We start from the raw sequence: 54,050 nt of genomic DNA on the forward strand, positions 1-54,050 counted from the left end.
AGTACTTATGGTACCTTACAGGAAGTCCAATGACTGGTTCCCATCCTGATTATTTATGAACCAGTCTTTTGTCGAGTCTCTCTTATTGTGAAAGTCTTAGGCGAACAGGAACCCACCTGTATCACACATGCATCAAACTCTTTTAATAGACGGATACTGTCCTGGTATAACAGGATCCTGCAACCTTTCATATCCAAAGAGCCACTTAACCCCCAAGTAAAAGTTGTTTAGAACCAAAACATATAATCTGACTTTAAAAAAACAAAACAAAAAAAAACCCACCTATTTTTATTTTATTTTTTTTATTTTCTCGTATAGGACATTACTTGCCAATAAATAATGTATTTTTTAGCTTTTAAAATAATATTATAAAATGAATTCCAAGTTAATGAAAAGAAAAATGGTTCTAAAAACATATTTCTGGTTATTTTAATGTAATTCTTTTCTGTCTTATAAAAACCACCAAAGTGTTTAAGACTAGAACATTATTAAGCTCTTTATATACATTTTAGCCACTTTTAAGAGCTGCTGTAGAGGGTCCAAAGAGCCGCAGGTTGCAGACCCCTGCAGTAAAACCTTTGAAACTTGTTTTTCTTAACTGATGGACTGGATGGAGAGGAGGTACAACCCAGATTACAGAACTGGAACTTGCAAAGTTTAACAATTAGAACAATAATCCATAATAATCCAATGAAAAAAAATTCTATTTCCAATTTAACGAGTTCAGTGTTGGGTTTGTTGGGCTCTTATTGTGACAGTGCTGCCCGGAAGCAGCTTGATTGATTATTTTAATTGACCCGCTCAGGTTCTCTTATAGTCCTGTTGCTGCAGGTTTGATGAGTAGATGCTGGAAGGCTGAGAAGAGGAGGTAGTTCGGGAACAGGACGGGACTGAGGGGTGCCAGGCCGGAACCTGTGAGTGTGCGTGGGTTCCTTCTCTGGAGACACGCAGCGCTGTGGGTTAGAAGAAACCCAACCAGCAGCGTAAACCTGAGAGTTTTTGGCACTACAGAGCTTTATCAGAGTCTGCTCTGCAGAAACGCAGCGAGGTGAGAGTAAACTTTGAGCTTTGCCTCAGATTATTTCGTTGTTATCCATTTATTAAAGTTTTAATCTTGAAAAGAAAACTTTTAGGAGAAACAAAAACTTAAGACTGGTGCAGTTTGTGGTTGAACCGCTGGGGGCGCTCTCTCACCCTACAGCCAGCATGGTTCAGCCTGAGCTCAGGGTTTAAGCCTGACTTTAGACCTTATATTCTGCGGATTTGAACAGTTTCTTTCCATATTTATCTTTAGCTCCCTCAAATGTTTGGATGTTTGTTCTGTAGTGATCAGAAGAACATAAGCAGCAGAATTCAGAGATGTTCTTTTCTTCTTCACAGAAAATAAATATTTTGGTTTAAGATTAATTTTTAAATGAAATAATTCGGAATCATGCATCCAGCCCGAGGAAGGTCATGTTTTTTCCTCATTCCTTCCTTTGATCCATACTCTATGTTCTCTGTTAAACTAGTCTGGATCAATGGTTCTGAAGACTCTTTGACAGAAGGCTGCTTTTCGTTTGATTTAAGTCCAATTCCTGACTGTTTTAGTTTGAACTCTGACCTCTTTACCATTCACACAGAAACTCAATGATGACTCAGTGTTGTAATCCCCCAGAATAGAGAACAGTGTAACAGAGCCTATTCTAAACAGGATTTTAGGCTCTAGAAAGAATCTTTTTGTTAGATATAGTTCCTGATTGTATTTCATTGATGCGCAAAATAAAAAAATGCCAGAACTTGAATCCCAACGGTGGGTGGCGCCGATTTAAAAATTCCCTTCTGGACTGTTTAAATTTTTAAGCATCAGGTAACTCAAAAATCAAAGTCAGCCAGCTGACTGGCAGTGTGCAGGAACAAGTGTGCAGGATCAAGTGGGGCAGTGCTTCATAAAGAACACAATTTTTTGTTGGTTCAAAACTTGAATTATCTCTTAAAAAAAAAAAAAAAATTTTCGTTAAAGTAAAATATCCTTTGAATTTTGGAATCTTGATCATTTTAAATTCTCAAAGTAACAGAACACAAGGGAGCCTTATCTGGACTAGAAGTTTGGAATCCAGAGTCTAGACCTGACCCAGATCTGGGTCCTACATCAGAGATCTGGATCAGAACTGTAACTGTCTTTTATCTGATGCAGTTTAATGCATTTGGATCATAGGAATCATGGAAGAGACTGTGTACCACATCAGGGCGTGAACATATGTGAATGACTGAAATTAGTGTAAAGCTCTACATAGGAACAGACCAACATGATTGCTCATTAACTATGAGAAGAACACAACATATCCTCCTTATTATGATGCTTCCAGCACTCGGGGACCCTCTACATGTTAAGCCTGTTCTCTGTATAGTGATGGTCTCTGGCCATCTTATAGAACTTGAAAACATCCAATACAGACTCCTTTAGTAACTAGTAAAGACTACTTTCACAAAAAGCAGTTTCTGCATTCCAAGTTTTCCCAATAGTCTTGAGTATTCACAATATTCCCAGCAATCCTCTGGGATCCTTACTTCCTGAGCTCTGATCAGGTGATGTTGATGTATACCAGGTGGACTAGTTATTGAACCGATTGATGCTAATCAGTTTGATTTCATCATTGATGAATCTCCCCCCTGCTGTGTTTAATCACTGACAGTGGGCCTGAGTGGGGGTGGCTGCCACTTCACACGTGTAGATTACCTCAGCCCCCCAACCTACTCGGCTGTTTACACCTTCCTTTAATCACTAATCTGATCAGACGGTTAGTTTCAGACAGGGAACAGCTCAGTTAATGATAGGGGATTGCTGCTGAATGCACCAATTAATTTGGAGAATGCAGGCATTTAATCACGAACGGCAATCATATAACATAAATGCAAGTATCGGCCAGAAATATCAGCCACACGATTCATTGCAGGGGAGTGGTGGCCTGGTGGGTAGGGCATAGAGCTTGGAATCCTGAGGTTCTCAGTTTGAGCCCCACTCCCAAAGACTGCCACTCTGGGTCTCTGAGCAAAGATCATTAACCCCTGATTCCTTCCCGGGCGCACCACGATGGCAGCCCAATGCTCTCCAAGGGGATGGGTTAAATGCAGAGGTACATTTCTCCAATATGAAATCAATAAAGTTCAATTATTATTATCAGTCTCCCTGAACAACACAGCAGATACAATATGTTTCTGTCCCATCAGAACAGGCTCAGAATCCTTTTAGGGATGACCATGCATGTCTGTCAAACAGTTCAGTGAAGAAGACCTGATTCAGATTCAGAGCCAGTAGGTTCAGAGAATTGCTTTAGCAACTCTCTGTGGTTGTTTCAGCACACTGAAGGTAAACGAGCTGACCAGTTTAACCCCATGTCAGCTTATCTTTACTCTCACCAGGTGTGTCGGTATTCTTAATGCTATTTGTCCGATTTCACTAGAAAATATGTAGCCAAGGAATCAGGCTGACAACCTGACTACTCAGTGGTCTGTGATGATGTTGAAATGGATGCAGGTTCAATAGTTCTAATTACCCATCAGTCTGAGGATGATGGATACTATAATGATTGAACTTTATACGGTAATAATAGAATTTCAATTATCTCACATTGGAGAAATGTACCTCTGCATTTAACCCATCCCCTTTGAGAGCAGTGGGCTGCCATCGTGGGGAGCCCTGGGAGCAATCACTGGTTAAGGGTCATGCTCATAGATCCAGAGTGGCAGGATGTTGGAGTCGGCTTGAACTCAGAACCTCAGGATTCCAAGCTCTATGTCCTAACCACTAGGCTGCCACTCCATCTTCTTCATATTCCTTACATAGACATGGACAATTTTCCAATCTCATCATTAAGATCAATGAAGTATAGCCCATTTTAGCATGGACATGATTTGACTAAGAGTTAAAAGAAGATGGAAACCATTCCTGCTGTTCTTCCTGAAGACGTGAGTAGAACCAGCTTTGAGGGCCCTCATTTAGTGCCAGACTCAGGCCTCCTCTTCAGCGCTGACTGCTTCCAGTTTAACCAAGGAGGAAACCTACCAACTCAATGGTTTTTCTCCTCCATCCCCCTTAATGCCAAAGCTAGCCACGATGCATAGCATCGCACCGGCTGTCAGAGCCTCTGCGGAGAGCCAGTGCCTCTACCAGCTTGCAGGGATCTAGAGTCTCAAATACGGGGAATCATCCAGCTTCACCCAGAGAGGCTGTCACTAAGGGCTCTTTTCTGTGAAAGCATTAATTTATACTTTGTTGGTCTTCCAGAAAACATTCATTTAATGTTCGCTACAGTGTTTCCTGTACTACACCATATAAGTTGGCTAAACTCAGAACTTATTTGAAAACCGATTCACCTCGAAAATATGAGTCAACAAATCTACTTCTTATATAAGGATATTTTTGTGAGCTTGTAAGTTTATCATGTTTTTATTTTCAAATATGCCAACTTTACTTAAAGCTTATACATCCCTTTTTTATCTTTTATGTGTTCTTTTTAAATCCAGGTTTCTTTGTAATTATAAATTGACTTTTAATTTATACTTATCAATCTTTTGAGTTACTTACACCAACAAAATGTGGTTGGTTGACTGATTACAGGGCCAGGTTTTTAGCTCAGCTACTCTAAATGAGCTGCCAATTTCGATCCCAATTGACTCTTTATGCATTATGCGTATAATATGTATTGAAGCTGCTAAAAGCTCCCAAAATCAAAGACACTGGTGTTCCAATATTTTTTTTAATATGATGCATAATAAACACATAAGGTTAAGAGGTTTGACAGTATTGATGTCCATAAGTGAACACACATCATTGATTGTAACAGCAACCTTACTTATGGTCAGGGGAGGATCTAGGATTCTAGGAGATCAGGGTCTTAGCACTGAGGGTGAAGATGAGAGAGTAGACTTTCTGGTAAATCCCGTTCTAATGTAAAATATGACAGATTATTGGATTAAAGACATTTCTAGTATACTATATTACAATTCCTCCTCCATAACGTGGGATTAAATAAATGTACCTGCAAGTCTTTAACTGTTATTGGTTTCTCTCTTCAGCAACAACAAACTCTTTAAATTTGGTGACATTTGATCATTATTTTCCAGAGTTATGAGAGGGAAATCAAATATTTTAGCCATCTGATATAATCCGTCTCCCCCATAACATGGAGAAAAAAATTAAAAAATCCTGTGAATTTTGAAACTGTCATTATTTTTCTATATTATGTTTGAAACATTTATTATTTTACATTTTGAAATCCAAAATAGTTCAAATAATTCTGACTGTTGGTTTGCTGATCTTTATGAAATGTATTTTCACTTGTCAATTCCAAATGTCTGGAGTAGCATTGTTCCAGACATTTGGAATTGAGAAAGCTTTCTGGATGGAAAGCGAAAAATCTTCAAACTTGAGAAAACAAAGTCCTGTGGTCTTGGTTTGAACTTTTTTTGGAATATTTATGAATTGTAGATAAAAATGTAAACGGAAAATCATTGAAGGGGGAATGGATTGTATCAGGTGGCTAAAATATATTTATATATCTTGCACTGGTCGCATTTATTGCCTCATTGTTATATGGTCTCATTCTCACATTGATCTGAGCAAGGTCCCACCCCTTTCAAATACTAAATATTTTCTGTCCAGTAGTGCACACTGCTTATTTAAGATGAGTATGAACAAGTCGATCAGAGTCGGACTCTGTTAACTTAAAATATTTTAATACACTGAATGTTAGGTTTTACAGTGACATGGCGAAAAAGCCCTCTCCACCATCAAGGTTTATTTACGTATATACCTTGAGCTGAGCATGCAATGTTGGTTTTAGGGGAAAATGGGGAAGAGCCATCCCTGGCGGGCAGTCCTCAGACCTCGGATTGACTTTAGTGAAGGACAAAGTATGCATGATCTGTATTTGCATTCCTATGATTTTGGTAGCTTTTAGAAGGTGATGAAGTGAACAGGAACAAGCAGATTCTCTGCAACTGTCTCTGTAGCTCTGATCAGGATAGACCCCTGGTCTGTCTGGGTCAGTACTATGGAGGAAGTTGAGGGGAATATCATGAGCCTGATAGGAAGCGAGACAATAGCAAAAGAGAAAATATCCAGATTAGAGAAGTAACTAACTAAAATCTATGACTCTCAAAGGAAACTGGACAGATACATCCAAAAATACACATTTTGGGTGTAAAGGACAACAAATAAAACATGTCAGTAAAAACAGTGTACTTATTCATGGTATTAGATCCAGAGTACATAAGATGGGTAAAGTGATACTGCGATCTGCTTTGAGCTTGTGAAAGCAGCATCTACATTGTTGTGTGTACCGCCCAGCTTGGTTATGTTGGAGAATACGGGGCACATACACACATTATTTGATCTCATGAGTTGGTGGTCTGTAGAGGGATCCTCTATGCAGCCAGTATGTCAGAAAAAAACAGGTTGAACTGCAAAGGATTGCGCTTCTTTTTTTCTTTTTTTTTAAATAAAGTAAGAGGATTTTTCCCGATCTAAGACCCCAATTAAATACTGTGATAGAGATGTTAAGGGAACCGGTTGATTGTCTCACCAAACCGCCCTTCTTACTCATGAAAAGGGACACGCTTCTTGTTTTCCAGTGCAGCGCCAGGGGGTGGGGCTTGCCTGTTTGCCCCACTTGGCACTAGAAGACTTGTCCTTAGTGTTTTTAGATATAATGTATTTGCTTTTGCTGAAATGTTGCTGTTTGTTGATTCATTACATATTTTTGTGAGTTTTTTGTGCTGTGCTTTATAACCTTGTCAGCAGGTATCCTATTAAAAACAACAGAAAAAGATGAAGGCTATATAGATTTCACTCTGTTCCAGTTGTGGTTTCAGAAAACAGACTGTTGAGGTGCCGGTGAGCCTCAACCTTCTGAGCCTACCTGAGTGGTTGAATGTTATTATGCGTGACCTCAGAGCAGTTTGAGTTGAGTTTCTTCTAACAGTGTGTTTCAAGCTGACGCTTGCTGATCTGATAAGTGTGTGTGTGTGATCAGCAGCTTCAGTATCAGCTCACCTTTGACCCCGCCCCCTCTGTGTTTGTGTTTAACTCTCAGTGAGCGCGGGCTGGCCATCAGTCCTGCACGGCGGCGGCTGCAGACATGTCTGTGTCCACACAGCTGGGATTGCTGCTGTGGAAGAACTTCACCTACAGACGCCGACAGACGGTCAGTCCTCATTCCTGCTATGATTGATCACTTCCTAGTTGCATTGGTCACTTCCAGTTCCTTCCTGCTCGGTTCAGTCACCTACTGTTCCTTTCAACTTGGATTGGTCCCTTTCTAATTGTTGATTCCTTTTTTTTTTTTTTTCTTTTTGAACCTGTTTGCTTTGCTGACACACCTGAATTTCCCCACTGTATAACAATAAATCCCATTGACATAGGTACTGATCAATGTATCGATGCCTTTGTTTTTCCAGCTCCAGCTTCTGGTGGAGATCATCTGGCCGCTCTTCATCTTCTTCATCCTCATTGCAGTGCGGCTCAACTACCCACCCTACGAGCAGCATGAGTGTGAGTTTAGAACCAGAATGCACATCTGATGTCCTAATTGAGGACAACAGATTTTCCCTTTGCTCCACATTAGGGCCCATTCTGATCGGCTGCTTAGAATTTAAAACCTAAGAATTTGTTAGAAACGAGAGCCTTAATCCATTTTATTCTTTAGCTAACCTCAAATTCAACCTGTAGACCACACCTCACTATCTTTTTCTTATAATTAAGTTTTATATCCTCATGATTGTTGGTAAAAGGCAGCTGTAGATTCTCCTGGCATGTTTGCTGAATGAAGTGTTCAGAAGGACATGCTGAGGGGTTCAAACTGCTGGAGCTTCTTCTGCTGCAGATGTTCTGTCTCAGCTGGAAGTCTGAGGACACAGATCGACACGGGTTTTCAGCATGAGGCAGACGACTTTGATCTGTTTTCTTTCTAGCATGTAGTGAGGAGCAGATAAGGCTGCGCTTGTATTAACTCCAACCTGAACCTTCAGCTCAGGAAGGCTACACTGCAGGTTTCAGCGCTCTAAATGTTCTGCTGGACTGGTGTTGGTTTTCAGCACAGTGAACATCTTAGCTGCTGATTTCTTTGGGGTTTTTGGGAATTTGATGAAAACATTTCTGTATGCAGAGAGTGTGTTAACATGTGGTTGCTATCACCTGACTGATCCAGGATCGGGTACTGTACACAGTTCAAAGGTCTGTAGATGCTGTGCGCTGTGGGTCTCACAGGGTTGATGTTCTGCTGGTCTCTCACCGAAACTTCTGTAACTAAGACTCCAGAAAAAATAACTACTTTAGAAAAGCAAAAGTTTCAAACCGAAAAACTTAACAGAACCTCGGTTTCCACCCGTCGAGTAACTGGAACATGTCTAATTGGTAGTTGGATGTAAGGACAGAGGAACCGGGGACACCTTCTGAGGATGTCTCTTTACAGTCATGTTTTTGGACTCTTTAGGAAAGCTTACAAGCAAGATAAATTGTCATGAGATTTGTTAATTCACAAAAAAACAAAAATGCATTTGCCAGAAGCAAACAGATGTCTTATCCTCAATACAGAAATGTTTGGACCAATGAAATGCAGTGACGTCTGCATGACGTGTGACATAAACAGCCTTCCGCATCAACCAGAAGTGGAAGGCTAATACTGGGTGATCCGGTTCTAGCTAGAATAACCGCTATCCTTTAAAAAACTAACAAAACCATACAGTTTGGTCCTTTTTGTATGGAAAATATATTTGCACGCTCCATCTGACCATATTTGGTAAGAGTGGGATTTATCAGTTAACTGCGGCAGTCGTAAAACAAATCAAGAATGGGATCCATTGCAGCTTCTACTGCTGCTGGGATTGGCTAAAAGCTTGACTTGGGAGGCAGATACCCAATCAGCTTACAGTTGTATTGCGTGTCCCTCCCTTTTGTGAACAGGTTCTACAGGAGGCTTTCCAGATGGGTACTGTGTAGAATTCAAATTGACATACCCAGATCAATCTGGCTTATGCCATGTTAGGGGACCGCTTGAGAACCCAGAAAGAAGCCGAAATATTAATAAAAATCACATTAAATAGAAAAAAAAGATGCAAAACATATTTGTATCCTAGTTTTTGTTTAAATTTGAGTTTCTTTTCTAAAACAAAACTATCACAAACTACTGTACAGAAAAGCAATAAAACAACTAACTGCCAATAAAAGGAAGATAAAATGACACAATTAAAACAATGACACTGCTTAAACAAGACTAGTTTTTACCTGCATTTTAAAGTAATCCACATTAAACATAGTCATAGAGGTCGACTGGTCCACTGCCTTGGTTCCAAGGATTGAAAAGCTTGGTTCCTGTTTGTCTGGTGTGGAACATCTAGATGTTTATGTGCCTCTCAGTGAAAACAAGAAGTAGCAGGATGTTCTAGTAGAAGATTAGATCAGTAATCTAGGGCTTTGATATTTAGTGCGCTTTATGTTCTATCAGTAAATCTGTTGGTGGCCAATTTAATTTGCTCCTTGCTGGAACGTTCCAATAGTCGTTGGATCGTTTTGTATGGCTTTGAGGCATGATGATGATGATTCAAATCTGTTAATGAGGCATTACAGTAAAACATGATGACGCAAATTATGAGATTATTCTTTCAATTTTGGCTGGAGACCACAGTTTAGAAAGGTTCCTTAAATGTGTGAAACAGGAAGGAGACCGATTTTCATGTGATTCATATCCATCAAAGGACTGAATATTACACCAAGATTTAGAAAGCTGCACTTGGAAGCAGTCAGAATGAAGCAATAGCCTGACTGGTTTCAGATCTAGTCCAGGAGGAGCTTCGACCATGGCCTCGGCCTGTTTAAAACAAGGTAACTGCTGGAAAGCCGCTCAGGACTCCTAGATGGGCAGTGAACGAGGTTGGATGGCATACCCAGCTAATGAGGTTTAAAAGACACAAACACTTGGATATCATCTGCATAAAAGCGATAAGAAATGTCATTAAAAGATTCCGTGATAACGGCTAAAGGAAGCATGTTAAAAACAAAAACAAAGTGGGAAAAAAAAATAATGGTGGACTATGAACCAACCCTTTTGGTATCCCACAGATTAGAGATGCCATCTTATTGACTATGACAGAGAAAGCTTTGTCAACTTATTTTCTAGTTGCATTTCTAGTTTAGTTTGAACTTTTTACTATTTTAAAGCTTCTCTGGAATTCCTGCTGGAGATGCTTTGGACCTTAGGAGAACCCCATCTAACAGTGATCTTAGACTAAGGGTCTGTTAGGTTGATTCTGTTTCATGAGCCGAACGTGACCAGCTCCAGCGGTTGAACTGTGCAGATGATTCTGATTGTCAGCAGGGACTGACCCATACTCAAACGTTATCAGACATTTATGGTTCCTCATCTCTGAGCCCAGTTTTGGCTCCATAAAGCTCTGATAACATAGCGAAACACTGCGTTCATTTTCATGCTTCTTCTTCTGCTGTTTGCTGGCTGTGGTCCTGAGAAATCTGCAGCAGGAAGTCCATCTTAAGATAAAAGATACACTGATCAGAAAGTTATAGGTCAATCCAGATTATCAGTTTTCCTTCAGGTTAAACCTGGAGATTATTTTATTTCCAAGAACATTGATCACTCAAGAAAATTTTTTTAGAAAGTTTCCTGTTGGAGGAAGGAGTTCTGAATCCAACAGGAATTGAAGGAATTCCAGGTACACTATATTGCCAAAAGTATTTGCTCACCCATCCAAATTATTGGAATCAGGTGTTCCAATCACTTCCATGGCCACAGGTGTATAAATTCAAGCACCTAGGCATGCAGACTGTTTTTACAAACATTTGTGAAAGAATGGGTCGCTCTCAGGAGCTCAGTGAATTCCAGCGTGGAACTGTGATAGGATGCCACCTGTGCAACAAATCCAGTCGTGAAATTTCCTCGCTCCTAAATATTCCACAGTCAACTGTCAGCTGTATTATAAGAAAATGGAAGTGTTTGGGAACGACAGCAACTCAGCCACGAAGTGGTAGGCCACGTAAACTGACGGAGCGGGGTCAGCGGATGCTGACGCGCATAGTGCGAAGAGGTCGCCAACTTTCTGCAGAGTCAATCACTACAGACCTCCAAACTTCATGTGGCCTTCAGATTAGCTATAGAACAGTGCGCAGAGAGCTTCATGGAATGGGTTTCCATGGTCGAGCAGCTGCATCCAAGCCATACATCACCAAGTGCAATGCAAAGCGTCGGATGCGGTGGTGTAAAGCACGCCGCCACTGGACTCTAGAGCAGTGGAGACGCGTTCTCTGGAGTGACGAATCGCGCTTCTCCATCTGGCAATCTGATGGACGGGTCTGGGTTTGGCGGTTGCCAGGAGAACGGTACTTGTCTGACTGCATTGTGCCAAGTGTAAAGTTTGGTGGAGGGGGGATTATGGTGTGGGGTTGTTTTTCAGGAGCTGGGCTTGGCCCCTTAGTTCCAGTGAAAGGAACTCTGAATGCTTCAGCATACCAAGACATTTTGGACAATTCCATGCTCCCAACTTTGTGGGAACAGTTTGGAGCTGGCCCCTTCCTCTTCCAACATGACTGTGCACCAGTGCACAAAGCAAGGTCCATAAAGACATGGATGACAGAGTCTGGTGTGGATGAACTTGACTGGCCTGCACAGAGTCCTGACCTCAACCCGATAGAACACCTTTGGGATGAATTAGAGCGGAGACTGAGAGCCAGGCCTTCTCGTCCAACATCAGTGTGCGACCTCACAAATGCGCTTCTGGAAGAATGGTCAAAAATTCCCATAAACACACTCCTAAACCTTGTGGACAGCCTTCCCAGAAGAGTTGAAGCTGTTCTAGCTGCAAAGGGTGGACCGACGTCATATTGAACCCTATGGATTAGGAACGGGATGTCACTTAAGCTCATATGTGAGTCAAGGCAGGTGAGCAAATACTTTTGGCAATATAGTGTATCTTCCCCTTTTTTGGACCTGAGCATCTCTTCAGAACAGACATACAATTGTACATGAACTCGGAACCAAGAACTTTCTGCTTAGCTGTTTACAGACTCCAATCAGGACTGATCTTTAGGGAATATTTATATAGGAATAGTCGTGTTGTGTTCAGGTCCCTCTTAGGTTATTACGCCAGAACTTGTAGCGGACAAAGAAATCACAGGATTTCATAAACTTGGAAAAAGTTGAACGGGTCGTGTTATATAACAGGACTCGTGCTGAGGTCTGGTGCTGGAGCTGCTCTGCAGGGATGGACCCAATCTGCAGCTGGGACCATCTGGAACATCCCTGAGGTCAAGATTGGAGGTGAACTTGTGCCCGGTCACCCGGATAATGTAGGATGGCCTAGATTGCAGGATTTGGACCCTTATTGCTTGATGGGGTTTCTATGAATTCAGCTCACATTGTTTAAGAGCTGGCCCAACCAAAAGAAAACCGACCCCAGCTCCTGAGTCAGTGTTGTGGTGATGTCACGTGTTTGAGCCTCCATCACAAAGCAGCTTGTTTTGCTCCAAAAGCAGAAGTTCTGTGCCGTAGTGATTCATTCTGCATGTTGAAACTCGCTCTGAGAAAGTCTGAGCAAAGGATAGCCGGGATGCAGGGTTCCCAACCCTGAAAAAAGTTCCAACTAGGTTCGGTGAAGACCATCCAGATAAATCGGCTGTCAGATTTTACTGAAGAGCAGAGCTCAGCCATTAATCCAAGCTGAATCCCAATTTTCTTTTCCTGACTCTTCCTGAAAGCACCTGATGTTTAACATTTCTATTTGTTCAGCTTTATGCTAACAAAGGTCAGCTGCCCAAACTCTTTACACTGACTCTGAAACCACAGAAAGGCTGGTCAGAACTAACAGTATAAATCCTCCCACCAGCCGATAGTATCCTGGTCAGCAAAGCTTTGGAGCTAACGGGAAGAATTTAGGAACGTTCAGCTCTGCATTAATGAACGACTGGTGAAATGAAAGCAAACGACAGCAGATGATGGGGAAATATAGTAGCTGGTCTGAAATGTTTAGTTCTGTTGAATTTACTCTCCAGGGATCTTTGTGAAGCGTTCTTTCTAACTTAAGACATTTCAAGTGAAAAGTCTTTAATTCCTAATTGTGATAAGAGAACCAGTTAAATGGTACCAGAGTCTATAGGAACAGCTGGTTTAGAGAAAAGTCAGAACCCAATGTTTGTTTGTTTTTTTGTTTTTCAATGATAAAAGTTCCAGCTCTCCCGGCTGCAGCTCAGTCTTCTATAATGTCCTACTGATGGAACGGAGTTCGTTGTTCGTTTCTGACTCAAACTGACTGGGATCCGAGGAGTGCTGTTCTGCTGCAACAGTTTTTTGACTGAACTTATTATCAAAGGTTTTTAAGATGAGAAGATAAAGCAGCGGTTCATTTAAGGAGTGAACCAGAACCCCGACCTGCAGCAGCGCGGTAAAGCACCTCAATATGTATGAGTGTTTATTGATTATTGAACAGTGGTGCTCGTGGTAAGGTGACCTGTGGACCTCAGAGAAGCTGCAGCCTGCAGCCCTTATCTTATCAGCCGTGATTAGAAAACAGGCCAGTTGGCAGTCTTAAAGGTTCCTGATAGCTGCACCCCAGCCCGGCACGAGGGTCGGAATAAAGGTCGGAGCCGCACTGCCGCAGCTGATGCTCCTCTTCAGGTGATAATTGTTATCTTCTAGATCCCAGTACAGGTGAACACATGGTTCCAACACAGCAGGAAGATAAAGGGGACACGTCCCAAACATCTGGCAGATTATACCTGGCTCACAAATACACATGTGCTGCAACACATAGATGCAGATAAACTGCAGTGACCTGTTGGCCCACATGTAGACAAAGAAAAATGCCGACATTGGGAGACATGTTCATAAACCCAAAGGAGACAGAAGGCCTGAGAAGGACTCCTGTTCCCCAGCCTGTTTCACAGCTGCTGGTCAGTCAGGAAGCTGGTGATTCACTGACAGGTGGATCCTACATCAAATGGGCAGGAGATGTAGGATTTAATTCAATGATGTCACAATTCCTGCCTGAAACTGAATGTTTTAATCAGTTCTTCAGCACTTGGTTCAGCTACCTTTCATTTGGAGCCAAAAATGGGAATCAATCAGGAGAAAAGCTTGTAGAATAACCTTTGCTTTGGCACAATTGGTTCCTTTTTCGTTGTTTTGGTGATTTTAAAATGTCCTGTTTTAATAAATTAATGAAGATTTAACCAAACCTTGCAGAAAACCTGTAGAACCATCAATAAACAGCTGTAATGTTTCTGTTTGGGTTTTATTTTCCTTCAGCTATAACCCTTCATCTCCTTTAATAACCCTTTTTTTTTCACTTCCTGTTTTCACTTCCTGTCTGCAGGCCACTTTCCCAACAAGGCCATGCCTTCAGCCGGAACCCTGCCGTGGATTCAGGGCATCCTCTGCAATGCCAACAACCCATGCTTTAGACACCCAACGCCGGGCGAGTCTCCAGGCATCGTTGGAAACTTCAATGACTCCATGTGAGTCTGTGTGAGCTGAGGATTTTATCCTGAAAAGCTAGAGAGATTTTATTGCTATTGATAAACTGCTTTATTAGAATTTGATATGGAGATTAATTAAACTTCCATCAGACTGGCAGGTATTCCTTGATCCACAGAGTCCCAACTTAAAGTTCTTTCTAAGCTTCCAGATCATGACTTTTAGTATTTTTAGTGAACATTGCAATACATGACAGATTCATTAAGTTAATTCTTGTTTCCCTTCTGATAAAGAATCGGTATTTCTTCAGTACTGTTGTAGTTGAGTAAAAATGTATGATTAAAGTTTGACCTGATCTGTCAGATTTAAGCTGAATAAAGGTCATCTTAATTAAATTCTAAAATGTTGAAGTTTTTACATTAACAAATCCTAATTGAATTAACAAAAATGTATTGGATTTGTAGTTTTGGAAGTTTCTGTGATATTAAAGGTTAAATAAAGCATCTGAATTTTTAGTTTTAGAATTGTTTGGAGTTCTGTCAGTTTCTAAATAAACTCCTTCTGTGAGTCGCTCTGGAAAAGCTTTTTAATCCTACACTTCAGCTCCTGATCAGGGATTGTCTGGAACCTCCTGGAATCTTTTTAGCTCCTCTGCTGTCCAGATTTTCTTTTTCAGCTTGGTACCAGTTCTTTATTTAAAGTAAACACTGCTGTATTTCTGTGTTAAATTTTCAGAATATCTCGCTTGTTTTCGGATGCAAAGAAGATCCTGCTGTACAGCCAGAATGATAAAAACCTGGAGGGATTTAAAGAGCTGGCTCAGGCCCTGGAAGTTCTGCAGAACAGCCGCTCAGGTAGGAACCACTCCGAGGTCTGGTTTGGGCTCAGCTTGTCAGAGTAAGACCAGAAGGAGGAGCTGGCCTCTGCAGAGGTTTTCAGGCTCACTGAACTAAAAGAATTTGGCTCTTTTGTGTATTAATTTGTGTCTCAGCGTGGGATGTGTTTCTCTTTTCTACCTGCTCCAACCTGCCCCCCCATGACGGAACATCAGAACATTTGTTCTCTCTGATCTGATGAACTGTGGTGTGCGATTGGTTCAATGTGGCTGGTGTGATGAGGGGGCGGGGAGATGTGCTGCCACAGGCTTACCTACATATTGGGATTAACTTACCTGGTCATACGTATAAAACCGTCGAGGCCTAGTTGTTCATGATGTTGAAGAATATGTATATTAGGTGAACTGCACAGTGAGGTTCTAATTTGGACCTCCAGAAGCTTTCCCATGAGCCCTGTTTCTGAGGCAGAAATGTACAACAAAAGTCATTTGGGAAACTCCACCAAAAAGACCAGTTCATACTCAGAACTCTTCACATTCAAATTTCAGCCTGACTATAACTACAGTGCAAGCACACCAGTTGATGATGACATGCGCCTGGAGGGGGAAAAAATTTATAGAACCTTGCAACCCTGCCTCCTGAGCAAGACTGGGCTCTCTTTTTTTGTAGGATGGAGCCTCCAGTAAAACAAGAACTGTGTGAGCTGCCCTCTGCAGCAAAAGTGTGGAAATAAAAAAGAGACACTGTTCTTTCCATGTTAAAACCTGAAAACATGAGCTAAATGGCACAAACAACTTCAGGTGTTGAATAATTAGAGAACAGGAGGTGAAATTTGCAGAACAGGGAAGAAGTCGTCTCTATGTCCTCCAGCAGCCGAAGCCTATAGCAGCATAACTACAGAAATGGGTCAGGATAACTTGAGTCACTCTAACTATAAACTTAAAGCTACAGTGTGTAATAATTAGAGGGATATACAGTCAGAAATGTAATATATTATACATAACTATGTTATTTATCATCATCTACGAGCTCAGCCTCTTAACCTTAATATTTGCGTTGCCTTAGAATTCGTTATTTATAATTACATAGGAGCGGGTCTCGCAGCCATGGAGGCAGACATCTTTGCGCTACGGCAGCGCAGAGCCAACAAACTAGTGATTGCGAGATCGCCAAAACGTCACAACGATGTAGAAAAAATAACGGGTATATTTATTATTACTTAAGTCTACATGAAATCTATACCCTACACAGACTAATGAAATACTATCTGTAAAATTATCTATGTAAACAAACCTCATCACTTGAGAAGGTAGGTGATGCGGACGTCGTGGAAGACATTTTGTCCCATAACGCTCGCCGTACTGTTGGGGGGGAGAAGCGGTGGGGGGGAGATGTTCATGTTGCTGCAGTCTGGAGTCTGACCGCTAGATGTCGCTAAAAGTTACACACTGTAGCTTTAATATTTGCGTTGCCTTAGAATTCGTTATTTATAATTACATAGGAGCGGGTCTCCCAGCCATGGAGGCAGACATCTTTGCACTACGGCAGCGCAGAGCCAACAAACTATTGCGAGATCGCCCATTACGCTCGAAAGTAACTACGGCAAGTTGAGAGAGATGAACTGAGACAGTACTGAACAATAGATGGCAGTATTATGCCTGAGAATACTATCTGTAAAATTATCTATGTAAACAAACCTCATCACTTGAGAAGGTAGGTGATGCGGACGTCGTGGAAGACATTTTGTCCCGTAACGCTCGCCGTACTGTTGGGGGGAGAAGCGTTGGGGGGGAGATGTTCATGTTGCTGCGGTCTGCAGTCTGGACGTTAGATGTCGCTAAAAATTACACACTGTAGCTTTAATTAAAAAAAAAAACATTTTTAAGCCTAGTCTTAAAAACAGAGTGTCCACCTCATAAATTGAAACTGGAAGTTGCTTCCATACGAGAGGAGCCTGAAAACAAAAACTCAACAGGCTTCACGTAGGCTTGCTTTGCTCCACCCTGCCCGCATTGTAAGTATTTTCATTACTGCCTTTTTTCTTGCAAGCTCAGGAGGAGGTCCAAATGGACCTGGGTAAGTGCTGACGCCTGACATGAACGAATGAATATTATCTACTGACGGGGATCAGGAAAAATATTGAGGTTTATGCTGGCGAGGTGAAAGGAAAAGTTCAACTGAAGAGCACAATGAACGGAGAGTGTCAAACCCAACATTATTTTACTATATAAAAACCTTAAACCATGCCTAAGGAATAATAAAAGAAACTTTGGCTTACTAAATTATACACAGGCGGGTGCTCTGTAAATGATAACCTAAGTCTGTTCCCTTAAGTCTTTCTCGTATTTACCAGATGCACGCCGTCATTCCAGGGCCAGCTGCTCTCTTCTGTCATGACTCAAAAATCAGATATGACATGTCTCATCTGTGTAATCTGGTACAATGATCTGACATTACTTCTTTTCTGTGGATAACAGACCCTGAAAGTTGTTCATTTTTGTTTTTAAAGAGTGTTTGTTTCGAAACCATGTTCATGGTTAACAGAGCCACTGTATTTGCGAGGAGGGGGTTCCACTGGATCCCCAAAGTGTGAATATCCAATACCTACCCTAGAAACTAATTTTAAAGTCCCTACCCTATTTTTTTTTTGCCATGGCTCAAGGAAAAGCTGTATTATAAACCCCAAAATTATAACTTTGGGGCAGATCAGATTGTGAGATATTTAGATTTTCTGATTCTCTTGCACAAATCATCAAATTAAAAGTGCCTTTTACTACTTCAGGATAGTCTGTGATCTGGGTGGCTAAGTCATTTTGTACATAAGGATATTCAAGACCAGCTTGACTTAGACTAAGCAGCCTCTCTTTCAGATGTTTTGGTTCAGACAATAACCATTCTCTTCTCAGAATTTAAAAGCAGAATAATTAAGGTCATCCAGGTTTTCATGTCTTCATACACACTTGTACCACCCTGTGGTAACAGATTTAGCATTAACATGAGCAAGCTGAAATAATTTAGACAAATGAGATTCAGACCGACTGAGTGCTGCTTCCATAATCCCTATAGCAGGTTCAAACCTTCCTCTAAGAATATTGTGGCTTATTGGATCAAAAGCAGCACTGAGATCCAACAGGGCAAGTACATATGCAAGTCCATTTGCTGAAAGGTCCAGCAGCAGGCAGAACCTGTCTGAGGTGTCGTGCAGTGAGTTTAATGGACTCAGTGAACTGGGGACACTGATTCAAGCAGACTTCTCTCTCTGTAGGAGCTCATTTAACCAATCACATCACTGGAATTTGCTGATGTGACACAACTGGTGTGATCCTCTGACCCGCCAATAACTGTCCTCAAACACAGAGCTTTCTGTCCCTCTGTGGCCCCTGTACCTCAGCTTGTGGAGATATGCAGTCACTGCTCATCAGTTTCAGCAAAAACTAAAATACTGGTGGTCATGCAATGTTCTACATGTTGTCCAGCCTCTGCATAGGTAGTCACATTGATAAAGGTTCTCTATTTGAGCTTCCGACCCAGAATTTGGGATGAATCTTTTTGGAAATTCATTTGGAGATTGGCAGGTGTCAGAGATGCCCTCTTCTGTGACATAATCTTCCTCTCTGCTGGAAGATGAACCTCAGATGGTTTGAAGATGACCTTTTAACCCCTCACTGGTTGATGAGCAGCATCTGTTCCTGCTCTAAGGTCATTGCTGTTGTATTTCCAGCTTTGCATTGCTAAACACGCACCTGGATGTTGCAGAGGTGCTCACACTACTGATTATCAGTTTATCAATAATTGGCTCCTTCCTTTCTGCTTCTCCAGGACCTAAAATGTTCAGTCAGGTTCTGCTGGTCCAGTTTCTCCCTCCCTGCTTCGGGTGGTGTTGACCTGAGAACCAGGTTCTGTTCATCTGATCTTTAATCATCAGAAAAAGATGACTGGGTTCCAGTTCTGGCTGATGTGTTTTATGTATTTTTGGTTTCTTTGTGCTTTAACTAATATTCAATTCAATCCATGACTGATGTTCTGACTGGACCCGGGAAGAAAACTATAAAAAGGTCCAGACCTTCAGCTCTAAGCTGGGTGAACCTTCAGCCGCCTGTTGAGACCTGCAGTCGGAAGGGGTGGGCGTGTGCACAGGGGCTTCATTCACACGAAATGATAGAAGTCAGTGGAAATTTTCCGAACATGTGAAGACCTGCTCCTCTGAAGCTGAGCCTAAGTTCTCAGCTATAACTCCAGGTGTTTTTAAATTCCCACAAATAATGTAGACGCTTCCTGGTTCAGCTGAATTAAGGATGATGCAGAGTCACCATAGTTTATCATGAAACCATGACAACAGGCTTGGTTTCATCAACTGCACTTGGATGTTTCCTCCCCCTCTGTGGTTTGTAATTGGTTATTGATCCTTGGGAATATCTTATAGGAGCTTTAACGCTGGGTGAGTACTGTCGTACAGCGAGGTTTAGTGGAACCAGATAATCCTGAAAATTTTGAATTAAAACTTCAGATTTAATCATGCAGCCTGGTTTCAGACCAGTAAAACTTCTCCTGCTGTCTGTGGACATTAACATGTCCCTGCGGGGACTGATCCCTGTACAGTTGAAGCACAAAAGCGGACAATTTAGAGGAGGAGGAGGACGACGACGTGTCGGGTTTCTCTGAGCTGTTCTGTTTGTCTGTTTTTTCCTCTCACAGGCTTCAAGTTAAAGCATTTCCTGCAAGACAATGAAACTCTGTCAAGCTTTCTGCAGTGGAACGCCTCCTTGTCCCAACACAGCATCCAGGAGATCATAGAAGCAGACGTTAACCTGGAGAGGGTGAGGAAACTCACTGTATAAGCTCAATTTTGACACAGGTTCACAAGATGATGAGTGAATGAAGCACTATGTCAGATTAAACCTGTGAGATAAGTAGCCTTAGATACTGTCTCAGCACCTGGTCTCCTCTGGTTTATGTCTCAGGTCCTCCTCAAAGGTTTCGGGGTTCACTTGAAGAACATGTGCCCAAGGAACGGTGGAACAGATGCCTTAGGGGACTTTGTGACGATCTCAGACCAGCAGGTGGCGTTGCAGGTGCAGGAGTTCCTCTGTCGAGCTCCGCCCACCTGGCTGGACATTGCTGAGGAGCACTTTATGAGCAACCTGGACTTCTTCAAACCCATTCAGGTAAGAACAGAACCACTCCTGTAAGTTCAAGGAACCGGATTGGTTGTCCTAAAGGTGAGGTGAAGTGACTCCTCCCAGTATCAACTACAAAGATCACTGCAGGTTTCTTCGGCACTAAGAGGAGTAGATACTGAATCTAAACCCATCTGGATCCGCAAATCCTATTCATAAGTAATCCTGCTCAGGATTGAGAACCCAGAGACCTTAAGTCTGCCAGGTTCTACCCTCTGTGCTGCCTTATCCAGTCACCCTGATCCTACCCAGTACCCTAAGCTCCCAACTGGTACTCATTGATTGTATTGGAGATTCCTTGTTGTCCCTCTATCCTTTGAACGCTGATGAAAGCAACCAAATTCTAGACTGGAACTGGGTCATACATAGGTCTCTAATTTCAGGACGAGAACCTCTTAGATCTGTTTTATTGGAGAAGAGTTTGTTTGAAACTCTGTTTCAGGTACATTAATGTCAGCTTCTAGCTTCCAGAGGGACCAGAGCCTCACCCTGAGATGTTTCTTAAACAGTTCAGTCTAGATCAGGTGTTTCTGGGACCGGTTTTTAGGTGGCATTCCAGGAATAGAAATTGGCCAAAAAAGTGGAACCAGTTAAGTTCTACTGAAAACAGACCAATGTTCCCTGAACTAGAAGTTTGTATAGGTATTCTGGGCCCTCAGTATGTCTGTCTGGCAGCTCTAATGCAGAGTTCTGTTGTGTAGTGGGTCCTCCCCCTCCTGGTCCCAAGGTCAGGTGACTTTAAGCAGGTGAGCTCAGAGTGCTTTGTGTGTGTGGGAGGATACGTGCCACGGCCTGCCTGCTGCGCTGCGCCTTGCCTCTCTGTGGGCCTGGTTTTTGTAGCCTGGAGACCCATTTTAAATGATCTGAAGCCTCTAAAGAAACAGGGTGTCACAGAGGCTTTGGACTCTTTTGTCTACTGAAATATATGAGTGGCACGTCAGCAAGTTTCTATGGAAATGGAGAGATTTCTAAGAGCGTCTGAGGTTAGCTGAGGACCTACTGTACAGCTAAACGTCACCACGTTCCAGGAGGAACAATTCAAGTCGATTCAGTTTATTTATACATTGGATAAAAAGGACTAGAGGGTAAACACAGCTAGTAACAGTAAAATCTGAGCCTGTAGCTGTGTAGGAGAATGGACTAAACTGTGAAAAACAGACCTCTCTATGATCTATAATGGATGATGACAAAACTGATGCCTCCCTGCAGGATGGTGTCTTAGAACACCAGACCAGATAAAGCTACTATACAAGAAAAGGTGGAAAAAATATAAAGTAAAAAGTTGAACAGAAATATGAATGTAGATAAGTAGAACTTAGCAGAGTGAGGGGAAAAAAAGTAGTTTGTCCTCCAGCAGCGTAAGCCTGTAGCAGCCTAACTATAGACCACTTTTCTGTTGGTAAATACTGATACTTATGCTGTGGTCAGAGGATAGCTGAATGCATAAACATGTCCCCTTGATGTTACTAGTCGTTCTCTGTGCTTGGGTAATAAATGGAGATGGGATCCATTTTGTTTCACCAAAAATGAAAAGTGGCAAATAAACTATTATTAACAATACAGAACAGAAAAGGTCAAGACTAGACTAGGAGGGAGCTGAGTGAGAAGGATGGAGTGAAATCTTTACAGGATGGTTAAAGAAAAAAAAAAAAAAAAGTCATATATACAAACATCCCAAGTCTGCCGGAAGTTTCGGCAGTCTCCCTGATATAGATGGTTCTTCACGGATGCCCGCGAGTCGGATAAATTATCCCTGATTTTTAGACTATGCAAGGGTTTTTTTTTTGTTTGTTTTTTTTCTTTTCTTTATGCAAGTGAGAGTGTGCAGGCAATACAATAATTTGTGCATCATGTGCGGATTAGGACTACTTTGATTGCACAGGCACAACAAGAGACAGCGGGTGTGGGGAGGAGGTTACTTGTGAAACCTGTCTGTATCTGTCTAAAGTGATGCTCTGTTCAACGAGCGTTCCAGGCGACTGGTTGTCAGAGAGTGTGCTGGTTGGATTAGTCAGAGAAATAAGCCAGTAAGTTTCTGTTTACTCTCTAAATAATTTTTTTTTATTTTTATATATATATATATATAAACAAGCAAAACAAAAAAAAGAAATGCAATCAACTGCTGAGTCATTTTTCATGAGTCATTTCTTGGATAGGTTACTTTTTATTTTCTAGAGAATGAAGAAGGGAAGCCTAAACATTTGTTAAATATGGAATTTAAATGACCAGTCCTGATGAAAGCTAACATCTATTTTTTTTAAAAATTGTTATCAGTGACCAAGTTCATGCTGTCTAAAGGAAATGGCTCTGATTCCTAGTTTGGTTCTTAGATGGGTTCTGAACTCAGTTCTAAGCTGAGTTCTGTATTTTTCTGATGCTAAATTAAAGCAGAAACGTCCATCTGGGATCCAGTTTCTCTCAGAAGTTGATGTTGAAAACTGAAGTATCCATTTGTGTTTTTCAGAGGGATGTCCGGTCCGACCCTGAAGCGGTCCAGCGGGTCGCTAAAGCTGCCAACAACCTACTGGAAAGTCTGGGTTTTCTGGCAGTCGAGGTAAGACTCCTGATTGGCTTAGCTGTCATTCAGCGTTCTCTTATCAGCATAGAGGAACCATCTCCTGCAGCTGGAGGTGTCCCTCTGTGGACCATCGGGGCCAGTGGGTTTACTTGGCGGCTCTCAGAGTCCCTGCCAGTCTTTGTGTCCAGATGAAAGCAGCAGAGATGGACGAGCTCACAGCTGAACAAAGACTGGAATGTCTCAGCAGGTTCCTTGTCCCTTCATGGAACAAAGCAACAAACACTCAGCATCCTGCTGAGACGCTGCAGACTGCAGGGGACACGCATGGGAGAGTCACGGAGTTCATTCAGTCCACCCAGGACTGCTGCTGTCAGAAGCAGTCCTATTAGAACCAGTGTTGGAGATGCATTCAAATGAATAAGCCTGTCTGCTGGGTCCTTGGTCTGCATGAAGCCCAATGTTCTTTAATGTTCTCAAAAGACCCTCTGAGAACCAGATTATCTGGATTCTGCTGACAGATTTGGAGACTTTAGACTGTTTTGGTTTGAATACAGATGGAGCCATGCCAGGTTTAGGGATTTTTTTTTTTATTATTAACCATATCTTCTTCTTCACATTACATCCTTCTGTTTGGATGGGGACATAATATCACGTGTGAAGCAAAACATTGGAAAGGTTCTGTAGAAAGAAGATAACCAGTTATCATCCAGTTCCTATGACAGCTGTTTCCGCCTTTGTTAAACCAAATGAACAGATATTGCTTTGTAGGAAAGCAGGGAAGCTGATGTGTACTTTCAGGTTCACAAGCCCTGTTTGAGGCTTAACTCTGCCTTAACGACTTTAGAAAGTTCTGAGTGGTGGGAACAGGTTGGAGGAGGTTTGACAGGGTGAAGTCCAATCCTGATGGCGGTACACCAGACTGATAGACCATTCCGCAAAGGAATCCTATCAGATCTTATTGATTCAGACTTGGAAATGTTTTTGAGGACAAACAGAAATTTCTTTAGAACATTGAGGTCTCATTAACAAAACATGGCTTGGAATCCATGCTTAAACTCTGGCTGAAAAGGGAGTAGGCAAAAAAAAAATACCCTGATTTCTAAAAATATGCCCGCACATAAAAACCAAGTAAACACAGCTGTAACTCAGACTTCCTATCCCTTTTCACACCTACATTAAACCATATAAGGTCCATGCAAAGCCCTGCATTAAGATCACTGTGAACCATTAGTGTTGTTTTAATGGTTACTATGCGACCACAGCCAAGAGAACACCGAATTTTTCAAAGGCAGAAATGGACGTTGGTTAGGGAAAGTTTACAGGCAATTTTTGCTGGCTGTAAAATTATGAGAATCAATTTCATTGATTAATTTATTTCCTAAAAGTTGCCTCAGCCAGAGAGTAGGTTTATTATTGATTAGATTCGACAATTCCTGGCGAATTCACACTGCTAAGAGGCATTTTTCAGTAAATCCAGAGAGGTTAACAGGTGTAACTAATGAAAAACAGGGAAAAAAAACCAAAAAAATAATGGAAAGCACATATAAATAGGATTTAATGAGGGCAGAAATGGGCTCGTTTTGCCTCATTCATCTTAATATATATATATTTCCTAATCTTTTAGGGATTAGTTTAAAACCTTAATAAACAGACTTGAGCAATGGAACCTTGTCCATTTTTGAACAATATCAAACAGGCAAAATATTTATACCTATAATTCATTAATATATTTTAAATTCTATGTTTACGGCTTGTTTTATATTTGTGTTTTTTTGAGAATTGTGCACCCAAGCTTTCCTGTTTGTTGGTTTTGTGCAAAAGCACGCTTTATAAATCAGAGGGTTTTCAGCTGCTCCCTGCTTTTCGATACTGGTTTGATGGGACTGGTGTCCATGAGTGAACTTGGAGGACCCTTTTATTTTCTTCTGGTAATCAGACCTTATGAAGGAGCACAAAACTGATCAAAACAACACCTCTTGCAGCAGTGTGTCACATAACCCCACCCCTCAGGCGTGCAGAGGGTACTGTCCAGTTTTTATGCTATCCGTGTAGCTATCTGGATCATGAATGCACCCAGAGTCAAATCTTCATCAACAAGTCTGCAGCTCCACGACCTACTTGTCCAGTTTTTTGGTTCTTTGGATCCTTATGTTTCCATTGCAGCAGTAGAACAACCTGTGTCTAGATCCAAATAACATCACAGATCCTCTCTGGAAATGTGTTTGGTAAAAGAGGCCTGATTCATATCTAGTTTGGTGCAGAGGGTCCTAAGGAGAAAGAGCTTCTCAGAAGAAGCCCAGCAAATTGCAGATGATCTTTAAGTTGTGAAAGCACTCCTCAGCCATAGTTCCCTCTAAGCAGGTGTTCATCGTTTTAGATTCCTTCAGTAAATGATGGGTCGACACCAACAAAATGAATCTGATTAGCCTGGAGCGAAATTCTAGATCACTTCATGAAGATGGATCTGTAAAATACTCCAGCTCATGTACTCCGGTCAGCTGCAGATTCCATCTTCTGGGTTCTTTTCCATTTCCTGCAATTCTATAGAGCTGTTTGTCTGTCGTTTTTCTGATGCAGGTGATGTCTGAGGTTTCCTGCCTGGATAATATTCTGCCTACATAATAAATGATCTCAAATCAGGTTTCTGTAGAAATAAATTGAACTCCAACTCCATGGACCATTTTGATTTCATCTTTAGTTCCTCCCAAAGGGGAAGGGAAGAGGTGCAAGAGTTCCTGCAGATAAATAAATGCAGCTGATCTTGATAAGATCTGGACCCTGTTGGCTGAGAGCTGAACCTCTGATCTGAGTCCAACCACTCATATCCAAAACTAACCTAATGTTATGATGGGAGTGACGTCCTCCTCCTGAAAGATGTGACTCAGAAACAGCCGCCAGGCTGAGATCTCTGAAGTGGTTTCACTTCTGCTTTCTAATGGTCTGACCTGCAGTTACCTTAGACTGCTTTACCTCAGCCCATAGATGACCTGTCTGTTTTCACAGCTGGCTGTTCCTGCAGATGTTCATCTTGTCTTGCAAATGGTTTGTAGGTTTTCTTGATGTGCCTAGGCTGCCTCAAAGGGGCTACTCTGCTGCAGATCTATGCTAGATGAATGTGACTGAAAGCTTTTTGTTGTTTTATTTTCCTTTAAGGGTGATCCACAACCCCAACTTTTTTTATTTATGTATTTACTGTGGTGCCAATGCAGAAAATATCCTAAAAATGGATTTGGGTAAAAAATGTTCCATAGTTCCAGAATCCCTGCAGCTGGTTTTGCAAACTTTGGGAGTTTTTTTTTATTTCAAACAGTTATTTTTGTTTAGTTTAGTTTTTCTGAAGATCCAACGTTTACCATCTTGTCTCTCCAGATTTATGCACATGTATGTTTTTACTTTCAATGCTAAATAAAAAAAACTTGATTTTCTGCCCTGAAACCCAGAACTGAGCTGTACCCCCCTCATCCAGTCTCACCGTTCTCCCTGGTTCCTCTGCAGCTGGCCGGGATGAAGAGCTGGGTGGACCTGAGGAACGAGATCATCTTCCTGACGCAGAACGCCACGTCATCCCCCAGCGTCTTGTACAAGGCGGTCTCCAGGATCGCGTGTGGTCACCCCGAGGGTGGCGGGCTGCAAATCAAGTCTCTGAACTGGTATGAAGACAGCAACTACAAGGCTCTGTTTGGGAACCACAACAGCAGTGAGGACGACAACTCCGTGTTCTACGACAACACCTCCAGTGAGTCCTTCAGTGGTTTGGCTGCTTTCATTCAGCACTTCTATGAGCACTTCAGCACTTCTTCTAGGTCTCATAGATCCATTTCTAATGTGATTTGATCCAACATCACAATGAAAATAGAACCTCAAGTTGCATTTAAAGACTGACTGTAAATTGCAGTTTCAGATTGGGAAGGAAGGAGCTTTGAGTGTGTCTAGTTCTGATCCTCAGACCTGTTTGTGTTTGTAGCTCCATTCTGTAACAGTCTGGTGCAGAAGATGGACTCCAACCCAATGTCCCGGATGATCTGGCAAGCCCTAAAGCCTCTGCTGCTGGGGAAGATCCTGTATACCCCCCACAACCCTGCCACTCAGAGGATCATTCATGAGGTAGGATGTCACCGTTGGTGTCGGCTGCAGAGCTTCTTGTCCTGGTTAAGGCTGAACCAGTTACCACCGTATGGGCAGAAGTCATTTTAACATTGAATTGGTCAGAACCGGAACAGCTGCATCAATCAGATCAAAAATCTGTTCCCCTACAGGGGTGGCTAGCTCAGGGTGGAATAAAAGATGGAACTGTAGGCTGGGATAGAAATGTTCTGTGTGCTTCTGTGGTGCCTTCAGGTGAACCGGACCTTCCAGGAGCTAGGTGTGTTCAGGGACCTGGGCAGCATGTGGGAAGAGATGAGACCCAAAGTCTGGGACTTCATGGAAAACAGCCAGCAGATGGATCTGATGAGGGTAAACAGGCTCCACCCACTCCCTCACTTTATCCCTGGTGTTTACAGGCCAAGGTGGGGCCTAAGAGGCTCCACTATGACTATAAATGTCAATATAGACGTCTGAATTTTAAAATGTCAGTCAATGACATAAATAAATTTAAGATTTTTTTTACGATCCAATGTTTCATCTGTGAGAATGAGTTAAGGAGGTACAACTTTCTAAGACCTCCAAGTCACATATTACAAGTACAAATCAACTCCTGATGAAGCTGTTGCACTCCTTACCACTTGGTGGTGGTGAAGCAACTGAAAGTAGTTCACCAACCGCCTTTAAACGAGAAGAAGACCAAAACATAGCCATCAATTGAACAATATTCAAGCCTGCATTGAAAACTTTTCAGCAAAGATATAATTGGTGCATTTGAATTCATGGGCTGTGTCTTCGAAGGGATGCAAATTTAAACACGTCCAGCGTTCCATGGCTTTCACCAACGTATGCTCTGTCGCTTAGCAACCGTGTCAGCTGAAATTTAGATTCATAAATGATTTATACTTGAATTAATTAATTATTAATTTTATTTCAAACAAACATAAATCGTATACGTACATAAGTTGTAATCCATGTATCTCATAAATCAATTAAATGAAATTTCGAAAAGGGGGTGAGAAGACATTTAGAATTTATTTTTTTTTTTTTTTTTTTTTTTTTTTACTTCTACCCATTTATACCTTTGTTCAATTTTCTTTTACCACATACATTACATTTGTTACATATGTAAGAACTTTTGATGGCACTTCTAGTTTTTCTAAAGTGTATTTTTTGTAACTTGTATTCTCACAGCTTAAACATCTGCCAATTCCATGTATGAACTGATAAGCAACTTATATAGATCTTAAATTTAATTTTGCATACTGTCTTATATTTACATTTAGACACCGACACATCATTTTTTTTATTGTCAGTTGGCTCATAATCTAATTCAACCTCTTACTCACCTCTTTTGCGCCTTCCCTTCTATTATCAATAGGCCTCAATCCTCTGAGTTGGCAAAGATTGTTGCAAAAACAAAGAAATTGATTTTGTTTTTGGTTGCTCTAATCACATTATACATTTCAGCATAAAAATATTTCCTCAATAAAAAATGGCGTAAGAGGATGTGTGTGTTTAGAAAACCTAACCTTTTTTTAATCTATTAAATGCATCACCGTTCAGGATAAATGGATGTCTCCTTATTTCCTCTTCTTCTTCTGGATCCTCTCAGACTTTTCTGAAGAACAACATCACAGCAAGCGTCTTCCACGCTCGGCTTGTTGACACTGATTGGACTGTGGCTGATGTCTCCAACTTCTTGTCCAAGGAGCCAGTGGCTCAGCGTGGCGGCGCCCTCACCTGGAGGGAGGTGTTCAATGAGACGGACAAGGCCATCATGAGTATATCGCAATTCATGGAGGTCAGTAATTTCCTGCTGGTTCTGATCCCGCATCACACCAAACCCTGTGTGTTTTTGTTTTGTTTTTGTTTTTTTACATCAGAAACAACTGAGACCTGGTTTGACTCATTTACTATGGACTGAATTAACACCTGATATGTAGTCTTTGTCTGATGAGCCTAACCCCTCCCACTTGCTTCGTTCTCTTCAGGGCTCCTCCAGCTCTTTCTAACAGCAGCATCTTCTCTTTCTTGCTTTATCTTGTCCATGACACATCAGTTGTTTATTCGAACATGCAAATACTGATGGTGTTGAGCTGTAGTCACAGACTGACAAAAACAAAAAAAAAGAAATCTGGTACGGAGGCTCTAAATAAGTCCAAAGGATGCTGATATTGAGGGATACTTAATGAAGCCTTTTGAGGGAGGAAGGAGAGGCTCTTTGGCCTAATCAGGATGGAACGTAAAAGATCATCTTAGTGGATTCATGGATGAAGAATGAAAGGCAGACCTGAAGTCCGTCTTCTGATTGGACGCGCTGCGAAGACGGAGCACATCCAGTGAAGGGTTGAGACGGTCGGTAAAATGTTCGGTTTTAGATGGTAACCAAAACTTTGAGTTGATGAGTCACCCAAGCAGCTTATGCTGCTGTAAGCACTTCAGCAAAATACTCTTTCTGGAAGAATCCATCAGTCAGTCCTTCTGCAGAACACAACTTTAACAGTGACAGTATGGATTTTTGCACTAACTTTTAGTTGATAACCAAAGTTAGGTCTGGAGTCAGAAGAAAAGAACTGGACCAGCTACTGCTGCTAGGTTCACTGACCACTTTCTCTCATGTTGGGGTGTAAGAGCAGCTGATGCAGCAGCTTCCGTCCTCCTGTAGAGGTCCTCTACAGGGAACAGTTGGCTGATTTGTTCCTCCAATCTGCTCCCTAAGGGTCCTTTTATTCATGTGGTGTTTGTTTGTTGGTCACCTGTCATCTCCCACTTACTAACCGTGTTCTTTAGAAGCTGAGTGAGCACAGCACGTAGTTTGACTGATGATCTCATCTTTTCTCTCAGTCAAATTTCCAAGAAACTTTCTCAGTATCTTTTCATGTCTAAGCTTTTTTTTTTCACCCAGGAAACCTCCTCAGTGGGAAATCAACTTCCTCTTTGTTTCTTTTCTTACCATTGTTGAAACATTACTTCTTCTTTCCGCACTTTACATAGGATTATACACTCTTTACCCAGTTTTAGTCCTCTATCATAATCAGAAACACTTTAAACAAACTATTCTTTACTATAGAATCACGTTTTTTTTTAAACAAGGCAATCAGATTAATTAATCACCATGGCTCTATTTGACAGATTTTATGATTCCTTCCCCTAAAACTAGGCAAAGGTCTCAGGTTGTGAATACTTTATATCGGGATTATCGGTTTTTGCAGTGACACATGGGAAGATCTGATCTTATTTACTCAATGTCAATGTCTTTCTCAGTGTGTGAACCTGGACAAGCTGGAGCCCGTCTCTAGCGAGGAGCAACTCATCAACCGCTCCATGCTGCTACTAGAGAACAGGAAGTTCTGGGCTGGGATTGTTTTTCCCGACATCGCTCCAAACGCCACCAAGCTCCCACCTAAAGTGGACTACAAGCTCCGCATGGACATTGACAACGTGGAGCGGACCAACAAGATCAAAGATGCGTAAGTTTATGATGGATCGTCTGGTTCTGGACCCAGTTTACTTCTGAAAGTGGTTGCGGTTCCTTTCCCTGCCTAAACCTGGATCTAACTGCCTGCTCAGCATTCATGTAGCAGTGGTTCCTTCTTGTTGGAGTTTTTTTTTCCCCCCCAGACTTCAATGTTCCGTTTTCTCTGTCCTCTTCCTTATCCTCAGGTACTGGGACCCTGGTCCTCGGGCTGACCCATTTGAGGACATGCGGTACATCTGGGGTGGGTTCTTGTACCTGCAGGACGTCATTGAGCAGGGTATCATCAGAGCGGTGACGGGCACCAAGGAAAAAACTGGAGTATACATCCAGCAGATGCCATATCCATGTTACGTGGATGACATGTAAGCACCGAGTCAGAGTACAGAGTCTCCTCCTCACACTCTTACTGTCTTACATGTCCTCCTTGCTGTCCTTTCTGTTGCAGCTTCCTGCGGGTGATGAGCCGCTCCATGCCGCTCTTTATGACCCTGGCCTGGATGTACTCTGTGTCCATCATCCTAAAGAGCGTGGTTTATGAAAAGGAGGCCCGGCTGAAGGAGACCATGAGAATTATGGGCCTGAATAACGGCATTCTGTGGTTGAGCTGGTTCATCAGCAGCCTGGTGCCTCTGCTGATCAGTGCTGGACTGCTAGTCCTCGCCCTAAAGGTAACTTGCCTAAATCACTTAGCCATCCTGGAGCTGAAGGTGTTATGCAGTTTTCAGTGGTTTCCAGACTAAAGGATCAATATAAAGTAAAAGAATTCAGGAGCAAAGTTCTGTCTCCCATGCTGAACTATTTCCTCGCCATCATTGTTTTGCAGAAGGGAAACCTGCTGCCTTACAGCGACCCTGGCATCATATTCCTCTTCCTGGGATCTTACGCTGTTGTCACCATCATGCAGTGTTTCCTCATCAGCACAGCGTTTGCTCGCGCTAACCTGGCCGCTGCCTGCGGAGGGATCATCTACTTCACCCTTTACCTGCCCTACGTCCTCTGTGTCGCCTGGCAGGATTACATCGGATATGGTGTCAAAGTGTTTGCTGTGAGATGCCCCACTTTTCCTTTGGTTTGCTGCTGTTACTCCAGGTGTTTACTGGCCAGTATAGATCACATGTCCTGTCGCCCTTCAGAGCCTGCTGTCCCCAGTGGTGTTTGGGTTTGGCTGCGAGTACTTTGCACTGTTTGAGGAGCAGGGGGTTGGGATCCAGTGGAAGAACTTGGTGTCCAGTCCTCTTCGGGAAGACGAGTTCAGCCTTCGCACCACCATCATTATGATGTACTTTGATTCCTTCCTGTATGGAGTCCTCACCTGGTACATAGAAGCTGTCTTTCCAGGTAACGTTTTTCTCTCTGAAAGGTTCTGGATTCCTGAACCTGGTCCTCTGATGGTTGACCTCTGTGCTGGCTGTCTTCAGGTCAGTATGGGATCCCTCGGCCGTGGTACTTCCCCTTCACCAAGTCCTACTGGTTTGGAGAGAAAGGAAGTTCCGACAAGATTCCCCTGAGTAGAAAAGGAAACGCTGCAGGTTAGATATTCTTAAAACTTACCTGCAACACATGAGACCATTGTGATAAGACATTTTTAATTAGCAAAAAGGATAAGACACTGTTTCAACAGAAAGAAACCATTGATCTTGGCTTTGTGTTTATTCAAAGGCAAAAAGCAGCCCCTGAAGGCACATATTGCAAGGATCAGTGAACATTGTGCCCTAACTTGGGTTTGATCAGGCTTTTTAACATCTGAGGCAAACAAACATTTGGTGAGAAAAACACGTGTGGAAACAAAATGATCAGATGCAAGAAGACACAACAACCTTTAGGAGACATGGGTAATAAAACTCTGGCATCTGAACCCAGGTGATAAATTCCTCTTCAAGGGCAGCCGAGATGCGGGGAGAGTTGGTAGAATAAGTTGGTTTAGAAAATGCAAATACAACAGCATCGCTGATAAATGTACATCAAACGTACTCAAAGAAACTGGCTAAACACCAGGATACGATGTGTATTCCTGTTTACAGCAGTGTGTGTAGAGGAGGAGCCAGCTCACTTGCAGCCCGGTGTCTACATCGAGAACCTGGTGAAGGTTTACCGTCACGGTAAGAAACTAGCAGTGGATGGACTGACTCTGGGATTCTACGAGGGACAGATCACTTCCTTCCTGGGACACAATGGAGCTGGAAAAACGACCACAATGTGAGTCTGGGACCTCCCCTGTTGTAACCTTGTTAAACAGAAAAATGGAAGGTCAGGTTAGGGTTCTGATCCAGACACAGTTTAAAGAGGCAGGCTGTCTAGAGTATGGATGCCATCTCCTGGGTCAGGTAGATGAATGGGTTGCTTTCATGCGACGTCATGAAGCAGTTGGAGGGCAGGGAAGTACAGTTGCCATGGATCTGTCGTGTGAAGAAATGGCCGATTTGTTCCGTTTATGGCCGCTCTACTTATTCCAAGAGAAAGGGATTACTATCAAGTTTCAAAGGCTTTTGTCTGTTATAGTGAAAAAGGTAAAAACACATAACAAAGCAGACAAAAGTAGGTTTTAAATCTGAATGCGAGGAGAGTCCGTCTGCAGCCGCTGCTTCACCAGCGGTATGGAGCTCTACCAATGGTTAATTGTTGGTTTTGTTTACCAGAGGTGGGTAGAGTACCTAAAGATTCTACTTTAAAAAATACGAATTAATCATATTTTTACTCAAGTAAAAGTAAAAAGTAGCCCTTTAAGATATGACTTAAGGAAGAGTAAAAAAAGTACATAGAAATGAACATACAACTTACATTATTTACACAATATACGTATAGATCCATCTAGATGTGCATCCATCCCTTAGGTCCATCCTAACTGGCTTATTCCCACCTACTTCTGGAACCGCCTACATCCTGGGTAAAGACATTCGGACACATCTAAGCGCCATCAGACAGAGCCTCGGTGTCTGTCCTCAGCATAACGTCCTATTTAGCATGTAAGTTCCCTTTTTAAGCATCTCGCAGCTTGAACATGCGTCTCCAGTTTTTAGTGCGACCCATTCTGTGCTGCTCCGCCCCCCACAGGCTGACAGTGGAGGAGCACATCTGGTTCTATGCTAGACTCAAAGGCCTGTCAGAGCAGCAGGTCTCAGGTGAGATCGAGCACATCCTGCAGGACACTGGGCTGCCTCAAAAACGAAAGTCCAGGACCAGCACTCTGTCCGGCGGGATGCAGAGGAAGCTGTCAGTGGCCTTGGCCTTTGTCGGGGGAGCCAAGGTGGTGATCCTGGATGAGCCCACAGCTGGAGTCGACCCGTATGCCCGCAGAGGAATCTGGGACCTACTGCTGAAGTATCGACAGGGTGAGGCTGTCTTATTGGTCTGGTCTCTCCAGCCTTTTAAAAAAAATTTTTTTAATATAATGTTAAGGTGGAACAAATGACTTTTTTTGTTGTTGTTTTATAATGTTAAGGCAGAACCAATGTCTCCTCTACCCTCAGGTCGGACCATTATCCTTTCCACCCACCACATGGATGAGGCGGACATTCTGGGAGACCGCATTGCCATCATCTCTCACGGCAAACTGTGTTGCGTGGGCTCATCTCTGTACCTGAAGAACCAGCTTGGGACAGGCTACTATCTGACTCTGGTTAAGAGGGACCCTGAACCCTCCCTGAGCTCCTGCAGGAACTCAGCCAGCACTGTTTCCTTCACCAAGAAGGTTTGGGACCTTTAGCCTGCAGCTGCTGATTGACTCTCTACAGACTTCCTCCTCCTCCTGCTGTGTTCTGATCCATCCTGATGTTGTTTCAGGATGAGGAGAGCGCCTCGGTCAGCAGCAGTGACGCCGGACTTGGCAGCGAACATGAAAGTGAGGCAGCCACCATCGGTGAGCTCCCTGTTTCTGCGCACCATTTGATTTTCACATCCTCAGGTAGAGCTGATCCGTTTCCTGTGTCTCCGTCCTCAGAGAATGGCCCCGCTGCCTCCATCTGCACACCCCCTTACGTCCCGCCGGACACATCCTTTGTTTCTAGCCTCATCCTGCGACACGTCCCCGCCGCCCGCCTGGTGGAGGATTTGGGACATGAGCTAACCTATGTGCTGCCGTACAGCGCTGCCAAGGATGGTGCCTTTGTGGAGCTCTTCAAAGATCTGGACCTGAAACTCCATGAACTTGGGATCTCCAGCTATGGAGTGTCTGACACAAGCCTGGAGGAGGTGTGGTTTTGTTCAAACACAGCACAATTTTTGTGCTTCAGAAAGGTTTTTCAAGAGTTTTGGGGGTTTTAGAGAAAAAGGAAACAATCATCTCTTTTCATTTGTTGTCCAGCTGCTTACTCATATCTTTTGTGGTTTGGTAGATTTTCCTAAAAGTGGCTGAAGATAATGGAGTGGACACTGAAGTGCCCTCAGGTGAGCAGGAGATATGCTATGAGTACTATTCCCTTCAAAATAAGAGTGTGGAACCTGTTTCAGGCTGTTCTGTGTTCAGATGGGACCCTTCCTGTTTGGAGGCGGAGGAGGACTCACGCATTTGGAGGAGGAGACAATCAGAGCTGCCTGAGGCCAAACGCAGATGACGACGACGACTCTGAGGGAGACGCTGGTACCTACCGATACATGGCTGTCACCATCACCTATTTTCTGTGTGATGATGTTCATGTGACGCAAGTTTCCTTTCAGAATGCAGGGAGACGGACTGGCTGAATGGCGTGAATGGCGCAGAGGGGAAGGGCTCATTCCAGGTGAAGGGCTGGAGCCTGAAGAGGCAGCAGTTTGTGGCGCTCATGTGGAAGCGTTTCCTGTATGCGCGGCGCTCCAGAAAGGGCTTCTTCGCCCAGGTACTCACTTGTGAATCTCTGTATCCTATAAGTTTTGATTGTCCGCTTAGTGTCTAGCTTGTGCTTGTGTTTCTAGATCGTTCTTCCAGCTGTGTTCGTCTGCATCGCTCTGGTCTTCAGCTTCATTGTGCCTCCGTTTGGAAAGTATCCTGATCTGGAGCTGCAGCCTTGGATGTATGAAGACCAGGTCACCTTTATCAGGTAAGCTGCAGTCCCGCCGTTAAGCTGTGGGAAGATCAGGTGTGTGTGCTGGAGTCTAACTATCACTGCCCCAACAGTGAGGATGCTCCAGGTGATGACAACATGCAGAAGTTACTGAACTCGCTGCTGGATCCTCCGGGCTTTGGCAGTCGCTGCATGGACAGCCATTCAATCCCGTAAGAACTCAATCAGTCAGCAAACGGTGCTCCACCTCTGTACAGGGTTACATGTTCACGTTTCTTTGTTTGGCCCAACCCATTAGGGAGGCCCCCTGTACCATGGGGGACGATGACTGGAGCACTCCTGAGGTTCCTGATAGTGTCCAGCAGCTGTTCAGCTCCAGAAACTGGACCATGAAGGATCCATCTCCAGCCTGCTCCTGCACACATGAAGGCAGGAAGCGGATGCTGCCTGAATGCCCAGCAGGTGCTGGTGGTCTGCCCCCGCCGGAGGTCAGTATTTCATCTAATTACATTATTTTGGGGTGGATTAGAGATGGAGTGATTTCCTGACTATTGCTCTGATCGGATTGGCTGCTGATCGTGAGTCTGAACCTCATGAAGCTTAAACTACAAACATAAACTGTAAAGGCTCCATGAGGAAAGTCAACAGGTCCATCCCTGCAACAATCAGGAAGTGGTCCTGAACCAGATCTGAACTTACCTGTGATTATAAGGAGAAGGATCCTATTTTAGAGCTGCTATTTTCTGACACGTGCTGCCATCTACTGGAGCAACAACTAAACTACCATGATGAAATGCTTCAGTAGAAAAATGCACTAAAATTCTTAGATTCAGCAGAACCAACAGTTCTGTCTGTTTACATGTCGGACTTAATGAAATGAAAGCTGCATCTCTTTGTGTTCAGATGAAACTGAGCGCCTCAGACTCCCTCCAGAACCTGACTGGAAGGAACATCTCCGACTACCTGGTGAAGACATACGCTCAGATAATTGGGAAGAGGTGAGGCCATCAGAACCTAGATGAAAATGCACTTCTAAGCCTCTTCAGTGTTCCAGACTAAAGTTTTCCATCTTCTCTCACAGCCTAAAGAACAAAGTCTGGGTGAACGAATTCAGGTCAGTTTCTGTGTCTGCCACTGCTGTTCCAACCTCATGACCTTCATGACATCACTCAGGTGCTCTGCTGTCTCTGCAGGTACGGAGGTTTCTCCTTAGGGGCCAGGAGCACGCAGGTTCTCCCACCAGCCAATGAGATTGATGATGCCATCTACAGAGTGCGAAAGATCTTTGAATTACAGAAGGTGGGTGAGAGAAAAATTCTAAACAGTTTCACTCCCAAAACCAGGGAGATGTTGGACCTCAGAACATCTCCTTCTGATCCTTCAGGGCTTAAATCTGAATTCCTAAAATCATATTTCTCTCTACAGGGATCTGCTGCGGACCGATTCCTCGACAATCTGTCTGGCTTCATCAACGGTCTCGACACAAAGAACAATGTGAAGGTAAGTCGGGGGCAGTTTTTATTCAAGGTTTACCTTTAGAGGTTTTTGTTCAACACAAAATAAATACTGGGGGGAAAAAAAAAACTACTGATAAGTTTAGAAAATAGAACTTTGTCAAAAGTGCTTCTTTTTAATGTAACGTTTTGATCTAGATGCTTTAATCCAGGTGTGTTCAAAGTAATTCCTCTTGGAGAGGTTCCTCTGCTTTCACATACTTGATTCAGATGATTGCAGCTCAGTAAAGCTTGTTAATCAGCCATCAGTGGAACCTAATGGCTCAGAATCAGGAAAACATCAGGAACATGCAGGTGAGGTGGTGTAATCATTCCTCCCGATCAGGTGTAGAAAAGAACAAAGCTGCTTTTCTTTAATGAGACGGAGCGTGGGGTTCATTACTATCCACAAATACAATGTTTTAGCGTAACTATAGAGATTGTTCTGGATAACCTGAGCCACTCTAACTATAAGCTTTATCAAAAAGGAAAGTTTTAAGCCTGCCCTTAAAAGTAGACACTGTGTCTTCCTCATGGACTAAAACTGGCTGTTGGTTCCACAGGAGAGGAGCCTGATCACTAAAAGACCTTCCTCCCATTCTAATTTTAGAAATTCTAGGAAACACTAGTAAACTAACTGAATAATAATTAAACTTTATTGATCTCACATTGGAGAAATTTACCTCTGCATTTAACCCATCCCCTTGGGGAGCAGTGGGCTGGCAGCGTGGTGCACCCGGGGAGCAGTCTGGGGTTAAGAGTCTTGCTCAGGGACTCAGAGTGCAGGCCGTGGGGATCAAACCAGATACAACCTTCTCAGGGCATACAGCTGAGCAGGTTCTCTGACTCTCCTGTAATATTCGACACAATCAAAGCAGAGTCAGATTTCATTGAAGTTCCCAACATCCTACTAATGCTCTGTTCAGGTGGTTTAACCTTAAATTACCTAGCTGGCCACCCTGTCTGCAGATAGGAGACATTTAAATACAAATCTTCTGTCTCTGACGGTCACCTGAGGGAAAACTGGGATTTTACACGTTTATGATTCTTGGTTAGATGGGAAAAAAATACCTAAACGAAGAAGACGTCACAAATTTTCACATATATGTTATGAACCCTGCTGGTTATGTGTGTAGCTATATTCAGACGTTCCATGTTTTTTTGTTTGTTTGTTTTTTCAAACCAGATCTGTTTTTAAAGCCCTTTGGTCAACTTCTGTTTGTTTTGTTTTTTTAAGGTGCACTGATGGCAAATGCCAGTAAGCTTGCACTGATGACAGGCCTCAGTTAGTGATGTAAAAAGGTTCCTGTGAGGCTAAAAACTAGCTGGGTTCATCTTCATTAAAATAATCTGACTTCACATTAATAGTGTGACAATCAGAGTGTGAAAATGTATCATTTTGACATGCAGTAAGTCACACCTTAACCACTAGGGGCATATAGTTTAATGATTAGCTATTAGTGGAAGTTTGCTTTTGGTGAAATCTTCCTGATGTTGAAACTTTGGCTGAAGGTCTGTTATTCTACACTGTGTTAGCAGGGAGGCCCAAACTGGGTGTAGGGGTCCTTTGACACCACTCAAGAACTGAAAGGGTTCATAATGTCTGATTGTATCCCAATGATTTTTCTGCGTTCTTTCACAATAATCTGCAGATGTGTATATATAGTTTATAGATTAAGTAAAACGAACCAGAAACACAGGAAAGTGTGAAGAGATTCAATTAAGCAACTGCTAAACAATCAGTGGCTGTGTCCCAACGTCCGCCCTAATCCCTATATATACAGCCATGTGTATGAGTGCACCAATGTCTAGTGGTTGACTAGAGTAGTGGACTTAAAAATTCCCCATAATTCATGGTGAAAAGTGTTCTGCATTAACATAGACATTGTATACGTAGACATCTCATTAGGAAGCGTCTGCCTCTGCTGTGGATGAGTCAAAGCATCCGCCATGTTGAATGTGGCAAAATATGTATTACTTCAAAACCTATATATGCACATCTATATCTAAAAACAATATTCTGTAGTGTAATTAAGCTAAGAACCTTGCACAGCTTTTTTCTAGTGCTGCTACTCTGCAGCTTTAGTGTGTCCAGTTTGGCAACACGGTGCAGCCTTTTGTTTATAGAAGGCAGACACAACAAGTATAATCCGCCCCAAATGCTGATTGTCAATCTCATTTATTACTTAGGGCAAAACCAAAAGTATAGCTTTTGAATGTGTATCCTTTAATGAAGTGTGTAGCTTTCCTTCAGTCATGCTTTTGTTTTATTCATATTAACTAATAGGCCTGTTTGTCCTACAGGATTGTCATTCTGAAGCGTGGGAATTACAGGTATTTCTCCCATAGTCGGCTAATTGAACAAAGATGGCACAGGCAGCTTGTGAAAAGCCGGAGTCTTTTAAGCAACGGGAAATGAAAAGTAGTGACCATTTGTCCAAATGGTCAGTTAACTGAGTGCACGTAAAAGTTCACTATATAAGCTCTGCTCTATATAGTGAACGAAGGGGTTGGGATTAGGACGTACACTCCGACACAACCAGTGTTTGCAGAAAGTGTGCTCTATGTGGGCTTTTCTACATGGTGTATCTATCTTGGACTCAATTGTCAGTTAATTGTCCATCATTGTGCCCCGGAAGAAATATTCCTTCATCTCCTCTGTCTCCTTTCTATTTATAAAAACTGAATGCAGGGGCAGTCTGAACTCATTGCTTGTGTTTTGGACACTTTGTCCTAAAAAAGGCAGCTGGCTGTACAGTTGGTAAAAGACTGAGCAAGTAAATCAGCAGCTGATTTACCTGTTTTTGTATGATCCTTCATCTCAGATCTGGTTCAATAACAAAGGCTGGCATAGTGCTGCGGCCTTCATCAACGTGATGAGCAATGGCATCCTAAGAGCAAACCTACCGCACGGCGCAGAGCCTAGCAGCTACGGCATCATCGCTGTTAATCACCCACTGAACCTGACGAAGGAGCAGCTGTCCCAGGTGGCCCTGTGAGTGAGCAACTGATGGACTTGAAACAGTTGGCTAGTTAAAATAAAAAACATGGAATAATGGTTTTAACTGATTGCTTTTATCCCCATTCTTTTCCTCATCTCCAGGGTAACGACCTCCGTGGACGTCCTGGTGTCCATCTGCGTGATCTTCGCCATGTCCTTCGTCCCTGCCAGCTTTGTGGTCTTCCTCATCCAGGAGCGTGTCAGTAAAGCCAAACACATGCAGTTCATCAGCGGCGTTCACCCGCTGCTCTATTGGGTGGCCAACTTCACCTGGGACATGGTGAGACTCTAAGCCCCGCCCCTCACTGTGAATCACTTGTGTGGGTCTTGCTGATGCATTGTGTATCTCTGCAGTGTAACTACTTTGTCCCCGCAACACTCGTCATCCTCATCTTCATCTGCTTCCAACAAAAAGCTTACGTCTCCTCCAGCAACCTGCCGGTTCTTGCCCTGCTGCTGCTGCTATACGGGTCAGAACCACTGAGCTATTTGGTCCAATAGTTTTATGTACTTTACTAGGTATAGAGGATTTTATGTCTTAATGATAAGATCCAAGTTCTGAAAGCAGATTTTTTGTGTCCGTTTCATCTCCAGCTGGTCCATCACCCCGCTCATGTACCCAGCCTCCTTCTTCTTCAAGATCCCCAGCACCGCCTACGTTGTCCTCACCAGCGTCAACATCCTCATCGGCATCAACGGCAGCATCTCCACCTTTGTCATGGAACTCTTCGGTGACCATGTGAGCCCACTTTGAACCACATCTGATCCAATGGCTTTCCCTGCTGTGGACGGAGCTTTAAATACCTGTTCTATGCAGGAGATCGGAGGCATCAACGACATCCTGAAGAACGTCCTCCTCATCTTCCCTCACTTCTGTCTCGGGCGAGGACTCATCGATATGGTGAAGAACCAGGCGATGGCCGACGCCCTCGAGAGATTTGGTAACAGACTCAGCATTTCAGTGTGGGAGTTCTTCGCAGGAGCAGGTGGGTTAGCTAAATGGAGACCAATCACTGCTGGTGTTTTCCAGGTGAGAACCGATTCCGATCACCACTGGAGTGGGACATGGTAGGAAAGAATCTGTTTGCTATGGCTGTGGAGGGAGTGGTCTTCTTCATCATCACCATCCTCATCCAGTACAGGTTCTGCATCAAGACCAAGTGAGTACTGGTTCTGATCTCTCCCACGTAAAATCAACCGTAGCTCAGATTCTGCATGTTACCCGTGATGAAGTTCTTCCTATTCAAAGTATCTCTTTCTGAAGGCCCGTCAGTAAGCTCACTAAACTGGGAACACTGGGAGAGGAGGACGAGGACGTGGCGAGGGAGAGACACCGGATCGTACAGGGCCTCGGGCAAGGAGACATCCTGGAGCTCCGGCAGCTCACCAAGGTGGGAAACAGTTCTACACCCGGGCAAACGATGCTTATAATGTGCCTATGCACAGAGATCCCTGCAGCAACATGTTTCCTGGACAACCTGGTATAGAAAGGAACTTAGTGTGAAAATATTCAGCAGTCGTCAACTTCTTCTATATGCAGTAATAAAGAACATAATCCTCACCTTAATACACTGAGTGGATACTGGATATATGGCCCTACCTGTGATATATTATTTTAATATTTTTTGTCATAAATGTGTATGAATTTAAATCCAATATTTAGTAAAGTCACGACTAAAAATGTACTTTTTTTTGGGGGGGGGACTTCCTCTGCCAAAGCACATTAAGTCAACTACAAATTTAAGTAACTGCCCTTTCTAAGAATGATTTTGATATGTAAAGCCAGGGAATAAAAAGCCCCAGTGAATTTAGCATACAGCACGAGCCACAATAAGTTTGATAATCACTATTAATTTAAAAATTTAATTTTTATTAATTAATTAATTAATATTAATAATAATTTAGATAATTTTTCAATTTAACAAATAGTAATACAGACACTTTGTCACGTATTGAATTTGCTGCACCTTTGGCTTTCCGTACCTGCTGCAGTCACAATTATTCCTATTTATAGACTTCAGCTTATGTGGCATGTTTAGATTTGTGGTAGAAATGTTTTGGTCAAAACCTTTTTTTCTACACGGTTGAGCTTCTAGAGAAGGATAGTCTAAATTTTCACTGTTGACACAACAGATCCCTGCCAGAAACTAGTGAGCTGCAGTAAGAACTGCTGACAGATCTTTACTGACAGATGATCTATCTGCAGTTTGAAAATGTTGACTTACAGATGGTTTGCTTCTGTTCTCTCAATTTCTTTGCATTTTTTTCTGTTTATTTCTGCAACAAAGAATGTTTGAGTAAAGTATCAAACAAAAGTGGGATTTTTTTTATGGACAGTTTGTTTTAATGCATGAATTTAAATTAGCAGTTGGTGTTGAATGAATGAGTATTTCTATTATTATTATTTTTTGTTTGTTCTTGTAATGAAAAACAAATAAGGATGCTGCCGAGCTGCTGATGTGTTGTATTTGAAGAGAATTATGCATTTCAATAATAAAAAAAAATAATATCAAGGAAGCAGTATGTAAGGGGTGGAGGAAGTTAGCGCTGTATTGATAAATTAAACAGAAAGGGCTACGCTTTAAAAATATAGATGTTGGAACAGTTTTCAACTGCAGATAAATACTTAAAAGGTGAAATTAATTGTTTTTGGGTTTTTTTTTGCCATGTATTCCTATTACTCTTAAGATAAAATAATGTGTAGAATCTGCAGAATGTGCCAGTTTTATACATCTGATTCTACTTGAATGATTGATACATGGTTGTTTACTAAAATAAATGTTTGCTACAGCCCCAGTAGTAATGTAGTATGTATTATAAATTAATATTCTTTGCACTGTTTGTCTTAAAATGTCTTGCTAGCCCATATTTTAAGCAAAGAGGTTGTACATTCTTATATGCATGAGGCCCCTGAACAGGTTTTAACATCTGGCCTGGTTTGTGTCCTTCAGGTATATAAGAGGAAGCAGAAGCCAGCTGTGGATCGACTGTGTGTCGGGATTCCTCCAGGAGAAGTGAGTCTGACTTCCTGCTGTTTTAACACCTGTGCAGGTGAAATCTCTCTGTGAAGAACATGAAGGTGCTTCAGACTGACATCTCGTATGTTTGGGTTCTTGGTCAGTGTTTTGGGCTGCTCGGTGTGAACGGAGCCGGGAAAACGACAACCTTCAAGATGCTGACAGGAGACACCATGGTGACGAGCGGAGAGGCCTTCCTGGCTGGGAAGAGGTGAGGGATTAGTGTACGACCTCATGGGAGATATCACCTGGTGCTGGTTCTGTTATTTTGGTCCACTTCCTAAAGGTTTACACGAATGTAAGGTGTTTGTAGGAAAAATAAAACCAGAGTCTGAAATCTGATCAGTTTTTAATCCATCTTCTGATCAGGACCAGAATCAAACATGCACACCACTCAGTTTTAAGTGTACTGCAGTAGTTGGAGCCCATCCCTCTGACCTGAGGCCTTTTCTCTGCAGCATCCTCAGGGAGATCGATGAGGTTCATCAGAACATGGGCTACTGTCCTCAGTTCGACGCCATCAATGAGCTGCTGACTGGAAGAGAACATCTGGAGCTGTATGCTGTCCTCAGGGGCGTCCCTGAGAGGGAAGTCTGCAATGTGAGTTTTTATCACACATGCCGACACCGCTGCTGTTGATGCTGGGTTCTGATTGGCTGTTGTTTCATTGACAGGTGGCAGAGTGGGGGATCAGGAAGCTCAGCCTCCTGAAGTATGCAGACAAAAGAGCTGGAAGTTACAGTGGAGGAAATCTGAGGAAGCTGTCCACCGCTATCTCTCTGATTGGAGCACCTCCTGTTGTTTTCCTGGTAATCCGCCCCCCACCCCCAAATCCATCAGCAGGGTTTAATTTGCTTCTATTCAGCTGTACTTTTTTAATTTTGATTTGATGAGAGCGATGGAAATCAAATTCAGTGTCCTTTTTAATACACCAAGCTGGGCAAAAAAGGGGATTCTGGTTTGAAACATGCAGTGCAGTTTATTTTTCAAATCAGTTTAAAGGTCAAAGGAGGCCCAGCAGATTAAAAGCAGGAGGGGAGAACATCAAAGAAACCCCAACCCAACCACAGAAGCACTGATTCAGGAATACTCTTGAAGTTTAAAAGAGAGTAAAAGGCTAGCTGCAGCATTAGCGCCTTATTAGGGCTCATTTAGGAGAGAAGCACAGCAAAGCAGATGAGCTCTAAGAATATTTATGGGATAGGTCTTCTATATGGAGAACCATGTCTGGTGTCATTAAAAGATAAAGACATGTATGCAGTGATTAAAATATATGGAAAAAACATCTGCTTAGTTCAACTTCATTTATTTACGATTATATCCATTTTTTCAACATAATTTATTTTTGCTTCTCCTTCATCCTTTTCTGTCTGGATCTCTGTCTTATTATGCAAATGAGGCAGGTGGTTTTAATGGGGCAGCTTCTCTTATTGATCGGTTAGAATATGTAATCTACTGTACATTAAACGAGGGCAGCCACAGTCTAAAAGATGGCTACCCTACCATCAGGTTATCACTGAACTTATATGCATGGAGGAAACTCAGCATCTTTATTTGAAAACAGTGCTTTGATTCCCAGCTTTGTGATACAGACTCTTTGACAGAACACGTGTTTCATTTAGAAGTGGAAATTACTTCTTAAACCATCTCAGCCTAACATTTTGAATATTATACTCCACCTAAAATCAGGTTGGAAATCAAAGGGAATATTTCCTTGAATAATTTGGTTTATTAGGATCTAATTTACAAGTTGGAGATTTTAACAACTCAGGAAGCTCAACTTGATCAGAACAGTCAAAGCACAGATCAGGTTCTCCTGGTACCTTCAAATTTTGACTTCTGTTGTAGAAATAAAACCTTGGATTGCTCTGGTTTCCCTCAGTTGGTGAAAAACTTAGTTTTAGGAAAATTCTGTTTGGCAAAAACTATGATCTAATGTCAGTCAGGTTTGAAATGACATCAGCAGTTTGTCACTAGCCACTAGAGGGCATCTGTTCTCTTAAAACTAAATCTGAAAAATTCTCCAGATTCAAACAAAATTCAGATGTGAACTAAGTGAGAAGCGTTCTTGGTCACGTGAACAGAAACGGCAGCTTCTAGACCGCCTAACACCAGGATGGGTCAAAGACACCTGGACAGGTCAAATATACCTGGAATGAGTGTAAACGTGGGGGGATGTTGTCCCTCCTTGTCCATTGTAGACACTGAAGCTATGCACAGTAAATGGGACAGTAAGTTGGATACAGTGCAGTGGTTTGTTACATAAGAGCAGCTGGCTGCTTCCAGCCAATCAGAGAGCAGCTGAGTGGGATTTGGGGGGAGGTTTTGTAACAGAAGGATTTAGGTCAGCTACTGTTGTTTACTGGACTACTGAGGAAGAGAGGCTGTCAGGTGTGAGCAGGATGCCCCTCCTCCCACTCCTCCTCACTTTCACCATCTGCTTCCTGCTTCACCTGTGGGCCAACCTGAACCTGGCTGTGCTCCTCGTTACAGGACGAGCCCACCACTGGAATGGACCCCAAGGCCCGCCGGGCCCTCTGGAACTGCATCCACAGCGTCATCAAGGAGGGACGCTCCGTCGTCCTCACCTCACACAGGTGAGAAGCTCAGCAATCTTTCAAATCAGATGTACCCTGGCTCAGACCCTGAAGATTGGATTACCTCGACTCTGTCCCTGAAGAGTGTTTCTCTTTGTGTTGCAGTATGGAGGAGTGTGAGGCTCTTTGCACCAGGATGGCCATCATGGTGAATGGCAGGTTCAGATGTCTTGGCAGCGTCCAACACCTGAAGAACAGGTAAAGCCGTGAAAATTTCAAAAGTGTTTTTTGTTCTGTTTTCTTTTTTTTTTAATCGATGGTCAAGGTTTTGCAATGCAAAGTTTACACCAAGCGCGATTTGAACAGCAGAAGCAGCCGGTTTATATTTATATCTATGGTTGACGCTCATTAGGGCACATCAAAAGGTCCTGCAGCGCATCTTGAGCAGCATTTTGAAGCAGCTGGAGCAGCATCTTATGAGCATTTAAGCATATTATGTGCACATCACTGATGATCACTGATCACTCATGCAACATCAGTGAATCAGAGAAGCTGATCTAGGAACTGGCAGGGAAACAGAAACTGCACTGCTGATGTAAGCATAAAGCTATCAGAAATGAACAAGAATATGCATCTATATATACGGGGTACAATTCTTTTATGTTAAAGCTACATTGTGTAATAATTACAGGGATATACAGTCAGAAATGTAATATATTATACATAATCATGTTATTTATCATCATCTACGAGCTCAGCCTCTTAACCTTAATATTTGCGTTGCCTTAGAATTCGTTATTTATAATTACATAGGAGCGGGTCTCGCAGCCATGGAGGCAGACATCTTTGCGCTACGGCAGCGCAGAGCCAACAAACTAGCGATTGCGAGATCGCCCATTACGCTCGATATTTATTATCTTAAGTCTACATGAAATCTATACCCTACACAGACTAATGAAATACTATCTGTAAAATTATCTATGTAAACAAACCTCATCACTTGAGAAGGTAGGTGATGCGGACGTCGTGGAAGACATTTTGTCCCGTAACGCTCGCCGTACTGTTGGGGGGGAGATGTTCATGTTGCTGCGGTCTGCAGTCTGGACGTTAGATGTCGCTGAAAATTACACACTGTAGCTTTAACAATAAAAGGCAAGGAGAAGTTTTCTTTCATGTACAAATAAAAATGAGCACTTTGATCACTCCATTGCCTAAATTAACTTAAAATGTGAAAACTTGCTGGTAAAATATGTTCGCTACTATTATTCTGGTACTTGCAGTTTGTACCACATACCTGCAAAAAGCTAACATCTACACTATATTGCCAAAAGTATTTGCTCACCTGCCTTGACTCACATATGAGCTTAAGTGACATCCCGTTCCTAATCCATAGGGTTCAATATGACGTCGGTCCACCCTTTGCAGCTAGAACAGCTTCAACTCTTCTGGGAAGGCTGTTCACAAGGTTTAGGAGTGTGTTTATGGGAATTTTTGACCATTCTTCCAGAAGCGCATTTGTGAGGTCGCACACTGATGTTGGACGAGAAGGCCTGGCTCTCAGTCTCCGCTCTAATTCATCCCAAAGGTGTTCTATCGGGTTGAGGTCAGGACTCTGTGCAGGCCAGTCAAGTTCATCCACACCAGACTCTGTCATCCATGTCTTTATGGACCTTGCTTTGTGCACTGGTGCACAGTCATGTTGGAAGAGGAAGGGGCCAGCTCCAAACTGTTCCCACAAAGTTGGGAGCATGGAATTGTCCAAAATGTCTTGGTATGCTGAAGCATTCAGAGTTCCTTTCACTGGAACTAAGGGGCCAAGCCCAGCTCCTGAAAAACAACCCCACACCATAATCCCCCCTCCACCAAACTTTACACTTGGCACAATGCAGTCAGACAAGTACCGTTCTCCTGGCAACCGCCAAACCCAGACCCGTCCATCAGATTGCCAGATGGAGAAGCGCGATTCGTCACTCCAGAGAACGCGTCTCCACTGCTCTAGAGTCCAGTGGCGGCGTGCTTTACACCACCGCATCCGACGCTTTGCATTGCACTTGGTGATGTATGGCTTGGATGCAGCTGCTCGACCATGGAAACCCATTCCATGAAGCTCTCTGCGCACTGTTCTTGAGCTAATCTGAAGGCCACATGAAGTTTGGAGGTCTGTAGTGATTGACTCTGCAGAAAGTTGGCGACCTCTTCGCACTATGCGCGTCAGCATCCGCTGACCCCGCTCCGTCAGTTTACGTGGCCTACCACTTCGTGGCTGAGTTGCTGTCGTTCCCAAACACTTCCATTTTCTTATAATACAGCTGACAGTTGACTGTGGAATATTTAGGAGCGAGGAAATTTCACGACTGGATTTGTTGCACAGGTGGCATCCTATCACAGTTCCACGCTGGAATTCACTGAGCTCCTGAGAGCGACCCATTCTTTCACAAATGTTTGTAAAAACAGTCTGCATGCCTAGGTGCTTGAATTTATACACCTGTGGCCATGGAAGTGATTGGAACACCTGATTCCAATAATTTGGATGGGTGAGCAAATACTTTTGGCAATATAGTGTACTTCCAGCCACTAAGAACAGTTGCAGAAAATCCTCAACAGGAACCAGACTGAGGGAGCTACTGCTGGGTAATCCCAGTGACTGCTCTTATTATTTTAAGGCAGGATCGTTTTCTTGATGAACTGACTGCACAGACGGTGTTCTAAGTTGGACTTTCTTGCTTAAAAACACTACTAAAAAAACTACTTTTTACCCACTTTTCACAGCAAATATAGCAAAGCCACTCTGCCATTGAACACGAGCAACACAAGCATCAGATGCATCTGTACATGCCTGACCTTCTTTGGTGCTCAAATCGCTTTTTATGTGAACGTAACATTAGATATCATGAGCTTTTTTCTCTGACCATTAGGGGGCATCAGTCCGTCAGTAATCCAAGCATCGCTGCTGTGGATTATAAAGAGTGTGGTAGTAACATCAGTTTGTTTGTCAGGTTTGGTGATGGGTACACCATCATCCTGCGGGTGGCAGGGCCCAACCCAGACCTGCTGCCCGTCATGAAGTTCATCGAGAGCGAGCTGAGCGGCAGCACGCTGAAGGAGAAACACCGCAACATGCTGCAGTACCAGCTTCCATCGTCGCTCACATCACTAGCCCACGTCTTCTCCATCTTCGCCAAGAACAAAGACATGCTAAAGATCGAGGATTATTCCGTCACCCAAACCACATTAGACCAGGTAAACGGTCCAAAAAACACATAGAGAGCCAGTTATCAGATTTAACTGGACAGGTACATGGACTAATAATAATTAGGTGGAAAGTTTGATGGACTAACAACATCTTTAAAGATGGAAAAGGATATTAGAGTGGATTTGGGATCTTTCTTACAATGGTTGTGGTTTCAGGTGTTTGTGAACTTCGCAAAGGATCAGAGCGACGACTACCTGTCCAAAGACGCGTCAGTGAGGCGGAAAGACGTGGTCATCAATGTTACGACGCTCAGCTCTAACTGCGGCGCTGCTGAGGGAGAGAGCGTCATGTGATCACATGTGACCTTAGGAGGCTGCGCCTCAGCCTGGACTTGACCTTCAATACAGGGGACAGCCCCTCCCTTCACCCGCTGTTATGTCGCACTGATTTAATGTGGTGGTAGGCGGAGCTTCCTGCTGCCTGATGCCAGTCAATGCAAATGATTACCTGTGGAAGGGGCGAGCAGCTCGGGCTGAAACACTTGAACAAACTTGAGCGTCCATGATGAAGAATCCTAATCATTTCAAATGGCCCAGGGCTCGACTGCAAAACGTCCTGTTTTTATCTGACTTTGATTCCGTTCTTAGTGTCAGACTTTATTTATATTTTTAGCTGGAACAGAATCATTCAATCTGTTTTATCCTGGCAGGGTCCATGCTGTTTCCTATATTAGCAACCAATCAGAAGTTTGATTTTTATAGAGTTTTTATAAAACGATGATAGAGAAGCATATCAGACAGTTTTGGGTGTGAAGCAGCAAAATACCTCATCCGTTCTGGAAGCACACTACAGTATTGATCTGTGATCTGATTGGTCATCTGACTGCAGCACTTTGTGTTCTAGACTTTAGTTTGTGTTTGCACTGCTTCTGATCTGTTCATGTTCTGATCAACATGTTGTGCTGCTGATGGAAGAAGAGCTGTTACAGCCCAACGAGCAGAATAAACCATCAAACCTCCTGCCTCCATCTCCTGCTGCTTAAAACATACAGTGAAACCAAATATTATCAAGACAGGAACCTCTGGTTCTAAATAGAGCTTTCATGAATTACCAAGTTGATTTTGGAGTTTTGATATTCCTGACAACTAACCACAAGCATGTAGATGTTTCATTTCAGAGTTGAGCTGCTTTCATGAGCTTTAAAGAGTCCATTGTTGTAGAACTTTAACTTTACTATCATGCAAGGGATCTGTGTGCAATCACCACCACCTAAAGGGTGGGAGTGTGAAAGTCAGTCTTACTCCTGTTAGATGTAATTTGATCAAAATCTAATGACTTTGTGATGGTATTACAGTTGCAGGTAAATGACGAGCACTAGTTCAGATCCATGCTGAGAAATATCAGGATTCCACTGTGGTTGAGAATTTGATATAAGAACTTTTTAAATGTCTTTAAATCCGTGGGTTAGAGCAATCCCCTTTCTGCCAGTTTTTTTTTTTTTTTTTAATAATGCTCATTTTATTTATTTACTTGTTTTTTAAGCTGACATCAAAACCAGCATCCATAGAACACCACACCGACCATCAATCCACTTATTAACGTACATTAAGGTACAGTCAGCCAGTTGGTAAAGGCAGAACATGTGCAGTCATATTGATCGAGAAGACTATAAATGACTTTCTCATAGGATGCTAGTTTGGCGATTGTTGGTAACCATTCCTTATAAGGTGGAGTTGTTTTTTTTCCCCCCAACTTCTTAATATAATTCGTTTCGCTGTTGGGAGAGTGACTATTATCCACCTTCTTGAAAAGGATGAAAAGTGTGTGCCCGGAATGTTATGCGGTTGAATCTAAAATGGACAAATTTGCAGAAAAGATAAAAAATACTTTTTAATATATCTGTGGACTATTTTAAGCTGAATAAATCTGCTACCAATTTCTTTATAAATAGTAATATTATGCAAACATGATTCTCAGTTGTCCCCCAATGGGCCTCGATGTAGATTTATGGGGAACAGGTCTCAAGCTGACCCCCTTTGTGATGGCTTCCTGGTTTTTAGACATTAATGATGGTGTTCCTATAAACAGGGAGGCATATTTTTGTCATAGCGGTTTGTTAAACAATAAAGTGATGAGCATTGAGCAATAGTTTAGCTTAACACACCTGCAGACAGCACTGTTTCTGATATAGACAGAACAAACTGCCCGTTTCTTAGTAGATTGCTGTCATTTAACATATATACACTATTAACCTAGTTCAGCTGATTACATGTATGTACATGTTTAGTATGGATCTTATGCAAATTTTATATCACGCTTTCTATGGGGGTCAAATAGTATATAGTAATAGTATATGGAAACATAACAGTAGTGAAAAATGTCAGCCTAACATAGGCCATCTGTGTAATAGTTATGGAAAGGCTCCATTTAGCACAGTGCTGAATTTTGGCACCTAGTAGTTTGCAATAATAAGTAAAAAATCCAAAATGGGGCCCACAATTACAAATGGAGTCGTGTTTGATGCTACTTTTATGGCCAGACTCTCCTTACATTCCCTATCAGCCATTTCAGTCCACATGCAGTTGTCCGCTCTGTAGACTTTAAACACAGCATAAGACAGAGGTGAGAGACGGGGAGTCATCTCCATGCTATGTATGTGTGCTGAACCAGGTGAGTCCAATCTGCTAGAGATGACTTGTTGACTCCATATCTATCACCTCTGCCATAAGAGCAGAAAATGAAATTAAACATAAAATCATGCACTCCACATACATATCCTTAGATATACATGGTAGATACCATAGAATGGTAAATTCATGATCTCCGGTCACCTGCAGTTGAGTTAAACTATAGTTCTGTTTCCAGTGGTTGTGTGAAAGATAAAAAGGCGACAAGGTTATGAATCTATGAAAGAAAATGTCATACGACTGACGATGCTGAAAATAAACATTTAACTTTGGCTTTGTACAGTACTTCTGCATAATTACATCATTATTTTTTTTATTATAGTTATAAAGTGATTTCAAAAAGATTAAAAGGGGACATGGACATTCAGTTGCACTTAATATTTAATTGATATAACAGATATAATCATTTAATGTACATATGGTTGTGTTTTGTGGTAAGGGGTGGGGTCAAAAATATGATTAAATAAATATCAGCCCATCTTAACACAAAATAAAGCACATTGTGGGACGAAATGGCACAAAATAACAAAAAAAGACATTAGATCCCAGGAGTGCTCATTTAAGCTCCTCTGTATTAACTCATAGTAGTGGCTAGCACAGAGGGTTTATTCTTGTTGAATCTAAACAGGGTAGGATGAATGACTACCAGCAGCAATGAAAATTTTAATTCCCAGATAAAAATGGGTGGGTGCAGGTAAGCAAATGCTTTTAGCACATTGGCAGGTACCCCATCTGGACTGGAAGCTTTCTTGGGATTCACTGCCAGTAGCATCCTTCTGACATCATGCTCCTGTATAATTAGTGGTGTGGTGCAGAAGCCAGGTGTGGGCGGGGCCAGGACTGATGCAGAAGAGTGCTGTTGATACTGAACAGAACAGTTCACAGTGAGCAAAGAAGCACTTTAGTTCCTCTGCCATTTGTGCATTCAGGACCCCTGGTGATGCATCACGCCGTCTAAAGTTTGTGATATCTTGTATGTCCTGCCAGACCTCCTGTGTGTTGCTTGATAGGTGGGATCTATATGGGGAGAGTTGGCCTCGTGGTCAGAGCAGTGAACTTGTGCTCTGAGAAGGCCGTGTCCGGTTTGATCGCCACTGTCTGCACTCTGGGTCCCTGAGCAAGACCCTTAACCCCACACTGCTCCCCAGGCAGCACACAAGGGTTTTTTTTTATTATTCAGAAAGTTAATTTCCTTATTGTGGGACAATAAAGGGATTTATATTTACATTAATATGCACACTGTGGTCAAACTTGGCTCTCTCTATTCCTCTTTTCTGGTCAGCTTGAGCAGCTTTGTACAAAGCTCTGTCACCTGACCTGAGGCAGTATTGGGCCCCTGATGAGTGTGTGAACCTGGCTGGTCCTCCAAGATTTATGATTAGGAAAAGTCCAGATGGTTTTTCGTTTTTTCTTTCCACAAACCTACTTGCTTATTGGCCATGGTTGGGTTTGTAGTCTGACTGTTTGCTATACACAGGTGTCTTTTATACAGATAACGAGTTCAAACAGGTAAGATAATACAAATTAATACAGGTAATGAACAGAGGAAAGGTTGGGTTTCTAAAAATGAAGTTAGTGGGCTGTGAGTTCCAGAATTCTTTCTTGTGACCAAATACTTCATTCCCTCTCATCTTTTTTTCAAAATCAGTGGCTGACTAAATACCTTTTTGCCCCACTGTACATGCAAATTTTGAGTTTATGTGACAAAGAGGGAGAATAAAGCAGATAAACAAGTATACTTTCTAACTTTCAACAATTCCTTGAGCGTTTCCTGAAGGATTATCATGACGTTATCTCCATACCTTATTGGACCTAAACATTTAGATTGGAAATAAAAATTCTATTCAAAGAAATTACTGTATAACTACATATTCAGTTTGCTAACAAAATATTTGGCTTTGTTCTAAATATTTAGCTTTCTAAGTGATTAATTATCCCTTTTTAATATTATTTTGTATTTATTGATTGGTTGATGAGTGCTGTCTAGTGTGTTTTCTTTTAACTGGCCAGGGACTAAAGAGGAAAAGTATCCTTCAGGGTAATTCTAGCATATTTACATATAAATGTTCATTAATATGCAAAAAAAAAAACATGAGTTAGTTAAATATTTTGTTCAAATTAAATCTTTAACTTGCTAATTTCATGTTTAGTTTGGAAATGTGTTTATAAATTATATATTATATAATGAAAATATGACTTTAAATTGTATCCCCAATTTGTTAGTCTTATTACAGGCTAAAAAAAAAGGAAAGTACCAAGTCAAATATTACTGTGAATATTTGAATTGGTAACTTTACAAAAAAATGTATGTAAATAATTATCAATATTTCAAAAAAGATTAGGAAACATCTAAATTTAATAAGCTGTGAACATTTTCTGATCATGTTAGACTTCCAAACACCACTGAGTGCTTCGTATAGTGTTTGTTGTTTTCTCACATCTACAGTTGTAAACAGCTCCTGAGTTTATGGAGGGCAAACTGCTCGTTTGCCCACAGATGTGAAGCATGATCAATAGTAGTTAACGGCCTTTTAGAAACAAAGTAAATCTATGAAAGTATCCACAGTGTCCCATACCTCAGAGGTGCAGCGA

General features: G+C 42.4%; 1 protein-coding gene across 3 annotated transcripts; it reads left to right on the forward strand.

Moving 5' to 3' along the window:
* The first annotated feature begins 832 nt into the window (after window positions 1-832).
* On the forward strand, window positions 833-49,793 carry abca1b (ATP-binding cassette, sub-family A (ABC1), member 1B). 3 transcript variants are annotated; one of them, XM_038286682.1, is made up of 49 exons: window positions 833-1,048; window positions 7,077-7,187; window positions 7,441-7,534; window positions 14,359-14,500; window positions 15,195-15,313; window positions 19,991-20,112; window positions 20,257-20,460; window positions 22,937-23,026; window positions 26,486-26,726; window positions 26,955-27,094; window positions 27,329-27,445; window positions 28,689-28,877; window positions 30,341-30,546; window positions 30,740-30,916; window positions 31,000-31,222; window positions 31,378-31,599; window positions 31,688-31,892; window positions 31,973-32,083; window positions 32,576-32,750; window positions 33,386-33,517; window positions 33,606-33,883; window positions 34,022-34,242; window positions 34,335-34,410; window positions 34,492-34,742; window positions 34,886-34,937; window positions 35,017-35,130; window positions 35,208-35,365; window positions 35,442-35,566; window positions 35,644-35,742; window positions 35,829-36,018; window positions 36,434-36,528; window positions 36,612-36,644; window positions 36,724-36,829; window positions 36,956-37,030; window positions 39,849-40,018; window positions 40,127-40,304; window positions 40,379-40,494; window positions 40,619-40,763; window positions 40,842-40,965; window positions 41,055-41,184; window positions 41,289-41,415; window positions 42,976-43,038; window positions 43,146-43,252; window positions 43,500-43,641; window positions 43,716-43,850; window positions 45,535-45,638; window positions 45,744-45,836; window positions 48,575-48,818; window positions 48,987-49,793. In XM_038286682.1, exons 2-49 carry the CDS (start codon window positions 7,122-7,124, stop codon window positions 49,122-49,124), a joined length of 6,864 nt encoding a protein of 2,287 aa, XP_038142610.1. In that variant the 5' UTR covers window positions 833-1,048; window positions 7,077-7,121; the 3' UTR covers window positions 49,125-49,793. The 3 variants fall into 3 exon arrangements, with proteins under 3 accessions (XP_038142610.1, XP_038142612.1, XP_038142611.1); XM_038286684.1 differs by having other exon boundaries at window positions 34,335-34,392; XM_038286683.1 differs by having other exon boundaries at window positions 32,579-32,750.
* The last annotated feature ends 4,257 nt before the right edge of the window (window positions 49,794-54,050 follow it).

Source organism: Cyprinodon tularosa, unplaced genomic scaffold (assembly GCF_016077235.1).
Source record: "Cyprinodon tularosa strain WSP-4 unplaced genomic scaffold, ASM1607723v1 ctg229, whole genome shotgun sequence".
NCBI classification, from domain to species: domain Eukaryota; kingdom Metazoa; phylum Chordata; class Actinopteri; order Cyprinodontiformes; family Cyprinodontidae; genus Cyprinodon; species Cyprinodon tularosa.

Bases quoted from the DNA above. Each gene is read 5' to 3' on its own strand.
- abca1b (XM_038286682.1), top strand. From the start codon at position 7,122: ATGTCTGTGTCCACACAGCTGGGATTGCTGCTGTGGAAGAACTTCACC. The intron at 31,600-31,687 runs GTGAGATGCCCC...GTCGCCCTTCAG, and splicing joins ATGGTGTCAAAGTGTTTGCT to AGCCTGCTGTCCCCAGTGGT. The intron at 35,131-35,207 runs GTACCTACCGAT...GTTTCCTTTCAG, and splicing joins CGACTCTGAGGGAGACGCTG to AATGCAGGGAGACGGACTGG.